Source organism: Astatotilapia calliptera, chromosome 5 (assembly GCF_964374335.1).
Source record: "Astatotilapia calliptera chromosome 5, fAstCal68.1, whole genome shotgun sequence".
NCBI classification, from domain to species: domain Eukaryota; kingdom Metazoa; phylum Chordata; class Actinopteri; order Cichliformes; family Cichlidae; genus Astatotilapia; species Astatotilapia calliptera.
The window spans coordinates 32,369,192-32,441,280 of record NC_137426.1 but is presented as its reverse complement, the minus strand read 5'-3'; the positions used below and the strand labels follow the sequence as shown (position 1 = coordinate 32,441,280).

The following is a 72,089-nucleotide window of genomic DNA, read 5'->3' as shown; positions in this document are numbered from 1 at the left end:
TTTAAAAATAATGAGGTCAAGGAGGTCTGCAGTTCGTAGCTTGAGGTCTGTGGGTCACACTTGTAAAAATGGAGTTCGGAGCTCCCCCAAGCTGATGAATTAATTTGGACCCGTACCAGCTTGGCAAGATTCTTTCACTCATCATTTGCTCTATCTGTGGGGAGAGTGCATTAAGAAATAGACATGCTGAGTTTTGGCTCTCTGTGGAACACCCTGAAGGGCAACTGCAAAGACTTTTAGAAATATCACAACCTCCAAAAACTGCAGAAAACATGAATTAGTATTAAGAAGTCAACACAAAAAGAACCACCACAGCATATGCCTCATCAGATTTTTAAAACGTGAAAATATATATGAAATATTGTATCCATGTCAGTATGAAACAGCTGGGACATTCCCCACCTTTGAACCGACCCAAATGGCAATTTGGAAAAATAGACCAAATTAAATGGTGCAACAGAAAACAGAAAAGGATTAAAGTCTTTGCTCGTGTGTTAGCCCACTTAGAAAATTGACCACGCAGCCCTGCCTCTTTATTCCACGATTCTAATCGTGCCTGATCTGCTCTCTAATCTTCCATTTGGATGATGCTACTGTGCTTGACTCCAGGCCCCAATGGGCCAGTAAATAGGCTCTTAATATGCAGAGCAGACACTGTATTGTATGTTCACACCAAATCATCATACATGGGGCTGCACCGGCTTGGGACTCCCAACAGTCCACTTACAGTACCCAACAGAGCCCCACACAATGTAATGAGGTCCCAGGGGAAGCATCTGGAAATACAGCACTGCTGCCCTCACAGTACACCCTGTCAAACAAACACATACTTTTAAAGAGACCTCCTTTACAATTTCTACAGTACTACATGAAATATTTGATTTTTCCTGAATATGCAGACAGAATTTGGGGCACAGCAAAAGAAACTGACCCTCTATTTGTTTAAAGATACGGCTTAATTTAACAAAGCAAACTAGGCTGTGCTGAATGACTTTGATTGCCATTCATATTTTTCTCTAAAATGTTTTCCAAATAGGTGAAAATGTGTGGGCATTAGCCAAATCCTCAACCTACCCTAACCCCAGATGTATTAGCATATGGTGACCTTGAAAGGTCAAATGTACTGAAGAAAACAGGCGAATAGAGAAAAGCTGCAACAGTAGACAAAACATTGGATACAACACAAAGAAAGTAGAAAAAATCGAAATCTCACTAAATAGAACATAAGTGTTATCGAAGGATTACATGGGGAGGATGCTTCAGTATTGTGATGGAGAAAAATATGAAAGTAATATTCGTCTTAATCCGGTTGTTCAGTGATGACGTGACGAATCCTACTTCCAGGTCTAAAGTAGTCTGCGTTTAATATGGCTTTTGTGTTGTTAACATGTTTAATATTATGTATTTTCTTCTATTTGATCTCAAAAAGCTCCTAAAACAGTCAGTGATCCCTGTTGACCTCCCTCGGCTTTTATTACCACTAATCATTTATTTAAGCTCAGTTTTTAAAACCTTAGGATGTAGCTACAGCCCAGCCCATGCAGCAGTATATGAATGACTAACCTCGTATTGTGGATGGATTATCTCAGTTGTTCTCCTGGCTGAAGTTTGGTCCTTTTACAGCATCCTGCCGTGCGATTACATTTGTTCCTGACCACCGAGAACACTCACGTTAACTTTTATCGAGTGGAAAAAAAGTTAGCTTGTTTATATTATGCTAACATAGCTGTGTCGCTAGCGGTCACGTAGCACATCATTATACACCAGCTAGCCAAACTTCAGTAACCCTACAAACGTCACTGCTGTTTAGTTTTCTGTCTTCATTTATGCTGGAAGTGATAGCAGAGCTGTACGTTTTAATTTGTTTCCAAAACCCCGCAGTCAGGACATGCTATATTGTATTTAGATAGAAGCTAGCGAGCTAACTTCCTGCTAACTTCTAACTCCGTTAAATGTCATAAATTCCGTTTTCATGGATGCCTGGATGTTAAACTCAATTGTTACACCTGGTAGAGCAGAACGCTGATCATTTTATTAAAGATGAAAGACTTTAGACAGTTTTTCAACTCTCAGTAATGCCACAGTGATCGTTTGATATATGGACCTGCAGCGGAGTTTAGGCCCAGACACGGCTAGTGACGTCAGACTGAACAATCGGATTGCATGATTCATATAATACTGTAGGGTTTTTGTTTTCATAATCCTTCATCATAGATTTATTATGGATTTTTACTGTCAGCGTATCAAAACGTGAGGATCTGTTGCTTTGGTTTATATGACTATAAACTGAATAAAGTTCTGGGGACTTTTCTTTAGACAACACAAGCAATTTTGAGAGATAACCCCAACAAATTTACTGACACGAGTCACAGAATCATAGTCTGAGGTGTGTTTCATATCGAGCCCAGTATGCCCTCTGTGTCCCCTGCTTGTCAAACGTGTCCTTCCTCATCGTTGGTGCCCTTCACTTTCATGTCCCAAGGGTCCCCTTGTAACCTTATCCACACAATACCCTTCATGGGACACAAAGCCAATGATACCAGGCTCTTCTGTTCCATTCTCTTCATTTGTCACTTTTATTCCTAAGCTCTTTGTTCGTCTTACCTCTGTATGCATGACTTATCCCAAATTGAGACTGCAATTGAAATGGAAATCATCCCTGACTCTCACTGACTTAAGGGCAATAACGTCTTGCTATTTGAGGCATATCTGTCATGTTCGTTGTTCCTTGGAGAATCTTATGGTTGTGTTGCCCTTTTCGCCAAGGTTTTTAACATAAACATTGAATTTGCATGGATATGTACCCCATGATCCAGAGGCGACACTAAAATTCTGAGCAGGCATGCAAAAAAAAAAAACAGGACAATGAGATTGGAAAAATTAGTTTAGAGCTGACAGCAATGCACATTAGGATTAGAATTCCTCTCGTAAAACATCCTCTTTACTGGTTCTCATTACTGGCCATGGTTTTCATGTGAGCCTAATCTAAGTTGATTAATTCAACATAAAAATTACAATTGTGAAGCCAGACGACACAGAAGAACACTACATGACGCTGTCTTTGCTCTGATTCCAGCAGAGAAGGAAAAGAAATTCCCATGAAAAGCACACTGACAAACAGCCTGGAGGTGAGGATAATAACAATACAAATGAAAGATGCGTGTAAACGCTTGTACATAACAATGATGGGACATTTTTTCTGAATTATGGCATGTAAACAGAAAACACTATGAAAGATATGAAAGCACTGCAAGCTCTGGGGCTGGCAGCAAATAACAATGTCTGGGTAAAATGTTCCATTTGTGAGAAAACAGCCTCGGCAGCACAGAAAAAAGGAGCAATGACGGGCCAAACTGAACCTCCAGACAGGGATGAGCCTGAAGCACATCGCCTGCTCCCGCCCTCTTATTCGCTTCTTTTGCACACAAAAAAGAAAAAAGTAGAACTGAACATTCAAGATAACATTGACCTCTCTACGGGTTTGTCCTTCAGTGTTTCCTGATTAATTGTCCGTGCAGTGCGAGAAGGCATTGATCATGTTCGCCCACTGGTCCTGATGATGCAGTGGCCTGTTAAATAAGAAATAAACCTTGATTCTGATGATCAGCACCTCTTATCTTTTCACCTTCATCCCCCATCGGAGGCTGCATGGAGGGGGAAAAATAATAAGAATTCAAGCCCTCCTCCCCCCTACATCTCCTCTCTGAGCCAATCATGGGAATCATAAAAAAGAAAATCTGGTAAATAAATACGCACATTGCTGGAGAGCAGGAAAAGGAAATGAATATTTCATGTAACCAGACACATTTCCAGAACTTACTGGCTGGAATGTGCCTTTCTGGCTGTCATCGGTGACAAACATGAAAGAGCAGGGCTCAGGTACGGCTATGCTGCAGCACTCTCAACTCTGCCTGAAGCACAGGGAGCACAAGTCGTCAGTGTAATTGCTTGTAGTGGTGGAGCCTGAGCTGAACCTCAATTAGGGCCTGGGTACTTGCTAGGCTCCACACCTTCTCTACACGTCTGCCAGCCTCTTCCGGGAAAACATATTTGAACATCTTAACGCCGCCAGGTATATCATTGTAATGCTTGTTGTTATCAGACTTTGGGTTTTCCCTTTGCATCGTACTTGTTCCAACAGGCACTTTTTTTGTTTTGCATCTCGACTAGCAACACATTCTAGATAGGGTGATAAAAGGGCAGCTAAAATGGACAATTAGTCTGATACAGCTATTCACTCCTGCTCGCTGCTGTCAGGCTGCTTTCACTAATCTCTTACAGCCATCTGATACTCCAGATTCCATCCGACAGGACTGAATTACAGCCCAAAATTACAGCTCTGATGCTGGTGAAATGCATCTACTGCAGACTGCATGGATGAGACACAGGTAAACACTTCAGAGTGCTTAAAAAGCAAAGATTATGTGAAAGAATGTGTCAGAGTCAAAACTCTTTTTGGATCAAATATTTGAAATAAAGGCTGATTCGCCTCAGTCACACACAGCATCTCGGCTTGTTTCAGTCTGCTCTATAAAGGCCAGGTGAATACGGCCTGGGTACAAAAGAAAGGGCTCTCTGTTTCTTTCCCCTTTTAACTCTCAGCCCCCTCATTTCCCTCCCGCTGTACACAGGACGATACAACATGCATACACACAGACACACACATGCCATCAGTGCAAACATTTCAGCTCCAAGGCAAACACACACCTGTATGAACAGGTAAAGACAAAAATCATAGCTTGTCTCTTGTCTTTCATGTTTTCAATGCACTTCCTGCCTTTAATGGCACTGCCAGTTTGAGCAAAATCCGATGACAAACACAACAAAGTTGGAAGCTCAGGTGTTCCTGTGCAATACCAAGCACTGATGTGCAGGTGGAAGTTTTATTTAAACAGTTTTGCGGAAACTGCATTGTAAACACTCAGTCAGCTGAGCTTGCAAGGCCGTTTTAAGAATGAGCCCGTCTGCGGCCACAAAGGATGTTCTGTTTGCTGCATTTAGCAATCAAAATGATTAAAAGGATGAAAAAGCTCCATGAAATGTGCCAGGTTGGAGCTGAATATTAAGTGGTGCGGAGACAGGATGGCAGGGGCTGGTGGGGGGCGCTGGCTGACATGGACCGGCTGGGAGATGGTCGACACTTTGCTTGTCCAATTACTGGCGATCGTTCAAATTGTTTGGTGAGAAGCATTCGACCTACTTCTGGACACAAAGCACCACTGCCCTGAATACAGAGAAGCTGAGGGGGGAAACCACGTGTGATGACAAGTGCCATTAGAGCCTCTTGTCTTTGGCCTAGAAATGAAATTTAGACAACTTACCTGATGTGTGAGAACACCGGAGAAGCTATGTGCTGGGATGAAGGGGGGTGGGCAGCATGAATAGGATCTGCAGCTGGATTTGATTAAACTCACTAATGGCAGTTTGACCTTCACAAGGTCTTTGCGTTGAACACTAAGCAACGGGACAAGGATAAGAAGTAGCAGCACCCCGAAAACAAACAAAAGTGGCAGTGTTTAGTGTGCATGGTTGTTGTTTTTTTCCTTTTTTCATTACAAATGTGCAGACAATATGGGTTGCATCGACTGTTCTGCGAACAATACAAGACAACGATCAAAAGGAATTAAAAATATCAAATTATGGGTAAGCTACGGAACAGTTCTGTTTCCTGGGATTCCCTCAAAGGCATCATCTACAAGGGTGGGGGGGACCCAGAAAACAACACTACATTTGAAATCGCTGCACTTCCACACAGGAGTTTAGTACATTTGCATACCTCGTAAATATTCACACTAAGGGAATCCTCATACCCGCCACGTGAGACACAGTCGGTTCATACGTGCAGCAAACACAATGAGGCACACAAGCAACGACTGCCCTTGGTTTAAAATGTGACTGTAATGTGATTTTAATCGCACAGATTAAAGTCTAATCAGTTATGCCAATCACGCATCACATATCTAACGCACGTAATGAGGAGCCACTTCCCGTAAGAGCAGAACGAGATTAGAGAAACCTAGGGTGTTTTATTTTATTTCGTTTTCTACAGCCTTTTACAGAGTTTGAATGTCCAATGTGACACCAGTTAACCTTCTGTACAGGTCCTCTGCATTCAAGTCTACACTTCAGAGCACATGCACCTTTATTCCTACTCCACATACCAGGCAAATGACTCTCATATCACATGCAAAAGCACTTTTTTGCCCTCTAAGAATGAGATTCACCATGCTGGGTGACAAGGTGTGATTCCCTTCTGCAGTTCAGCACTCAGCATGCAAGCCAGTGATATGCAGGCTCAGATCAGCCCTGTGTTATGGCCAGTGTAGTGGTAAATAAGAAGGATGGTGTGTGTGTGTGTGTGTGTGTGTGTGTGTGTGTGTGTGTGTGTGTGTGTGTGTGTGTGTGTGTGTGTGTGAGTGTGTGTGTGTGAGTGTGTGATCTCCAGTGAATTTTTTTTTTTTACCTCAGGCTGTCATACAAATAAGAAAGGCATTAATTCACAAGCAGTAACTCTCTCTCTCGGCATACAACGGACGTGATTTAAAAAGGGGCTGAAGCAAAAGTAGCTAGCAACACCATTTCTATTACTCTAAACTGCACCTGTAGTTATTATTCCACTCATGAAACATTCTCCCAAAGCAGTCGTGACAACACTTCCCAATTCCATCCCAAATCCATCTTTTCCTACATTTGCCTTCTTTCTTTATTTCCTTCCTCTACTTCTTCTTCTTCTTTAAACTGGCATTTCCAAGCACCTGCCATATAGAGCCCGTGCAGGTATCTGCTGTATATCACTATAACAACCGGGGAGCTCCGCGTGCGCAAGCTAGCAAACATTTCTAACAAGTGTCACAACTAAAAAGTCAAAGGAGGGGAAAAACGCGATTTGCTTTTCGAAGCAAAGTGAAAAAAGAAGAATTTTTTTTAAAAAGAACTCACCTTCAGGTGCTACTCATGTCCAGACAGCCGTTCACAAAGTTGAAATGTGTCCACCGCTGGAGGAAGAAGGCAGAGGGAGTGTTAACTGTCAACGTAACGCTGCCGCCGTGCCTCGCAGTTGGTGTGTAGCGGAGTACCACCCCTCCTCCTCCTCTTCTCCTCTTCCTCGTCCTCCTCCTTTGGATGCTACTATTGCTCCCCTCTCCTCTTCTTCCTCCTCCTCCTCTCTGCGCCTCTGTAAAAAGGGTAAAAAAGTAATAGCGGTTTCCTCCTCCTTCTCCTCCACCTCCACAATGACAGACTCAAAGAAAAGACGGGACCCTATCGTAGTCAATAGGTTTCACAAAAAACCCATGGCAACGCAGAAGAACCCGTGCGCAACTTCCCCACGTTGTGACCGGGTTAAAGCTCTCCCCAGCCCCCCAAACGGTGACAGACATTATTCCCAAGACTCGGAGTGAGCAGGTTTTATAATGGGAGAAGGAGGAGGAGGAGGAGAGAGGGACACTGAACTCTTCTGGTGGGGATGCTGTTCAAATATGAATGAGAGGGAAACATTTAAATTGTCCTTCATTGGATGTAAATCCCTGTTTGTGCCTGTCCTGTTTATGGAGTTCCTTGCAGGTGTTATTTATTTGAAAATGTACTTTTGTAATTTCACAGGAATTCTGTTTGTCTTGCTGAGCCTGAATGGTCTAAACACACGAGATTTACAAAATTGCAATAATTTGAATTGTTTTTATTTGAATTTATTTGAAAAAAGTACATCGCATTTTAATAACATTATAATTTTTATGATATCAAATACTGAAAATAATAGTAATTACAATTAAAATATAGATTTTTTTTTTCCCTGGAAAAAAATACCATCAAACTGAGTTCTGACTATATGATACATCACCTATGCTAAGAGGAAGTCTGAAATTTTAATACCTATAACGTAATATGTGAGACTCAGCTGTGCTCTGTTATACTGTGCCTGTGTGAAATTGAAAAATAACTCTGGGTAAAAAGGGAAAAGGTCTGAAAATCATCTTCCACTGACTTCGCCCGGTCATAAGTCATCTTTGTTGTAGCTTGGTTCCATTTTCCTCGTAGTCGCATCTGTGCAGTTCTGCTAAAATCTGCATGCTTTATGATTTTGTGGTGCCTTGCAATATTTGGGACAGCACAAAGTGGTGATCAGTTAACCTGCATAGCCACACAGGTAAAAAAAAATTTAAAAATTGATTACATTGCCTCAGTATGTGGAAGAAGAAATGAGGAATTGAAATGCTCTGTAGTCCCATATATAGTGGGACACCTGGTCATCCTAATACTACTGAGACTAGAGCCCATCCCCACCACTATCTATCAAAAACCTGTCTTCCAGACCCAGCACAGGAGAGACAGATATACTGATATACATATACTGATAAGGACAGGCTAATTGTGTTAGGAACAAAAGGATACCACACTGTTTGATGAAAATAAAAACTATCAGGGTGGAATTTAAAGAAAAAGTGGAACAATGATGCGATTTATTTTGTCAAAATTTTATTGCAGCAACAGAGTAGTTTGTATGGCCTCCATATGCTTGTATGTACATCCTATTGGACTTATGTGAGGCGCGCATGGGGTTCAGTCAATGGTTTCAATTCCTTCATCCAGGCAGGTAATGCCTGAGGCCAGGCATTACCATGCACCAGGAAGAACCCAGGACCCACTGCACCAGAGAAGGGTCTGACAATGGGTCCAAGGATTTCCTCCTAATAAATAATGGCAGTCGTGGTGCCATTGCCTATACATGGAGGTCTATGTGTCCCTCCAAGGATCTCCATGGCTTCTCCAGACCTTTTCACATCTGTTACATGTGCTCAGGGTGAACCTGCTCTCATTTGTAAAAAGCAAAGGGTGCCAGTAATGGACCTCAGTCTCCACAGTGCTAGGCAGTGAGCACAGTGCCCACTAATGGACGATGGGCCCATACTCATGAAGCCTGTTTCTAATTGTTTGGTCAGAGACATTCACACCAGTCTCCTGCTGGAGGTCTTTTTGTAGCTCTGGCAGTGCTCATCCTGTTCCTCCTTGCACAAAGGGGCAGATACTGGTCCTGTTGATGGGATAAGGACCTTCTACGGCCAGCTCTCCTAGAGTAACTGTCTGCCTTCTGAAATCTCCCCCACGCCCTTGAAACTGTGCCGGGAGACACAGCAAACCTTCTGGCTATGGCATGTATTGATGTGCCATCCGGGAGGAGCTGGAGTACCTCCACAACCACTGTGGGGTCCAGACATCACCTCGTGTTAGTACTGACACTGATCCTAGTCAAATTCAAATCCAGTGAAAACACAATCAGAAAAGATGTCAATCAGGGAAAATGTCAGAGGTTTTGGGGGTTGCCCTTGTAGTGCACCTGTTGTTAATAATAATAATGTTAATAATAATAATAATAATAATAATAATAATAATAATAATAAATTTTCTTTGAGGGTGCCTTTTCAAAAACCCAAGGTCACCTTACAAAAGAACAAAATTAATTAAAGGTTGTTGTTCATTTTATTAACACCAAAGCAGCTGAAACTGATTAACAACCCCCCTTTGCTACTTAACTGACCAAATCAATACCTGAGCTGTTTCACTGACTTGATGCAGTACTCTGATTAACAAGTGTTCCTTTCATTTTCTTGAGCAGTGTACATGATTCATATTGTCTTGCATGACTCCAAAGGGGCATGTCAAAGAAGTTCTGGGTTTGCAGCCCCAAAGTTTATATTTGTTGGAACAGCTCACAGTGGCGTGCAGAAGATCTGAGTTATATTTGTTCTACTGTGTTTACAGTTTTCTCATATTGTGTTTTATGTAGCTTCATGTCAGATTAGTGAAACAGCATAGCTGGTTATTTCCATGTTAGCACAGATAAGTAAAAGAGGAGTGTTTTTTTGCTCAGCTTTAAAAATAAAGCACATGTCAAGCCATCTTATTTAAATTAAGGCGTAATGCATTTTTTCCACTATATTTATTGATAACTTTCATTTCTTTACTCATCAACATACCTTAAATGAATAAGGCCTATAAAATGTAAACATGCAGGTAAAATTATGGCTACGTCCACACGTACCCGGGTATCTTTAAAAACGCAGATTTTTCTATGCGTTTGCACCTTTCGTCCACACGTAAATGGCGTTTTTGGTCACTGAAAACGGAGATTTTTAAAAACTCCGGCCAGGGTGGATATTTTTGAAAACTCAGTTTTTGCATTTACGTGTGGACGAGAAAAACGGAGAAAATGCAGCCTCAAAGGTGTGCGCATTTTTTGACGTCACACTGTGCGCCACGTTATTGTTTCGGTGAAATGAATTTCTACAATACTGTTACTGTTAATTGTGCTCTCTGCAGTGTTTAAATGCTTACATATACACACACCGTTACTGTCCCTCCACACATACCACTCGGTTCTGCTTCTATGCCCCAGCTTTGTTTAATTTTTCCCACCGAGGCTTCTAGACTTCTGATTGGCCAACATTTCTGCACGGTTAGGAATATATCGCCACCTGCTGCTTTGGCATGTTCCTAGCAGCGTTTTCCTTCATTTCTGCGTTTACGTATGGACGGGATTATTTTTTAAAACGGAAACGGAAAATCTCCGTTTTTAAAAATACCCGTGTACGTGTGGACGTAGCCTATAACCTCCAGGACACTGCGGCGTGCAGCTCGGATCTCAGCTGACCCTTCTCACCCTGGACACAGTCTGTTTGACCTGCTCCCCTCAGGCAGGAGGCTCCGGTCCATTCGCACCAGAACCTCTCGCCATAAGAACAGTTTCTTCCCCTCTGCTGTCGGACACATGAACAATAAACGTACGACTGTTCCCACCACTAACACATGACCCTACGCTGTGTTCACTGCATCATTCCATGTTTGGCACTGATCACCACCTGCACTCATGTATATATCATGTATATATCTATCCACTTAGCACTTTTAATTCTTATTCTTATTTTTATATTTTTATGACAGTATGTTTGCACTGAAGCACCGCAGCAATTTCCTAATGTTGTAAACCTGCTCAACATTTGGCAATAAAAACCCTTTCTGATTCTGATTCTGATAACAGCAGACGATACTATTAGCTATGATGCAGTTACTCCATTTAACTAGCAGCCTGAATAATTAGCATAACATAACCCTGCATCAGCAGAACAGTACACACTTACAATACTATAACAGTAACACGCAGAGAGAAATTACAGTGAATGTGTATCCATTCTAATTACCCACACTGTGAGAAACACAATGTCGGCCCTTCTCTCTCTCTGTTTGAGTGAGAGGAACATTCAGTGTCATGGTTATTCCAGTTTCATTACCTGCTGTTTGTTACGCTTCACTAATTAGAAAAAGAAATGCACGAGTATGGCCGCTGGCTTCTTGAAGCAGCCCTTTAGCCATTCAACCATTTTCTGTTTCCAGTTAGATGTTCACCGCCTCACTCAAGGGCACCTAAATAATACAGCAATAACAGGGGGTATAGTTCTCATTTCTCATTCATTCTTATTTCCCACAAATCCTCCCCAGCCAGGTTCAGTCTTGGCTAGAGCCTTGTTGTGTATTATTCGTGACTTCATTGAGCCATCCAGGCAGGGGTCTGGGTCTATGCATCGATTCAATTATAGTCTGAAGAATACTTGAGTACCGAGGCTGTCAACAGTATCCGAATAGTTAAAGAATCTCTGAGATGTAAATTTTGTCAGTTTGTTTATTTCAGTTTAAATTTTTTGTGTTTTTGCACTTAAAGTATATTTTTATCCTATCCTAATGGTGTTAATATCAATAAAAACAAAACAAATACAACAGAAGAATCAAATCAAGTGTGACAAAAACAGAAAAAAATATTTCAATAATGACAATTCTACCCATATTATGGAGTTTAACTTATTTTAACATGTAGATTTTCCCAAAATGTAATTTTATTACATAAATATAATGTAAAATATTTTAACTCCATCTAAGGGAATCTGGTCAAATGAAATGTACTTAATTGAAATGGTAAATGGCCTGTGAAGGTTCTCAGTCATCCAGGTCATCGTAGTCAAAGGAGCTTGCAAAGAAAAGCGTCTGGACTTCTTTAAGTTACTTGAAGACGTTTCACCTCTCATCCGAGAAGCTTCTTCAGTTCTAAGGTCAAATGTTAAGTCAAAAACAGACTTAACAATGTGGTGTATGCTGTACAGTGCAGCGAGGAATGCTCAGACCTCTACATTAGAGAGACCAAACAGCCACTTCACAAGCGCATGGCACAACACAGAAGAGCCACCTCCACAGGACAAGACTCAGCAGTCCATCTGCATCTTAAGGATAAAGGACACTCTTTCGAGGATGCCAATGTTCACATTTTGGACAGAGAGGACAGATGGTTTGAAAGAGGAGTGAAAGAAGCATCTATGTCCACTGTGAGTGACCATCTTTGAACAGAGGCGGGGGTTTACGACACCAACTGTCTGCCATCGATAATCCAGTTTTGAGATCCCTTCCCAGAAGCCTTAACGCCCACTCACATCCTGGGCCATCTGACCTCAGGAATTCACATGATAAGGTGGGGCCAGGTTTCACAATGAACACACCCGAAACTCTGGCTGATTGGGACCCACACCCAGTTTCACACCTTGGCTCAGGCGATTAGAGGATCATCAGGGGGTCCTTTTGTCCCTCTGTGGGGGGGTTACTCCCACTAGGTTTATATCTGGGACTCTCCACCATTTGACCTTAGAACTGAAGAAGCTTCTTGGATGAGAGGTGAAACGTCTTAAAGAAGTCCAGACGCTTTTCTTTGCAAGCTCCTTTGACTACGATGACCTGTATTTGTATAGCGCTTTTTACTAGTCCCCCCTAGGGACCCCAAAGCGCTTTACACACCCAGTCATCCACCCAGACACACACTGGTGGAGGCAAGCTACAGTTGTAGCCACAGCTGCCCTGGGGCAGACTGACAGAAGCGAGGCTGCCATATCGCGCCATCGGCCCCTCTGGCCAACACCAGTAGGCGGTAGGTGAAGTGTCTTGCCCAAGGACACAACGACCGAGACTGTTTGCTCGAACCGGCAACCTTCCGATTACAAGGCGAACTCCCAACTCTTGAGCCACGATCGCCCCACTGAAGGTTTATTTTTCAATAAATAAACCTTCAGTGTTATATATTCAGTTGCATTTTACTCAGAGTTATGGCTTCATGTTTATTGAGGGTGAAGAATCTTTTTTTGTTGTTTTTAGTGTAAAAATATCTGATATTTCAGGGTGCTGCTATTTCAACGTAGGCTCACGAAACACTGCGGGTGCAAACCCCCAAACAAGAAAGCTTACTTAGTATTGCATTTTCTATTTTAGTGATTTTGGTATCTTTGTTCTTTTTAAACATACTTTCAGAAGTTTGCAGGGCAGTAAAAACAAGTGCAGGCTTTAGTTATTTACCTTATTAAAGCCCATTTTTATATACTTGAGTATAATTGAGTATCATTTATTTATTGTTTATGTATATGTGGTACATGTGTAACATTCATTCAATTATTTAGAAAAACAGTTTAAATGTTTAGTAAGTTCAAAACGTTTTTGATCACAAGTTTATCTTGCTTTCCAAAAGAAAAACCTTCTTCAGTAACATTGTGCATGTATAGAATTTGTTATTTATTTAAATAGTTATAGTCTGTTACTGTAATGTGCATGAAAAAGTCACAATAAAAGAAATCAACTATACTCAAAATGTGTCCAGCATGTACATGGCAACATGTACTCGTCAGTCTGAAAACCTTCTGTTATTTCAAATAGCTCTTTGTAGCATTAATATCACTTTGACTTTCAGATCAATTTATTAACCTTAAAGAAGAGGTTAGAGGTCAAATGCTACATGATATTTTAAATCCTATGGTATTTTCTGTATGTTGACGATACATACCACACTTGTAAGGATCATAGTTTTTATGTTATAAGGCTTTTTGTCAATTTTCAATCAATAAATCATTAAGTCGACCTTGAAGACCTTTGTGGATATAAGGCAAATGTTTATGGATCATTAACATGACCCCACTCTACACCCCTGCAAAGGTTTATCAGAATTCAAAACTTCACACACACACACACACACACACACACACACACACACACACACACACACACACACACACACACACACACACACACACACACACACACACACGGAGCTAGCACAAGGTTGAATCAGCACTCCTGTGAAGTCTCTGGAGTATTCAGAGCATGGCTTTTGTATTGGATTGCGTTGCAGTAACAGGTGTTCATATTGTTGTGTCAACCTGGTGCATATCAACTGCCTTCACTGCTTTCATCATAATGTCAGCCAGTGTACTGGAGACTAATGGTGTCTGCAGGGATCTGGGATTTCAGCACCTTTGACAGCACAAGATCATTAAGAACTCTTTGCATCAGCGGAGCAGCTAGCAAAGGTCAGCTAGAAATCAATTTATCCAATAACCTCAGACCCGCAGACAGAAATGGAGCAGATTCCTAACCTGTAAATGACAAAGTGGGAGGAGCCTCATTCCATTGCTGGTAATGTGTCGGAGCTCACTTTTGGCCACATCTGACCATATGGGTTGGTCAGTAATGTAGACCAGTTCGTTTCCAGATGGTATGAGTTGTTTAAAAAAAACAAAAAAGGATTTTTTTTCCCCCCTTTTAATGACAGAAACAAGGAAGTGGGACTCAAATAGAACCAGCCTATATTGTTTCATTGACCTCTAGGGAGTGTCTCCTTTCTCCTTCTTCACATCCATCTTCTGCACTCCTATGAATGTCAGCCTGTCACGTGCTCTGTGATGAATTGTTGTATATAGCAAACATACAAACCCTGTCCAGATTTTTCCTGCTGTTCAGAGTCTCCAGAGTACGCTGTGGTTTGTGGGACTTGGCTCATAGCAAGCACCCGCATGTTGGTGTTTGCACAAGCTGGTATAAAAACCTATAATTGCAATTTAAAGTTAAGCAACACCTGGTGACTGTGTGAAAACGTGCATGTCAAATTTGAGCTGGTTTCATCACCATCGTTTGGAGTGAAACTCTTAAAAGATGGAGCCCTTAAACCATAAACTGTAACCTTTTCCTACCATAAGCATCAAGCTGTTTTCTTCCTTAAATGCTTAACTGCCAGTGAAAACGAAAAACAGTAAGTGAAAACAGAACTTAGAAGTGGCCCAATGTGAAAGCTGAACTCCAGTCTCTAAAAGCTGTATGTGCATGTGGCACCTTCAACCTCCTGGGAATAAACAGTCACTACATGTCATTTTGTGTGAAAATACTTGTTTCGCATGGTAGAAGCAAACAACAGATGTAGGTTACGGGCCATATGGCTGGCAGGTTTATTTGGCTATTATGGTCTGTTTTACTCTTTTCTGTCACTGGGACTTTTGGCAGGTCCACATCGATACTCAAGCTCTATTTCAGTAAAGTTGTCACAATTATTCTGATCACATTGAAATCCAAAAAAGCATTTTCAGGATACTTTAAAGCAGAAAAGTTATTTTACATCATAGCCGCATATATTCCACATTTACCTTAAAAACTTGACATTTTTATAGAGGTGAAATAGTGAAAAAACAGGAACAGTGCTGTCATTTAATTGTTTATCTATTACGTCACTACTGTAGTATGAATGGGTGTAGGGAAGATCTTTATAAACAGGACGAACTGTAAAATGTGTAAAAAATACAGTTAATAGCCCAACATTTATGCTCTCTTTTGTATTTTTCAAAGATGTCCATTGGGACAGTTTTGAGTCTTTCCCAGGATGGTTTTGAACCCCAGCCCTTATGTTTGACACCCCTGCACTAAAGACTTCTGCAGTGACACTGGACTCTCGGGTTATGTAGTGGGGCGTGGTCTGCAGTGCCGCTGCAGGGGAGGTGGACGCACCTGCACGGCATCGGCAATCACGCCTCACCAGCATGTGTTTATTGTCACGTGTCACAAGAGAAAAGGCATTTCTTTGTGCAATGAAATTCTTTCTTTGCTGTCCACCCACAGATGCTGACTAATATATACAATAGAAATAGAACATATAAATACAAATAGTACAAATGAATAGCTGAAGACAGAAAAGGAGACAAGGAGACAAAATAGAGAGATTTGTCTGTGTTGTTGTTGGTGGTGGTATGTGTCCAGCAGTGAGCTGCAGGGCTTTAGCCAAGTTGAGTGTGTAACAGCAACCGTAGTGAATAAAAGTATGCTGAAAAGCATTAAAATGTGGACCGGTTTTCCATGGAGTTATTACAGGGTATAAAGTGAAAGTGAACACTGGAACAGGGACTTTTCTGTGGAAAACTACTTCACATATGGCAACACTTGAACAGGGATTGGTCACAATAGGGCTACAGGTGATTGCAGTCATCCAAGCCAGGTCATCTCAATATCCTTTTTCACAATGCATTCATCTTCATCCAACTGGCACCAAAGAAGCAGGACTGAGACCTCTCTGTTACACAAAGGAGGGAAATGAACAGATTGACTTGAATCCAAATAACCTGATTTAGGGTATCACAATCGCAGTGAATGGATTACACAATGGCTTGACTGAGCAATAAATGTAACAAGATACCTTTGTGAGGTGCTCCGTGTTACAGTGAGTGCTCTTATTAAATCAAATTAGATTTGGTGGGAACATCTGCTTCCTACTTTTTCAGCAAGAGTTGCCGAGACATCTATAAGTGGTAAATCTCTTACAGTAGTAGAGGCCCAGTTCTCACCTGACCTATAGGAGGTCCAGTTTGAAAGCTGGAATTGTGCTGTATTATGTTATGAATGTGCTTCTATGTTTTCAGATCCTACTTTTTTCTCCCTAAAACATCTATTTTCAGCTTCTCATTATGAACCATGTGGTTTTAGTTCTGTCACATGAGTGATTTCTGTCTGTAACTGGACTCCAAACACTGACTTCACGAGCTCCTATAAACAGATGCTCACCTAAATTTACATTTGTTTGTGTTGTTTGATCAAATACAGTGAAAAACTGTGAAGTTATACGTGGACCTATTGTGCTTTTTTCATCTCTATACTTCTATTAATGTCTATTTATCCTCTGTTTAAGTTTTTCTGTCCCTTGTTGCCTACCTTTCAGTTTTCTGCCTGAAACAAGTTTTAGCCTCCTTCCCCTCCCTTTTTTCCTGATTGGTTGCCTCAAAGGTTGAGCAATGTCGCTTTGATGACCATATTAAGGAAGATATCCACACTCACTGATGTTTACAGCAGTCTGAAGCCTGGGTTTTTGGCTCACAGCAATTATTTGTACACAGCCTGACCTCATTATTTGAAACTTTGGCCATGTTTAGAATGAACATGCATCACTGTAACAGCATGAAGATATATGACAGAAAACAGAAAAAGCACTTTAGAACACACACTATTTATGTTTGACATTTTCACCAATAACATTAAAATATATTTACATCCTGCAATTACCTCTGTATATAATAAGGACCAGTATAAACTGTGCAGTCTGCCATTCCCGCAGTGGTTTTAAATTGCTTCCATCACATGTAAGATTAACAGGAAGCCAGGAATGCAGGCAGTCTGGTGTTATTTGGTCTCACTGTTTAGCATTAAGTCTCTACACCCAGTCTAGAAGTGTAATATAGCTAAAACAACCTATGGTCAACTGTTTCATATTAAAACCATTCATCTGGAAACAAAGAGTGGATTTTTTTCTGAAGCAGTCACAGGAAACACAAGGTATTTCTCACAGCGGTTAGCAGTGACTGTAGGTATTTATCTTAAATGCATTTTACCAGTATTTTGTTAGGGGATTGTTTAACTCACGCTAGAGTAAAAATGAACATGTCTATGTGGAAAAGGACATGTTAAAAGTTAGAGTTAAAAGACTGAACTTCTTAAGGAGTTCTTAATTGACTTTATCTGACACTGTAACAAGATGCAACAGTCATTCATAAAGAAGAGTATATAGACAAATATATTGGTCAACATCTCTTAGGCTATGTTCACACTGCAAGCGAAAGCGCATCAAATCTGACTTTTTTGACCCTCTGCGACCCATATCCAATCATGCTATGACAGTGTGAACAGCACAAATCCCATATTTTCAAATCCGATCTGGGTCACTTTTGTATGTGGTACTGAATCCGATACATATCTGATGTTTTAGAAAGGGACTACTGTTTGAATGGTCATTAAATGAAATCTTTTATGTCACTGACACAAGACAGATGCCATTATCAGCGCCGGAGAAGACAAACGAGAAAGGATGGCGACGGAATATGGAGACGGAGCGAGTCAGTGGACAGGAACTGAGGTTTTGGACTTGATTAGCATATGGGGAGAAATTGATAGACTGCTGTAATAACACCTACTAGCTCTGTAGCCGGCATTTTTACTTCCGTAAACAGAGCACGTTTTGTGTGACGTCTTCTTTTGTGCATGCGGGCCGCTTTGAGGGCTGTGAACTGTTCACACTAGAGCGTGTTTGCTGTCACATTTTATTTTTAGTGTGAACAACTAGACAAAAAAAATCGGATTTAATCAAAAAATCCGAATTGAGTATTAAGACCTGCAGTGTGAACGTAGCCTTAGTCTTTAAATTCAGGTGTTTTCAGTCCCATTGCCACAAGTGAATAAAATATAGCACCATAGAAACATCTGTGAAAGAATGGGTTGTTTGAAAGAGCTCACTGAAATCATGTGTGGTGCTGTAATAGGATGCCACCAAAAACCTGTTCTGATATTAACATCAGCATAAAAACTGTGTGCAGGGAGCTTCACACTGTGGGCGAGCATATTCTGTAGGTGTGGTGGCTCAGTACTTTTGGTCATATAATGTAGCTGTTAATAAGAGCGTTTACTGTAATATTAATTTCATACTACTACATTCAACTACATTTCATGGTGTTAGTGCCTTGAGGCAGCTACCTAGTAGCTAGCTATAATCCTAGCAGATCTTCATGCTAACCAACATTAGTGGGTGGGTCAGCTGATGCCTTTCACATATCACATCTAGGGCACACTATTTAGGCTGTTTCAGCCTGCCACATGTTTTGCATACATCCAAGCCCCTTTGGAACCCACCTCCCAGCTCCTTCTCGATGCTGTATTATCAGTATCAATCAACCTCTGTTGTCATTGCGCTCTTTAAGAGGGGCTTGCTCTTGTTCATGTATGCATATGGAAGAACGGGGAGGTCTCTCACATAGAGCCATGCAGACATGTAAATTACTGCAGATGGAAATAACAATCTTTTGACAAAAGTACCCACTCTAACTACAAATTAGTCAGGATTTAAACATTAAGGACAATTAAAAATGTGAAAAGAAATTCTCAGAAAAGCAAAATAATTTAATCAAAACACCAATTATTTTTTCAACCCAGACAAAGATCTGATCATTGTAACCACGGTAATGATTATCACTCAGAATATGCTCCTACACTCAGAAATAATATGTTGAGACTGCACCATTTCTCAAGTGGCATTTGGCTGGCATTATTAACCATAATTACTAAAGGGAAGCAAACCCAAGATATAAAATATATAGCTCCTCCCCAGCTAGACAGGGCTGGGCCTCATTATGTGACAGCGAATGTGAAATTTCCAATGGAGACTGAGCGAGGCCAAAAGAATGAGCTGGTGCCGTCAACGTAGGCTCTGAAAACAGAGGGTACCTCTGTCAAAGGTGTCAAAGTTCAGAGCGGGAATGAATGCACCCCCCCATCGCCTTGCTTCCGCCTTGTTTTTCCTGATGTGTCCCCCCATCTCTCTCTCTCTCTCTCTCTCTCTGCTTCTGTATCACAGAGCATCACTGTGGGGCAGAAATCCCCTCATTGACGTCTGCAGGACTGCATAATGAGAATAAATGAGCTGGAAGTAAATATGCAGGCTGTGTGCTGCTTTGCTGCTCTATACCAGACAGCCCATAGGCTTTCATCAAAAATGAAGATGGATTGTGTTGCCAAAAACCCATAACAATGCTGTGCAGTGTTTTATTTATCTAACGTGGAATTCAAAGGCCATTTTACAGGATTTAACACGGTCCTTCAATCCAATTTGGGATATTTTCTTTGCATGCTTTATCCTTTTTGAGGACATTTATTTTAAGTGAATATGATGGCGGTGTTTCAAAATGCTAAATGTCATTTCACACTTACATAAATAAATAGTTAACATGTGTGTTTTACCACAGTGGGGGAAGAAGGGTACTGAACATTGTGTAGCAATGGTGGTCCCCCAACCCCTTTAGCTACTCCGCCCTCTCCCTCACTCCCTCCTTCTCCCTCCCTCATGTTTCAAGTCAGTTAGATCTACAGTTTCTTCTTATATTGTAGGGCATGCCGGGTAAATATGCAGTAAATGTAACTCAAGAGTCCAGACTTGGAATACTCATGAATATCATCAAGAGTTAAGATGCTCTGCGAGTTCATCTCACTTAAACATGCAATAAATTCTTTGCTTCTTCCATAAAAATGAAAAACGGAACAATATGGTCCAGGGTAAAACTCACACACTGAATATGTTGACAAACAGTTTGTTGTCGGGATGGATTAAAGTGTCAGCTGCGAAAAACCAGAGAGAAAATCTCCTTTTGAATGAGCGTGTTATCAAATGCATGTTCTAAGAGCTGCAAGTTGTTCAGCCTCAGCCGCTGCTTCCACAAATACTAACCTATCACTGCAGCAAATTCAACTCTTCAATCCACAAGCAAACCACACAAAGATTAAGGTTTTCAAAAAGGTTAATTAGAAGATGTGATTTTGCTCAGCCTCTGTCAGGTTTACAGAGATTCATTCAGGTTGTTTTTTTTGCTTTCTTTTACTTCATTGGATGGAAATTTGTTATTTTTAGGAAGGAAAAGGTGCCTCATGCCTAGGCTTTTGTGTTTCAAATACAAAACCTGAATAGTCCATGCTGAATACCATTTAGCTGCTTCAGGATCCTCATGCATGCTGACTCACTGTCACTCTGTCACACTGTCAAGGACTTGAATATAATAGAGCTATTGTTAATGTTATTAGCAGTAGTCATTTCTCAGTCAAACTGTCTGCTGTGACTCTTTTGTACGGACGAGAATATTCATTTTACTCTGACAAACTAAAGTCAGAACTATCCTCAATGTGTTTAAATGTAAAAATATTAAATTATATAATATCTGTAAGTCTGAATATGCTACAAATTGGATGCTGTAAGGCATCACTTCAGCAGTGAGTGATTTTATCTCGTATAGTGTGTTATAGTGGATGACAGCTGTCACTTTTCCTAATAATAAGACATCTTACCATGTCTAAACAACACCGAGTTTATGCTTCCCATTGTCACACTAGCGAAAATGATATCACACCCATAGACTGTATATAAAAGATGGACATGGATAGCATCCATGCAGCTATAGAGATTGAAAATGTGACGTCACTCAGGGGTAAAACCGCAAAGAATTCTGGGAACTCACTCATGAAGTTACTAAACTTCATGAGTGTATGCACTCACTCCAAGAAGCGTATAATTATAAATCTGAGCGTGGGGAAAGTTGGGCAGCACGCTAACGTCTTTTGTCCCTCTGTGTGCTCGTAAGGGTCTGACCTTTTCACTCCTTTGATTTTTTCCTCGTATCTTTTCTTTGTCTTTTCATCAAGTCTGTCTTTGTACGGACCGGCATTGTTCTCCTTCGTTTTGTACATACCTTTTTGGGGGGCAAAGAAAAAGCAAGAATTTATTGGAACCGAAGAATGAACGTTTTGCGGTGCTGCAAATGCTTGCATTTGATGCGGTACTTGGATTGTTTTGCCACGAGTTCCCGGCATGCAATGTGCGAAAGTCACGTGGTCTGTCAATCTCTATTGGCAGAGTTATTATAGATTTTTTTTTATTTATTTATTTATTTATTTATTTTGGTGGGGGGGGGGCGGTTAATTATTTGTTATATTTATTTGATTTTGTCTCACAATTTTTCTAGACATACTCACAGTCTCAATAAACACACATGTCAAAGTATTAGTTGTGATGACATTACCTGTTAAATAGAAAACTATTAAAACCAGATATTTACCCTATATTTTTATTTTCGGGGGATCGTGGCTCAAGAGTTGGGAATTCGCCTTGTAATCGGAAGGTTGCCAGTTCGAGCCCCGGCTTGGACAGTCTTGGCCGTTGTGTCCTTGGGCAAGACACTTCACCCGTTGCCTACTGGTGGTGGTCAGAGGGTCCGGTGGCGCCAGTGTCTGGCAGCCTCGCCCCTGTCAGTGCGCCCCAGGGCGGCTGTGGCTACAATGTAGCTGCCATCACCAGTGTGTGAATGTGTGGATGACTGAATGTGTAAAGCGCTTTGGGGTCCATAGGGACTAGAAAAGCGCTCTACAAATACAGGCCATTTTATTTTAAATATTTCTCTTTAGTTTAAATGAACTATAATAACCTTAGTTTGGTTGGTTCTGAACTCAGCATTTTGAAGCCTCAACATCAGTGTTTTGGCCACCAGTCTGCTGGATTTTTGGAGTCAGTGTCAAACCACATCTGGATGAGTAGGTGGAGCGCTACAGTAAGATATCAGTTAATGCTAACTAGCTTGATCAGCAAACTGCTTCTGCAAACTGTAAACTTTTAAATACAAAGACACACATACCTCCTTATTAGTGGTAAGGAATAGAACAGATTCAAATAGAATAGAATAGAATAGAATAGAATAGAATAGTCCTTTACTGTAATTGTCCAACAAAACAACAAAATTGTGGAGAGAAGCAGAATTCTAGAATTTTACTCACCACACGTGAAATACAAACTTTTGTATCACACTTCCTCCAAAGGGACAACAGCACAAACATGGCAGAGCGGTCCAGTTTAGTCTCAAACTGACAGGGATGAGATGGAGCAGACAGCTTTTTGCTACAGCAGTTAAAGATAAACATGTTTCGTGGGTGTTTAACCTGGAAGTTATTGGCACTGGCTTACATTTGGAACCTTAAGCTTCAAGTGGCCATTCTGTCAACTGCAGTTTTTCATGTTACGTGTTACATAACATGTTACATTCTTGTTTACAGTCATTTACACAAAACCAAAGCCTGTTAGAAGGCTATCTGTATTGCCACAGACCTGCTATTTACTAGTGGAATATCTCTGAAGAACCATTTCTCTATGGTAGATTTTTAAAAAATAAATAAATTGAGTTGCATAAAACAAAAAAAAAAAAAGACTTCATGACAGTCATGCCTGGAAATGTGTTTATATCCCACACTGCTGTGTGCGGTGGCTTCACAGTCACAGTGAGGTTAGCAGGTTCTGCATCATATCCATGACTGCCTCTGGCAAAACCATGCTGGAATAATCTGGACCAGACCACAAGCTGATGTTTCATGTGTAATTTTGTTAATTGCTCACTTTTAAAAAAGGTTGCTGAGCTGTTAAAGATGGTAAAGTCTTTCTCTCTTTATGCTAAGATAGGCTAAGTGCGAATGCCGTAAAACTTATGTCGACATTTTCCAAGATGTTCATTTCTGTCTTCGTGTGGCTCAGAGCACAGGAGCTGTTTCAGAATACAGACTGCAGAGACTTGGCGAATAATCTTGCAAACATAGTGTTTTATTTATGACTGTATGAGTGTATCATTTCCAACCTTGTATGAATTTGACTGTTGCATAAAATAGTGCTGTTGCAAATATAAAGAGCTTCCTACAAGAACTGGACAGGCAATCGACAAGGTTTCTAGTAAAAAAGAAAAAAAAAGGAAAAAATTATTATTTACTATATGCTACAGGCAATATTGGAGGGATACATCAAGGGAGTCAGCACACAAGAATCTCTGGCTGAGCACATGCTGTATTACCATCAAGGGCAGCTGCTATTGTGTGAGAATTTTCTGCTCCTGCTCAGACACCCGGCTCTTACCAAAGCACCTGCAGCAAAGAGATGTGAATAAAGCAGGAGCCTCTCCCAGTTTTTACTATAAGAATGCGTGAATAACATCTGTAGTTTCCCCCCACGGCTCCTCGTAGCCCCTCCCATCTCTGCACAGGAAGCGCTGGAGGCACAGTCGTAGCTTGCGGTTCGTAATTAATATCAGCAGCATGTTGGGAGAGGGTGTTTTCCTGTGGCAGATTGCTTTGCACATAGGCGCTTTCCCCAGAGACTACGCGTTGCTCTGCTAGTAGACCTGCTTCATCTGCCTTCGTGGAATCTTTTGCTCTTTATGAGAGCGACAAGGAGCATCCTCTCACCCCAATAACGGCTGGGAGATACCGTGGTGTCTGGATGAAAACGGGAGGGGAGGGTGAGGTGTTGTGCTCGCAGTATAAAAGCTGTTACCATAGCAATCCAAATATTGCTCCTATGAAATCTGAACTAAAATGGGAGGCTGGTGCCAAACAGCCGTCAATCATTTAACAAAGGAGGAAATGGGGAATGAGTTTCCCCTCTCTCCCTACAGTAATATAACTGATGGGTCCCCAGATAAAGATGGAGTGTTATCATTAGATGTGAGCACGTGTGGGTTTTTTTAAGAGCATGCATGACTGTGGCTGTGTGTTGCAGCTCAGCATTTTAGTGGCTACTTAGGTGATGCAATTGATTCCACTATAGTCAAGGATCCAAACGCCTGGATTTTTTTTTTAATCAAATGGATTATCTTTAAAAAAAATCAATCAAAAGGCAAGTCAGCACACTTAGCACGTATTAACTTAAAAGGTGATTTTTCAGCCCAGGTTGCATGTGTGGAAGTGATTATCTTCATTCACGAGACTATGCTGTGCAGTGAAGGAAGGTGAATCGCTACAGCCAGCAAAGACGGGCCCAATCGCTACTCTTCTCCTGTGAACGTATTTATCATTAGATAATTAAATTTCACTCTGGTTGGATGCAACACAATGCCTGTGTGACCATGCAAATAATTGCCTTTCCTCTTGTACTCAGGCAGACGGATCAACAGGCACGGCCATATCTGATCTCCAGGAAAGCGGGAGCTCACATTTTCACATTTGATGTTTGTATATTAATTCATTATTGCATGAATGGATGCTGTGGATAAACATCGTCTGCACTCTGATAAGGAAGATGTCATACAGCAGCTTTATTAGGTAAACATCTCGGGCTCCTGACCAGCTCTGCAGGCAGCGTGATCGTTCTGGGATGAGATTTGAAGGTGTGGATGATGTGCCGGTGGTACATTCGCTCTGTGGCCGCACAACTCCCTCAGGGGAGGTGCCTAAGAAGCTAATAGAATTGGGCCTCTGGGATAACAGGGGTGTTATTTTGTCTGTTTCAATTAAATGTCTCGGGGAGCCATCCAAGGGGGCAACTACATGTTTGGTAGCAGGGCAAAGCCTATACACATGGGAGCAGGAGGAATTGGTAATAACCAGCAGAGAGGCTTTAAAGGAATCTAGCAAAAAAAAGAGAAAGAAAGAAAAGAAAAAAAAATCAATAACTTTAGATCCAGAACCTCATCTAATCAAGTCTTAAGCCCTGGGGCTAATTAAGAAGAAACAATGGAAATCGATCTTCAGACTTTTCCCTTAATATCCAAAGCACATCACCAGATAAACAATCATGCGCTCTCCTATTATCTGTTAATGTAATAACAAAAAAGTTAGAAAAAGTATATAATGATACACTTAATGTCTGCTAAAGTATTTTTAATTTTAGTCAGAAGCAGCTGCATGTATGAGACATTCACAACATAGCGTTCCCTGTGTTGCAATTACATTTTAACGTGACATTTTCAGCAGCTGAATTTAACAGTTAGATGACACACTATTAGGCTTTCTCAGGTTTGTAAAAAACAAAACAGCAAAAAAACAAAGCGCACAGCGTGCCAGTACTTTCTTTTTTATTTAAATGGTGATGGTGAACCTGCTTAATGATCGCCTGTGCTCTCAGGAGAGGCCCCCGGCTGTTCATTTTGTCACTTTATTATGTTTTTGTTTTGCTCTTTCATCATTTTAGTCACATAACTATTAGTTTTAGAGACATTTCAGTTTAGTTTCGAACTGCTACATTTGAGTCTAATATATGCACGTATCACTTTCACGACAAGCCTCAGTGCTTTGAGTATGTGTACAGCTAGTGTGGTTGCAAGTGCTGTTCTTTATCATTTGTGCATTACAGTTCCATGTCAGCTGAGTATTATGAAATAGTCATTTTCCTTTTTGCTTACATATATCGTAGTGACACCTTAGACTTTTACCCTTACCATACATCTATTTATGTAGCTGTCAGCCATTTTTGTTTTCTTCTCATTTCCACTATCACTGTAATCATATTAGCAGATAGCCATCTAAGTAAGCTCTTCATTCATAGTTCTCATTAGGATGGTTCTTTATTGGCAGAATCACACATGCCTATGTTCCAGCTTTTATATCACTGTTGTCACTGTTATCTAATGTCAAGTAACATAATTCTGAGTCATGTTCTTTTCCAACATGGGCATATAATGTGGCATTCTCTAACAGTAGAGACTGCTAAATACAACTTTTAATAATAATATTTTTCTATCGTGATCTTTTTATATTTTCTAATTATTTGTTGTTGACACTTAATTGTATTAATTTGCCAACTGTGCAGCACATAAAAAAGCAGCTAAAGGCAACAGACCGGGAATTCAAGCTGTGTCAACAAATGATGAAATCAGCAATCTGAATTTCCAAGTTTCTAATGTTTGCTATCTTAACATCACTGTCTGCAATATCTCTCAAAACTATGTTAAATAAATAGAGTTTACTGGTGCTGGTGCTGCAAATAATGCTCCATTTTGCCCCAAATTCTAGTCTGGCAAACCTCTCCGCTGTGAAGTGTAAAATTATGATATTATTTTATGCCATGTTATACCCCTAATTAAAGATTGTGAATTATTATGTAGTTTTAGTTGGCATTATTCTCCTGAATTAGAAGAAGCTGATAACTATTGCATTAGTTAAACTGATTTGCATTACATTAAATTGCTGACTTGTTGTGAATGAATGATATTGTTTTATGATGCATTATATTGCTGAGTTATAAGAAATACTGTTCGCAGAAGGTTATTGTCTAATTTGTCTGAGTAGAAGAGAACAGAGTGTGCTGGAGTTTTCTGCCCCATTTCAGCAGGAGCAGATAAACAGGGAGCCAAGGTCGTAGCTTAGGCGCTGTGTGAGAGAGAGCATGTGAATGTTTAGGCTTTTTATGATAAGGTGGAGGCACCAGAGGTTATAAAAGTTTGAGCAATGCTCCACCATTTTGAGATTTTGAGGCTGTCTGCATCAGTGTCCATCTCCCACGTGTGTGATCATTAAATCATCGTTTGACTCAACCCGGCCGGACCAGTGTTGTTATTGTGGTTTTTTCTCTTGTCTCCATCCCCAATATTTTGAACCTTAACAGAAGGGAAAATGCAGCAGTTAGCTGTTTCTTATAAACCTGGTGAGGTTTTTAACCACATGTACAAACATACTGTAGTTTGACATCTTCAAGTTAAAAATTCACAGGAAAGGAAAAAAGAAGACTGAATTTAAATATATTTCAATTCAATTTTACTTATATAGCACCAAATTAAAACAGCACTTTGCGACAGTGGGAAGGAAAAACTCCCTTAACAGGGAGAAACCTCCAGCAGAACCAGGCTCAGAGAGGAGCAGCATCTGCTGTGACCAGTTGGAGTTAAGACAGGACTTGACTCCTTCTTTAATGTCATGTGTTCTTGATTTTATCTGTCACAACAACATCAGAGTAAAGCAGTAAACTGCCAGTGGGTCTGGTTAATATAAAAACGATTAACATATGGATCTGCAACAAGTCCAGCTGCTTCCTCGTCCACTCTGAGTGAGGTCGGGCTTAGGAACCGAAACTCTGTATGAAATATAATTATGTTGATGTCGACAACACGGACGTGAGCAGAGGAAATAAGGTGCACATCTACACAACCGAGCTTAGAGAGATCCAAACAAAATCAAGAGTTTGTTTGGAGGAGCCGGTGTCCGTTGCACGTTCTTGCACAATTTGCTGCATGTTTCTGTGTGGCTCACTTCCTGTGTCCCTGTAGCAGGATGAGACATTCTGGATCTCGTTACCCGTCTGATTTTGGACACACAATCTGATCTATGTGCGGGAGGGGTCAGTGTGTCAGGAAGGGAAACGGATTCACAGAGGAGGCCGGTGGTAGTGATTCAGGACTGGTTTATGTCACTTTGACAGAGAACAGTGAGGGCCATGTTGGTGTCAGTGGGGAGTCAGACACTCCGACAAGCCCAGCCCCTCCTCCTTCTCCCCCCACTACAGTGTCTCTTTTAATGGCCTCTCCTCACACTGCCTTTCCTCCCCAATCCTGCCTAGTACATCTGACTCATTAATATTTATGCTCCTCCTAACAGATATAATCTGTGTAATCATGTGTTGCCCTTGATTAGACCTCATTATTCCTTTAATAACATTAGCGGTTAACAGTTTGAGAGCAGAGTTGAAATGTAATCACCGATGTATTATTCATAAAAGACAACAGAACAGAAGTGAATGGAGGCTTTAAAAAACTTTGTTCTTTTTACTACCAACGTGGAAGGAGGTGACTGGTTTAGTTGCCATGGAGAAAGGGGCTACGTGGAATTCAGGAAGTCAATTAGCAATCTGGCTGCATCTCATTAAATGGGATCTGGCAGCAGCGAGTGGTTGAGGATTTATGTTTTATCTGGGACGTTTAGTCTTATAAACATTCATGGGTGTCTTATCCCCCCTCCTGCCTCGACAGCCAGTGGTCAGTAACAATCCGTGCATATGTGGCCTGTCACCGCTGTGACGGTTGAAGAGTCAGGGCTCCATTTAAATGCTCTAATGTGGTCCATTGTAGGTCTTGAATGAGGTATAATCTGGAAAGACAACATGTGTTTGTCTCCCCTGTGCTGGAGGCAAAGGTGTAAGAGGCTGGGGACGGTCACAGAAGAGGCCCTGCTGATAAATCCGCCTGTGCAAGTCCTAAAAGACGCACACGCACACACATAGTAGCACAGTTAGCCTGCAATGATTTGCATGAGCCTTTAAAAATACTCTGAAGAAATATCTTGCTTTTCTGTGTTTTGCAGCTCAATTGTGCCTCTGAGGATCAAGGGCGGAGCGCGAGCGGCAAACAGCACCACCTTCCCATGGATGTACCGAGGAGCTCCCGGTTGCAGTGAATCCCAAGAATCATCACGCAGCACGAATAAAAAGCAGAATTCATTAAAGACAGCTCATCATCAGCAGGATCATATGTAGCATATATCAGATCACTAGCATGCGGGAAAAAATGCTAATGCAGTCTCTGTCCTTTATCACTGGCTTGACCAGCTTCATTCCAGGACCTGATGAATCTGCTAGTAGACTCTATTCATTCATTCACTCACTCATTTACATGCACCGGCAGCAGCAGGCTTCCTGTCATCGTGTATGACAGGCAGATGACATCAGCGTGCCCTCAGGCAGCTCTGGGGATGTGGCATCTCTTCCTCATCAAGCAAAATAAAGGAGGACTTTGATGGTATCGTGTCTGAGTCGTAACCCCGCCCCCACCACCCCCACTGTACTGTCACAGTCACACGACAGCAGACTTCCATTTCCTAGTAATCGAGTTTCTGTCTCGCCTCTTTGTGTTCAGATGAAGCTTTGATGAAGTCACCCCTCCGCAAAACCCCGTCCCCTTCCCCTTATAGAATACCGCCTCCCCTAACCATGTTTGAGTCTACTTATTTCCCTCTTCACTAGACATAATGAATATTTATCCCCAAACTTAGCAGTCAGCGGAACGGTTTTCACTCTAACAGCATGATTGTTTTTTATTTTTTAAAATGAGTTGAGAATATACTTATTTCATTCACTGTTGGTTTCAGTGCATGGCCTCTTTATGTCAGCACATCATCTCCTCCCTCATGAGCATTCAGATCCCACAGCTGGTAAAGCCAGTCAGCCCCAGCATGTTCAACAAACATTAGCAATAAACTCTTTGCTGGAGTCTGAGATCGGCCACTCTGAGCTTTCCAGAACAGCTGATCCAAGTTTGCTCCAAAAACTCTAAATATGTTCACCTGGAGAAAGAAAGCCATCATTAATGGCGCTCTGATACCAGGATTCACCATGGAAACATGCAAATTAAGAGCAGAACCTTCCTTTTAATCCAGTGGATCTAGGAGCATGATGTTTATCGTCAAAAGCAGGTATCCAGTTAAGCCCCAGTGCCACCATGTCCTTAAATCATTTCTGCTGTTTAATACCTAAAAATTCAACTTACATATGATGTTCAATGTGTGCCAAAACTGGACAGAGCTAGAAATGCCTGAATATTTATTTATTAAAAGTGCTGTATTTTCTCACTGTTTTACTTTAGAAGCATAAATCTCAGCATCGATTATGTTTATATGTTGATTACTGAATTTCTGGATTAAAGGGTGAACTAAAGCATATTTTTAAAAGGGTTATATGCTAAAAAATAAAAAAAGTTAGGCGAGGAAGAAATCTACTTACTTTTTCTGTGTCCCAGCCTCAGTAACTTAGTCACAGTAACATCTGCTGCAATATTTACACCTCTGATGAAATCTCACAGGTGTTTGCTTTATTTTGATACCAAGATTGTTTACACAGAGTTTGTAATTGCAGAGAAATACTCCATTTATTTTGGACATGTCATTTTCAAGCAGGAAGCTCAGAAAGCCCTTTGGGACCTAGCTGGTTAAGAGAAAAGGGTTGTTTTAATTAATGGGCGTTATCATGTACCCAACCTGAACTTTCATTAGATGAAGCTGGAACCCTAATTTTACATTTGATTTGATACATCTAATCATTCAGCTGTAACCTGACAGCACCAACATGTAAGTGACAGAATCTAGAGATAAAAATATGCAGAAGCAGACAAGACGCAGTTCACTGATGGAGCTGTCATATTGATTGTTTACCAAGATATCAAGAGAGAGCTCTGTCCTCAAATAAAAAACAACAACTTTTTTTTGCCACAGTTTATGACCATTTAATCGTTTCAATATTTGATCGGTGAACATTTAATGTACTGATGGGCTGTCACAAATTTATTTTGAGATTTACAGAAAATAAATCTATTCTTTAATGTCCCCCAGTGTAACAATTTATAATTTGATCTAACATCAGCCTTCAAGGATGGCTCTGTTACAGCTGTGGCAGAGACGTTTTAGTGAGAGTTTGATAATAGGATTAAAAAAGCTTTCCAAGTCTTTACTGAATATAATTTTTTCTATCAGTAAAGACAAACACATTATAAATTATAAGCTATTATAGAGCTGTCCACATCTTGGTCAGCTAAATTTAAAATTTGAGATATTTCTACATAGTTTTATTATGCTAACCCTGAGCTCAATGTCTGTGGTACACACTGGGATATTTAGCTTAGCAATGTGCTAAAGGAAGAGACGGTCCTTCCTCAGAAAATGTCCAGGTAAATTTTTCTGTAACCTGTAAGTAAATTGTAAGTAGAGTGTGTGCAGTAAACCTAGACTGATACATGGAAGTGTTTCTGTAATGTAGTAAAACCCCTAATCATGCTGTTTCCTAGCATTAGCTAAGCAGTTGCATAAGCTAACCAGAGTTTGAGTCTAAACCAAAGTATTAAGCATTTACATAGTTACCCACTTCAAAGTTGTGTGTTTGTGCTGCCTCCACCTTACACCCCATCAGCCCTTGAGTGTCAGTTTTGTTCATCCTTTTAAATGGAAACAGTCCAAAATGTCAGGTGAGCGAGCGTAATATTAGCAGCTACCATAAGCGCTGTCAGATAGAAGACTGAGCCCCACACTGAAACTCAAAGCACTTGTAAACACAGAGCTTGTCAAACATTCAGTCATTAAATAGCCATTCATGTGCAGTATCAGTGCAAGCTGCCTGACCTTAAATCTGATGTTTATATATTGATTTCATAACTGCCCACAGCTTTCATAAAATCCACCGTGTGTTTGTTGATGCTAACAGCCAATTATTAACAGACACGTATTCTTCTTGGCATAGCAGACATTTACACTCAGCGCTTTCTTTCTTTTTCCCTTTTTTCCCTTAAAGTTGGGACTTCAGGATACAAAAAAATGTTTTCATACTGATAAAGAAAAACAAAACAAAACTTTAAGGGTTGGTGAGGTGATCTGTAGTCATTGTCCCCTCTTGAAAGCCTACTAGGTAACCCAAGTAACTTTCCCTCATATTTCAGGCCTGCTTATAGAACAAAATGACTGGATGTGCATCAGGACTTTCTGGGGGTGGTCTCTGCATCGACTCTTGGAAAAACCAAGAAACTAACGGCTATCAAACCACATCTTTATTGACATAATACTAGGTGTCAAAACTCATCATTAATGAGTAGAGGGGAGGTCGTCATATGTCTTAATGGGGGAAGCTTTAGAATTACTGTTATGAAGCGTTACATTATAAAACTCTGGACATGCTCAACAGACAGTGGGTGAGGTGGGGAAGTAATTAAAAAAAATTAAGCACTAACAGTAAATCAAACAAAAGGGCAGGTGCAGAATTCTTGTGACTACTTATTATTTAATACATTTTAGACAACTCATTGACACACACACACTTATTTTCTTCAAAATAAACTTCCGGCTTCCTTTGCAGGTGTCACTGAAAAGACACTTTGATCATTTTACAGCCTTTACTTTGTAGGTTGAAGGACTGCTTAGCTGTCCTAGTCAGTGCATTCACATTTGCCAGAAGTTAATATTTGTGTCACACCTTATGACATTGATAAGTAGTATGGGAATATTGTTAGGTGGCAGCATCTTAATCCTTAAAAGATACTGATGGTTTGAGGGATGTCTTCTTATATGACCAAATTAATACTCAGAATGCATTCTCATTTCTCCCCCAAGTCCATAAGCCTGCTTTTAAAAACAGTCCTCTGGCTCCCTCTGTTGGCAGAAGAGAAGTACTAGTTTTGTATAAAAGCTTGTTGTCTCTGTCGCCCTCTTCTGGCTGTGTTTGCTCCTGCACACTTCACTTCTGCCCCCCCTCTATATGCAGCGACCTTTAAGTGTGTTTTGGCACATTTTATTTCACATGTGCTCACAGTGTTACAGTGTTGAACAGACTTTTTTTTGTTATAGTACTCCTTTAACACACAGACCTCCTGGAGCGACATGGTGCTTCCTTGTGTCGGTGTGGTCAAACGGCTGAAAATGATCAAGCATCATGATTTATTAACACTTGCCGCAGAGGGAAATCAGGGGACCCATCAAGGAGACGTGATTTTTTTTTATTTTCTATAATTCAATATTCTTTTCAAGCTCCTCTTGACTTTGAGCTCCCCTTGCCACTGGGGTATCCCATTATTTCGCCCACCATTTTCTCTTGAATATATAATTAAAGCCCCTTTTTCTACTGTGTCAGCAGTGGGTATTACACAGGGTCAATAGCCTGGTGATTTAACACCGCGGCGATGAATCCAAAGAGCCACTTGTATTTATGCCCTTGAGCAAGGTTCTTGTCCTTAATTACAAAAATACACTTGTTCCAATGTGCTCCAGTATGTGTAAAATGCATCATATTTTAAAAGAGTTATGGGCTTGAATTGTTATTAATAAACTCCAGCAGCATTAACATCCCACTTTATGGTAGCAATAACATAAAGAAGTCTATTTTTCCCAGCACAGCCATATGCAAAGTAGGGCTGGTCAGTGATTACTTAGTAATTCATCCTGTTATATATAAACTTCTGGCACATAGTCCAGAGGGAAAAAACGGAGCATAAAAAGCACACACAGCTCTCTGCTGACTGTTTGGATTATTTTAAGAGGGAAAAAAAAATGTTGCATTTAAGATTCTTCCCCCGAGGTGCTGGAGGAACTCTCCGTCTGAAGCCGAGCTGGAGATGCACACACGTATGTAAATCTACTCCTCCTCAACACCAGAGCCAATTCCCACGGAGAAGATCTCTGACTTCCACTCTCACCCACAGCAGCTTCACACCAGCGCAACCTCCTGCCATGTGTCAATGCCTAGTCTAATCTCACACCCCACACCATCTGCCGCCAGCCCCCCAATTTGGCATCCGCTGCTCAGCGGGGAGAGGGCGAACATGCAATTCACGCCTCTGCACATATTGACCACTTTTACAGATGCTGGCTGGAGCACGGAGCTTTTCAACCAAGACACAGACAGCTCTGCTTCCAGCCGAACTCAAAACTGGCGCTCCACTGATAAACATTTCATAAAACCAGTGTGTGTCCATTTTGACTGTGTAGAATGGCGGTTGTAATGCTTGTAGTGCTTGCCTTTTTAAGCAGCTTTTTGCAGATTTCTTTGCTCCTTTTTTCCCCTCCCCCCTCTTTGTGCCTCCTCAAAATGAAGAATCACACTGGCTTCACTATCAGCTCCACAGACTGTGTCACTCTTTACACCCCTTGTTGCAAAAGTGCTTTGAACAGTCTACCAGACCATGCTGTCCTCGCTCTCGCACTGTGTTTGTGAACTATCTAACACTTGCTTGAATAGTCATTGGTACTGCGCTTTTAGTGCGAATGTTATACTTTGCCTCGCTGGTATTTTCTAGTTTTTTAAACCCAGTCTAACTGTCAGCCTGATATATTTTTGAAAGTATGGCCTCCAAATAAAAAAGAAGCCATACAATGCCCTATGAGCTGCTGCATTAATGATCTGAGTTCTTAGAGCCCCCGGGGCCTGAAAAGTCAAGCCAACATGGAAGTGAATCTGCATTCTATTCAGAGACCACCAGGGGGCGACTCTTTGGGTTGCAATGTGAGGAAGGGCATTGTAAAACCTTTGTGGATCATCAAGAAGATTTCCATATTAGATTGACTGCCACTGGCACTGTTGACTAGCAGGGCTCTTGTGGAAACTGTGCTAATGTTGGCTTAAGACGGAACAGGAGGAGAGGGAAAGGCATGTTTGGAGACAGAAAAAAGAGAGAAAGGAAGACCTGAGATTTTTTTATGAAGAACATGCCGAGCGCTGGTGTGATAGACGTGGTCACTAAGGATGGGCTGATCTTCTATGGACACTCTTTAAAAGAGCAGCCAAAAGATGAAGAAGACAATAAAGCAGGGTGTGATTTAGGGAGTGATTAATTTGTAACTGACAATTTCATATCGCATGAGTTGTATAGTCCTTGTTGGTCAGATGCACCCCTTCCTTGTCACATCTCAATGCTCAACATGCTCAATTCCAAAAGGCTCCAAATCTAGAGTCCACAGAACGATTCATGTAGTCGTAGTGGCTAGTTCGTCTTATATATGCAACGAGTGAGCACGAGGAAAGTTTTATTTGACCAGATTCAATTAAATTGAATATTTTAAACTGTGCTCATGTAACAAAATGACCTGAAAAATGAACATGTAATCAAATGACTCAAAGTCAGCATTTTGGGCGTAAATATCTCTGGAGTGCAGATGACTGTGATGTCCAGTTTGCTTGGCCGTGCTGCCTTTCTTTGGATCAGTGCAGCCAGAAGCTTGATCCTACAACTTTGTTTTTGTTTGTTTGTTTTGAATAATAAATATGATGGCTTTTAACTCATTAACTTTTTATTGCCACTGCACAGTCCTAATTTGTACAAAAGCACAATGTAATTGGAGTACCGCTCCACATCGACGCTAAAAGAAAGGCCAGCAGTAATCACCATATACACAGTATAACATAAAAAATGTACAATATGTGCAGAAATTAAATTTGAAGCTTTCTTTAATTCTTGGGGCTCAGACATCATGCAGGATGTTTTATTGATATACAAAAACAGCAAACGAAACAACATGCTATAGACAGATAATGGCTACGGCTATTGGCTGTCAGAGGAATGCTCAGTACAACATATACCACTGCCAAAAATAATGTTTAAAAAAATGATCCTGTCTTCAAAGTATTATAAAAGTTGAATTGGCTAGAAATGAAATGGAACAGGCTCCAAATAATAATAATATTGATAATATAGTGGTTTTTCTAGTCTTTTGTAGTCTGTTTTTCCAGTAAACTAGCTCACAGTTTCTGGGATTGAATGGCTAGTGAATACTTGAAGATATATCTACAAACAAGGACATTTATTTTAATCCTTTCTGAAGGAAAGAGATTAGGTTGTGGATTACGTAGAAAGAGCTCCAGAGTTGACATATTATCATCATCTTTAAAAAACCCATCCTGCAGGTACAGAGCAATTATCGCTCATTTGATAATAAAGGATGGAAATGCAGTTTGTGCTGTAATGTCTTCCTTTTTTAATTTGTGTTTTCTCCACGGTGCCAGTTAAAAAAATAAACTGCAAAGAAAACCACAAACACTCCAGGTGTTAGAAAAGGCACATGGAGAACTTTTTTAATGAACTAGACTGAAGCATAATTGTGTGAAATCAGTCATTATTTGTGGACCAAAGAGAAAAAAAAGAAAAAAAATGCAAGCCTGTGATATTTAATCTTTACAAGAGTGACTTAACTTGCTGCCCAGGCGGTGTGTGAAATAGAGCATCTGCTCGTTTGGACTAATTGAAAACAGGTTGTTTGGCTGGAAGGTTACTTGTAAAATCTGTGGTGATTGGCAGCTAAAACGCTGCTTCTGCTGTAACCGCATTCTCGAAATTATTTGAAAAACTGAACAGTTTGTTACTCGCTTAGTGCTTTAGGCACACATGGAAGCGATTTAATGCATCCTCCCAGAGAAGTCGACTAAATACGAACTTATTTTAGTCTTTAGGGATCATTTTAAGTCAAAGGACTGCTTTGTAGGAATCTATTCAAATCTATTTACTCAGCATGCCTAAAGTAGAAGTTGTTTTTTGGGTGCTCTCTTCATATTGGAGCAAACATTAAAATCCAATAAAAAAAAAAAAAACTTAAAAAAGGCAGCGTGGAGCACTCATAGATGCTGCAGATAGTTCAATAAATCATTAAAAAGCGTGCACGAGCACTGCTGCTGCTGCAAATATTTAATTACAGCGCGGAAACACAATCACCATCCTAGTTTAGCCTTGCTAATAAAGTCAGCAGAGTTCCCAATTATTACTGTGTCAAGCGCACTTCTCAAGGGCCGCAATCTTTTTTTAAAAAAAATGCAAAAGTGAGCAGCAGAAGGTCTTATTAGATTAATCGGTGCAGCCAGTGTAAAGTGTGTGGCAGACCCACAGGGAGCAGGGCCGTGGGTTGGGAGCAAGCACCCCGGCAGGCTGAAGAAGCACCGAGGAAGGCTGTTGACAGTCCCCAACCTCATTAGAGGACTAGTCAGAGGCGGCGTGTTGCAGTGCAGTCTGCTGGAATGTGCTTCCACCAAAACACTGGAAGGGCTCTGAAGCCTGCTGGTGCGTTGTAGCCATGTCAGGCCGAGGGTATATTTGTACCAAAGCACTGTTTTGACATTAATTATCCTCCCACAGCCTGCAGGCTGGAGCTCATGGTCCGGCCATCGAGAACTCGCTCTGTAGTGGTGTCTAATATCTGATGTTAGTCTTAAAATGCTCTTTGGCACAGATTCACATGCATTAGCATTTGTGTCCATATAAAATTTTCACATCCTAACCTCTTTTTTTTATTGCTCAAACACCCCTCTGTCTTTGGCTCGAAGAACGCTTTTTTATATTCGTCAAAGCGTGTCTTTTCCACTGCATAGTGCAGATCCCGCAAGTATTTATTCGTTCTGCAATGCAGACTGAAACAAACGAAAAGAAAAAGAGAAAGAAGTGAATGTGTCTGAACAAAGGAGCAGTTAGCATCTGTTCTGTAACACTCTGGCCTGGTTCCAGTGTCCCTGAACTGGGTTGAGAATCTGCACCACTGGTGACATCCTGCAACTCAGGTAATGTCAAATAAAACTGACAGAGCAATAACATTTCGGCTGTCCCCGAACGGCTGCGATGGGAGTAGGGCATATCCAGAGGAGCAGACGGGGTGGTGAAAGCAGCACCTGGGTACTTATTTATCGCAATAAAATGGGTTGGAATCAGCCATGCCTTCCTAATATCCTCAGTTTAACTGCAGGAAAACAAATGAATGCAGCTCTACCTGAGAGAAGACACATCGCCAGTGAATAACCTGTTGCAAGATAAAAGCACTGTGAAGCAACAAAAACCAGGAATTTCTTTTTCCTTTTTTTTTAATACTACATGTGACAAATAGTGTTGTGATGCTCCCAGATTGTAAGAGTGAATACTACAATGCTTCAGCAGTCCCTGGAGAAAGAAACATTGCACTATTTACAGCCCTGCTCGGTCCCGAGAAGCAGCCTGAAAAACAGCTCGTGTCACTTGCCGATGGGAACTGGGGCCAAAGTAAATGCAATGCAAAGTGCAATTATCAGCACAGGGCAACAGGCGCAGGCAGCGTGGCAGTTACTGCAAACTGCTTTCCACGGCCTCCTCGCAGCTCCACAGGCAGTGATGTAGTGGTGTTCACAAAACTCCAGATGAAGTATAGCACGGCATAAACATGACTATAAACCTCGCAGAGGCTCCGCGGCTTACTTGATGAATGCTGTCGTTGTGTTGTCCATAACGCCATGTAAACCAGGCTTATGAAATAAAAAAGATATTCAAGAAACAGTAAAAAGGCGTATTTATATGGATCAAGTTCCCCATGAATGAAGATGGAAATAGGAAGGGGGCGATGTGTGGTGTGTTTTCGGCTAAGTGGTTCATGTAATAGACTTTGAGTTATGGGTCTTTGTGCTAATGCATTAGAGCTGCGGACAGCTAAATTTGTCAGAACATATAAATATCTGTAAAGTTGTGCTAATCAATATTTCTTTTCATTTAAAATGGATGAAATGGCTATGTAATGTGAAAGCAGTCGCTTCTACTAAAAAATAAAAGCCAACAGAAATTCATCGTCTAAATTTGCAGCAACTTTTGCTTTTATTGAAATCAAATGGATAGTAAATGTTTGCTACATATGAACTCTCTGTCTTTGAAAACGTATTAGTCCCACTCTGCAATTTACTCCTGAAAGTGGCCTCTTTGACAGCATAAAGCAATGGATTAAATATATCTGAAGTGATATTGTCATTTCACTGTCATTTAAATCAAAGTAGGAGCTTTCTGCAGGCTTTAAGACGTGGAATATAAGTAAATGTACTACGGTAAAGTTTTATGAATGTCTATACTGTTTAGCCTTTCGGTTCCACTTCCACGTCTTTAAGTATTGACTGTGACTTTCAGTAATTTACTCTTCAGTTGGCACTGAGACAAAATTTCAAACACTTGATTAAAACTTATGTCAGTAATGTGAGGTAATCTATGAGAACTACTTTTGATTCCACAACATGTTCATCAGCATTGCCATAAAATGCATATTAGTCCAGACTTCATTTCTGATATCCAGGGAAAACAGAGCAACGTTTCCCTGGGTGCGACTGGACAGACTCTGGGGAATCACCAAATCCAAAAAACCAAAGTAAAGCAGACTATATCAAAAGAAACCTGAATACATGCACTCAAAATAAATCTGCCCACAATGCAAACTTCAGTGTACCTTTGTTACATAGAACAATTTGAAATGTTACATTTAATGAAACCTGTTCAAATTAATTTTACTTGGTTACTATACATTAAATTTATACTAATCAAATTACCTTTATGATTACTTGTTTAAATAAAATGTTTGAAGTAGTGCTGTCAGCGTTAATCTCATTAAAATTAGGGCAGCGCCATAACCACATTAACGCAGCAAATCTCCAATAGCAAGTTAACGCGGATTGCCCTGTGTGTGGGGCTGGATGGCGTTAACACGTTAACGAGATAACCGCGTTTAACCGTGCAGCCCTCGCACGGGCCGATCCGCGTTACCTTGCTAACGGAGATTTGCTGCGTTAATGTGGTTATGGCGCTGCCCTAATTTTAACGAGATTAACGCTGACAGCACTAGTTTGAAGTTGTACATTTCAACTGCATTTTACTCAGAATTATTGCATCAAGTTTATTGACTATCGTTACTATTAGCATTTATTTTGTCCCATCCTTTATTGGATCATTGAGGGAATATGCTTGAAACTACTTATGTGGCAGTTCTTTGCACATTATGCTCACTACATCAATTCTTATATCCCTACTATCCCCCTATTCTAATGACTGTTTTCCTGTCTGCGTTGTTATTTAAGTCTTCCATGTCCTTGACCTGATTATATCTCATTCAGCTGCTGTCCTGTTTTGTTCATAATAATAATAATAAAAACAAAACAAACAACCCCAGCTGAGTGATGACTACCTTGGTGGCCATGTGGAAGTCTGTAATATATATAAATATTTATTTATTGTGAAGCATGTTTAAGGGTTAGAAAATTAGATTTAGCGTGTGGAGGTGCCCCACTTACCTATGAAGCATGTTTTGGCTAATACTGTACACTGAAAGTCAGAGGTACAGGAAATTGTGACATGGGCTGTATCAAAGCTAGATTACCATCTTCTATTAGATTTACCACATTTCTTTGTGCTAATTTAATAGAAAACATGTTAGGATATATGATATGACTGATATGATAAGGGCATCTAGCTTTCAGGTTCAAGTTCCTAGACAAATCAAATTAACACGCCAGTTGTATTTTAACATACGAAAACCATACACACTGAGCATGTGAGGGATTTAAAGTCATGTGAGAGAGAGGACTTCCCATCCAGTGTTGGAAAAAACATTTACTGTACATCAGGAAACTGACCCTCGTTGAAACCTTAGGTACTCGCTGCAGTCCTCGTTGCCATGTTAGCTGATATTCTGTCGCGTCTCACATATTCTTGAAAGCCACAACACTTGAACCTCTGGTGTGTTCCTACTTTATGCTGGTACAGCAGTTAAAGAATATATATGCACTTGTAATAGGAATAACCATAAATTAATGAGAAAAGAAGTTTAAAAAAAGAAGAAGAAGAAAGATTTGTGTCTGCAGAATCACAATGCATCCTGACACATTTGGTGAAAGAGGATTTCTTTTAGAAGTCTAGTGGAAGTGTGCTCTTGGTTTCACAGTCTGTCCTTGTCCGGCAGCCCCTTCCTGTGTTTCACCGGCCCAGGAAACACAAAGAGAATAGGCAAAGATAGGAGGGTTCCTGGAGACTTGATGCTGCCCATTGATGTTTGAACCAAGTTTTTCAGCCATTTCTGTAGAAGGAAAGTTTTGAGTGTGAAAGTGCACCTACATCATGGCACTGCACTAGCATGAACAAAGAGACTGAGGTATGAGACTTACTGCAGAGATGTTGCTCTGGAGCAATATAAGCATCTCACCGTGCCCTTGCCGTGGGTCTCCTAATTTCCTTTTGATGTAAACAGAATTATTAGCCTCCTATGTTACAAACCCACAGGGTAAAAGGAGAGCTATAATGAACAATGCACATATAGCAAAGTCACACTGAAATGGAAAACACATGCACCTCAGGATCATTAGAAGTGTATTATCCCAACAGAATATCATCAGCCAGCGATTCCCTTTAACAGCAGCACTCGACGTTCCTCAGACTTTGCTCACACAGCAACTTATCATGGTTGTGTGCACATATCAATGTGTCAAGCCCTTTGTCCTTGAGTTGCAACATGGAAGTAATTTGCAGTTGGTGAGGGGTGTGCGGCGGGAGCTGCAAACGCACCAATTATACTGACATTCGCTTTTCTGCTCACTTGTCTTTCACAACACACAAGGGCTAGTGCTCCAATGTGCAATGAAAGGAAGTGCACAAGTGAAATCCCTCGATCCCTGAGAGAGCAGAGGCAATAATTACGGGCCAGCACATTTGATTTATGGTAAAGCTACATTCCTTTAGCATGGTTATAAAATACTCCCAAGACCTGCCTGAGTGTGATACAGAGAGCATCAACATGTCACATGTTTACTTTGTGGTGCAATGAATTTCTGGCTTGATATGAGAAAATCCAGCAGTGAAAAAAAAAAACTTGTCTTATCCTTTTTTTAGTCGATTCAGTGAATTATTGCAACCTTCTGCCATTGTTCAAACTGAAAACAAGTAAAAGGGGACATTTTGACACAGACAGTCTGATGACATTATAGACGAGAAGGAAAACGACTGGAGACAAACCTGATATTCCCCTGAAATCTGTGATTGAGTCCTTTCTTGGGATATGCCGATGGCTCAGCTACTCACAAGCTTTAAATATCAGCCAGTCAATATAGTGTTGAAATAATGAAATAAACCAGCAACAGAATATGTATTAACACGAAGCACAGCAATGTCATTTTGAAAATATGATCCTGACAGCGCTGATGCCTGACTCAGTCAAATTTGAGATCACCATAAAAATCCTTTTACCGCAGATCAATGCCGAGCCATAAGGTCACATCATTTCTCTTTTAGAGCTTTGTGCTTGGTAGCTTAGTGCCTCCCTAACTAAGCTTGAATACATAGTGTTTCAGCGTACAGCCTACACACTATCAGTAAATGGCATTTATAAAACCAGCGTTTGTAGAAACTGTGGTTTATGAGGGTTAACAGGCTGTTATGGGTAATGCATACTGTAATCATGTAAAGGTTGCAAAAGACATTATCTATCATGTATCCTCGGTGTTCTGGTGCCGCAGCCACAGCTGCTTCAAGATTTGGGCAAAGAGCTTACAGATTTAATGTGATTCACGCTAAATATTACAACTTTAATGCACAGAATAAAAGCTCAGACCTTGTTTTCTATCATTAAGAATGTGTACTAGGCTCCATTACAAGTAGTGCACTTTTTAAATAAAAAGGAACATGTCTGATTGCTATATTTCCCTCATGTCTGAGCACATGCTTGATTTTAAAGCGTGAAAGCTCCAGAGAGCATGTGTTACATATGTGATATAAAAAGGTTTCTCCTGGTTGAGCCCTGTGATCACATTGTAGACTACAGCAGTGGAATATCCATTTATTATGACAAAAATGATCTTTTTTAAAATCAAAAAACATTAAAAACAATAACAATATACATTTTATTAAAACTGGCAACTTTATTTGTCATTAGGCCATTAATTTAGTTCTTTTTAACTATTCTTTTTATTTTCGTCTATCTACCTACCTATCTATCTATCTGACATGCAGGTTGGTGGTTTATAGAGCAAAAGTACTCAAAAAAGTATTAAATATCATTTTTACACATATCAGAAATGGTTGAAAAATTTATATTTAAACATTTCTACAACCTACACCAAAGTTTAAACCCAGATTTTATATTTCAAATGACAACTTTACTGTCACCTTTATGCATAAAACATATAATTAACTTTCTTGCTTTGACAACAACATGCTGTTATCAAGAGAAAACCATCAAAAGTTGTGATTTTTAAACACGACATATTTCTTTGATGATGAAATACTTTTGTCTTAGTAATGAGAATACAATAACATGAAAGTACTGTACTCTCTTTTTCATGATTAGGGGAAAGATCCTGATCTGAAAAGATTTCCTTCTTCTTTTTTTTTTTTGAGGTTTTATGACAATATCTTTTAGAAGAAAATGACAGGGATTAAAAGGGAGTGTCACTGCTGTGTCTTCTGTTATCACAAAAGGCATATTCTGTGTTTACATCTACAGAGTTTTAAACATTGCATTACAAAGTGTCCTAGAAGATTAATAAATCTGTGGTCACCGTAGGGGCTTGAGCCATTCCTAAGGAACAACAAAGAGGCATCCACAGTCATAGTGCACTGATATGAATCCTGTTGGCTCCACAACTAAAGCTACTGTAATTAGGCTCTCATGCTGACTTACTATGATGTAATGAAATACGTAAGTTTCTGGCAAAGCTCATGAGAGGTTGTTAAGTTTCGCTTTTGTTTGTTTTACTGCCAGAACAAACAGTTCTGTCACTTTCTCCCTATTTATTCTCAAATCAAGGCTTCATATTATAGATGAAAAATTCTCTGCTACCTATTAACTTTTGTAATGTGTCACGTTTACAGAGAATAATAACAGCTGCCATCCTTTTCAGCAGAACTATTTCAGCTCCGCATCTTGAGACAGTGTCTGTCCTAGATTGAGGCTCCAAGGATACTGAGATGCATTAAATGTCCTATGTAAGGCTACCATGTATGCTGTGAAGTCAGGCAAATGTTCCATAAATGAATGTTATGTCATAATCTAGCCCTGATTATTGTCTCATTTTTATTACCAACATCAAATGGAAGGTCCTTAGAACAGGTTTCCCTAGACCTATTCTTTTCACAAGATGAATCTATTGTGCAATTTTTCACTCAGCTCGCCCACTGATGGCCTCCCCACCAATGAACTCAATCTTTTCTATGTGCCTGCCTTCAGTGCTCTCTATCCTGATAAAGTCTGGATGACATCTTAATAAAGGCTGGATGACCTTTCCCTGGCAGTGCAGAATGTATCATCTGGGCTCCACACACCTGACCACACAGTGCTTTGGTCCAGTGCCTATGTCATAATGTGCAAGGTGTTTCTGTCTCTAATTAGGCAGGAAAACAATTGGACTGTTTTGACATAGGCATACAGAACGAATAGATATATAAAATTACAATTCCTTCTATGATTAGTATCTGCCACGCCCAAGATCAAAGGGAGTTTTCTGTAATCTGGTTAGGTGCATATGTCTGTGTGTGTTTAAATGTGAAGCTTCTGTTAAAATATGGATGTGGTTTATTCATACACTTTGTATTTGTAGATCTCAAGAGTGAAGCCCCATTATGAAAATGGGTATACCCCAACCAGTTGTGAGTGGATCCAGTGGAGGTGAAATCCAGTCCTAATACCCAGTCTTGAAGGCCTTGAGAGCAGTCAAGCGACTCCATGGTAACCACTGGTTGCTAGGCAAAAATGTGTTGGTGAGTGATTGCGGGAGGTTGCTGAGTGTCAACTAGGTAAAATCGGTCACAAACAGATTGCTGCACCAAAAACCTTCTTTTAAATGTTTGCTTACTAGCAGATTGTGGTGGTTGCCCATAATCTTCTATGGAAACTAGAGACTTGTCTGCAAACACTTGGCAACACTTGGCAACTGAGTGATCATGAAAGAGTTTGATGCAAACCAGAAACAAACACTATTCACCATCAACACAACTTATTTAGAAGGCAAACTTTCACTAATTCCAATCAACAACTTCCTGCAACCAGTCTAATGCCTATTGGTGGACAATTTTCTCGTTGTAGAGAGACACCGGAGTGCATAGAAGTCCATGATGAAACAACCCTTTAGCTTACCTGATCTAGGACCACAGAAACAATTCCCTGACATTTTTTTCAATCTTATTATTGGTTTCAAGTCTTAACTAATCTAACCTTTTATGATCATTAAAAAAAATAAGGGTTCCGATTAGAGGCAAAAAGGATGAGCAGGGTTTTGCTGTTATGTCTATTTCAAAAAGCGAAATGCTGCTGCTGAAATGTGCAAGTAGAAACCAAAATTTTAAAACTGTTAATTTAAAGACTTAGAACATTTAGTTTAGTCTAAAATATTTGTTTTTGTTAGTAATTTCATAACAGAATTCATTTTCTTCTGTGTGCTTTTATCACTGGAGTAAAGTTGAAAGCTCATTCTTAACCTTGGAAAGAAAAAAAAGCTACAAGCTTTTACACTTAATTTTGAACTCTTCTGGCCATACACTTAATGGACCTTGGAGCAAATTTACATTTTAAATGTCTCTTTATTAGTCAACAAAAGGCTTGACATTTGCTTTACATTTTTGATGTCTAATTTTTAAAGCAAATGCTCTTTGCTGTGACATTGTCAATTTTTTTTCTCAAATAAAAGTTACAATCAGTACTTACTGAGGTCAACACAGCAGCTAGAAGTCAATGCAAAACAACCAGACAGTGAATGTGCCACATCTTTATACAAATCATGAAAAGCAAAAGCTATTTAACACTCAGTGCATACTGTTTTGAATCTGTTCTGCTGTTTTTTCTTATTTTCTTTCTTTTTTTTTTTTTACATCATGACTAATAGACTTAATAAAGTAACATGGTAAATATTCACCTTTTGAATCACTAAAAACCCAAGTTTTAAATGCAAAGAAAAGCCATATGATGTAGAAGATCTAATTGTAATGGATAAATACCATTTACATTCACACATGATTAAACATTTGTAAAATCAAGTTCAGATTCAGACTGGCGTGAGGTTATTGTTAAAGTTTCAGTGATGGAATTGTTGAATTCGTACCACTGCCTCATTTGTTGTTTGTATATTATCCACCGTAATTAAAAGGACAAAAACTATTCTTGCTTTTATTATTGGAGCTGTTACTTTTATTTCTTTTGTCATGAAAATTGCCCGCACTCAAATTCATGTTGAAAGGTCCAGCGCAATCAGGCAATATACAGCCCGATATTATTGTTGTCTGACAAAGCGCAGTAACAAAACAACCCTGCTTATCATTTCTAAAACGATTTATTAATTTCCCGTTTTAATGTACAAGTGAACAACAGCATCACTGTCTCGCCTTTTTCAGATGAACAAAGGCCAGGCAATTAACCAAACTGGTCAGGTTTAAAATGATTCGCTCCCCTAGCATCTGCAGGATCAACACCCGTCACGCCAAACATGCATAAATGGCAATAATTATTATATTTGAAAGTGTTTGTGGAGATTGCAGTTGATTATTTTTTCCAGACTAAGCATTTCTCCAAAGTTTCAATTCCAGAAATCTTTGCTTGAAAAAAGATAGTTCGGTTAAAAGTTTACATACAGTCAGAGTCTTTTTTCATGGACTGAATGCACAATATTTATTTTATTAAATAACTAAAAAGTGGTTCTATGGTGAAGTGGTTCTTGTAAATAAGTTAGTAGCTGAAAGAAATTCCTAAAAGTAGCACAACTGCTGCTAATCATCAATGTGTCATCAATGTGGGGAGCATTTTAAAGCAATTTCTAAACATTCTGAAGTCCTTCATTCTGCAGTGAGAATGACTATTCGTAAGTGGAAAACATTGAAGACAGTAGCCAGAAGTGGAAACAAATTCTGTCATGAACTGGCTGTGTGGAGGCAGATGAGGACCTAAACGCAAAACTCACGGAGACAGGAACTGAACTCAAAATCACTGCTTTATTGCACGCCTTACAACGAAACACAACTAAACTGGGAATACTAACAGAAGACCGAGGGAGCACAGAAAGACACACAGGTTCGGGGAGGCGACATTGACGACGTGACACTGAACTGAGGGAGACATGCACATAAATACACAGAGGGTTAACGAGGGAAGTGGGAGCACACGGGGAACACAGCTGACACAGGTAATTGTAACGAGACACGGCAGGAGAAACACGACACTGACGGGAGACTGTCAAAGTAAAACAGGAAGTACAGAGGTGCAGACAGGAGGAGAGAGAGAGACAGGAGAGCACGGGGAGAGCACAGGCATAGCGGGCTGGGGAAAGATGGAATAAAACACAAGGAGGGGAGACGAGGGTTCACAGATACAGAGGGGCACACAGAGGGTAACCAAATAAGGAACATCCCTAACAGGAACCACAGCATAAATAAGGAACAAAATACAAAAATACAAGAAAACTAAGAACGCTGGGCCAACAACGGCCCAGGAGCATGACAAATTCACCCCAAAGTCCGACCATGCAATGCTCAGAGAAAGTGTAAACATGACTCTACAGGCCTTTGTTAGCATGTTAAATATTAAAGTTCATGTTATTAGAAAAGAAAAACTGAATAATAAATAGCTTGTTTGGAATGATTCCCAGGAAGAAAGTATCTTCTCTTGAAGAAGAACATGGTAGCCTGACTTTAGTTTGCAAAGTTGGAGCTGAACAACATACGAGACTTCTGTAATAATATCCTTTGGATAGATGAGACCAAAGTGGACATATCTTGATGATATGGTGTCTTTGGTTTTTGTCAAAGGTGGAGCCAAACACCTCATAAAAATCACCAAGCACTGTGTGGAACTTGTCTCTCAGCCATAGGATTTAGGCATCTTGCTGTTGTTGACTTGACCATGAAATCCTTTGTATACTAAGGTATTCTAGAGTAAATTGTGAGGCCATCTGTCAGACAGCTGAAGCTCTACCATCATGCAACAAGCTAGTGATCCAAAGTACAGCAGGAAATCTGAAATAGCTCAATCAAAGTCCGGACCTCAACCTGATTGAAATGCTGTGGCAGGACCTTAAAGAGGTCTGTGAATAAATGTTGTAAAGAAGAGTAGACCAGATTTTTCCTGAGTCATACAAAAAACAATTACTTTAAGTTATTGCTGCTAAACGTGGTTTTACAAACCTTTGAAACATCTTCTTTTGCACACTCATTTGTGATTCTATTTAAGTAATTTTAAAGCTGGTGAATTTTTATGATGTCCTCATATGTAAAACTTTAAAAATCAAACAGGGTGTACTGTGTTTTTACCCCTGACTATATAAATTAATATTAATGTAGACTAATAGATTAATAATCTGGTGGAGCTGAATATTTGAATTTTACATTTAAGGTACTGTAGGACCTCTTCACCTTCATTTAGTGATCATGAATGACTACAGCTGATAGCTTCTCTGAGCCAACATGACCAGCACACAGTAAAATGAAAAGTGTCCAGAGGGCTCAGGAGAGATTTGAGAATGAGATCACAGATTTACACAAGACTCAATCTCGGAGTATTTCTAGAGAAATGCATATTTCAATATAATCAGCTCAAACAACTGTGTAAGTTATTGCAGAGTGAAGTCGCCTTTTCAAAAATACCCAAGCTGTCACCAGCAGATGAAAGACAGATGATGTTCAGATGGCCAAAAACAACAAAGAAACCACCCAGACACAGACCTGCTATGAACTGGAAGCTGCTGTAACATTGGTGTCACTGACTACTCTCAAAAGGTGGCCAACATGAGAAAGATAAGTTTGCTAAGAAGTCTTTGAGCTTGACTAAAATTGGCAGTTGACCTCTTCAAAAAATGCACATGTCAGACGAGACAAACATTTTGTTTCTTGGTTACACTAAACACAGTTATGTTGGAGGAGCAAATGTGAGGCAAAGGTGAGCTATCCATAACTCAAATTTTCAGTTATGTATATAAAAATGTTTGCTACGGGGTAACAAGGAAATATCATCTTTCACAGAGCTTCCTGATTAGCAGAGCTAACTCTCTTCTCTGAAAAAAACTTTCTTGGAGTTCTCAGTTGACTACACTGGCTCCGGGGGCGTTTTGATCCATTTTGCTTCAGCACCCCCAAAATGAATCAAAGCACCCCAAAAGATTTCTTACTTTTCTGACAATATTTGCTGTTTGTGTGACACACTACTAAAAATATAAAAAGCACACAGTACTTGGTTGAGACGTAACATTTTAACAACAAAAGTATAGATATCCCCCCCTCCCAAAATGGTTTGTTCCAGCTCGGCTCTCCCCTACTCTGGCTCTAGTGCTCTTGCTGCCAGAGCGATGGTGGCTCAGCCGAGCGGAGGTGTAAGTGCTCTGCTTAAAACAGGACATATTAGCTGCATTTAACCTTCAGTTACTCTTTATATAGTTAGGTAGGAGTCAGACCATGTTTCTATTTAACTGAAAAGCATTACACCAGGTAACCTGCAGTGTTAAACATGTGTTTTCCGACGATATTTGCTACCCTACAATCCATCCTGCTCTGTAGTAAAATCAGCGACATCTGACCGGCCTGTTGCTCCCATTGAAATTTATACAGCCTATTTAAAATCTAAAACTTAAAATTGTTTTAGCCTACTGTTGTTGCCTGTCCTGTTTGAAATGGAATGAGAGAAGCTGCTTATTTTGTCATATGTGCCGATATTAAAACCAGGAGCCACATTCAGGTAAAAGTGTAAGAACAAATGATCCGTCAATCAAGAATAATGTTGGATCAGTGTTTCAGTATTTATATATTTTATTAGATGTACATGTGGTTTGGTTATTTGCCTTTTGGTTGAAAGTACACTGAGAGAGGACTTTTTTATTAGTGATCTTAATAATATATTTTTTTCATATTAATGTAATTTTTTAAATCTAATTGAATACAATCTATTTGTGTATGATTGTCAGTCCAAAGAGGGAGAGAGAGGAAAGAGGGGGACGTGAGGAGAAAGTACAAGGTCAGGAAGAACCAGGTAAGAAAACAGACAGGGAACAGTGACAGGCACAACAGAAACGGTTAAACTGCTTGAGAGAGTTGACCACCAAAAGTGATAGACAGATTTGCCAACCTCAAGGTGAGGCCACATAAGTTAAAATAAAAGAAAAAAATCTGCAGAGCCATAGTAGTATCTGCAGTAAAGATCTTTTCATATATTGTATACATTGTACCATAGGCAAAGTTGCCTCCATTTTTATAATTTTTTAATCAATATTTTGTACATTTGTACATTTCAAGGACTCTATTTTTGGAGTGTATTTTTATATATCTGTATTGTATTATACATACACATTAAAAGTGAACCTCTGTCCAAAAAATGCACTCAGTTTACTTCTCATTTACTACGAGCATCATTTTCCCCCAGTAATTAAGGTTAGGGTATGTATTTTTTTTTATTCCAATCCATTCTTCATTTTCAGCATTTAAATAACCTTTATCTGATTTGATGGTTTTGTTAAAGACTTTAAAAAAACGTTTTGCTTTTCTTTTACAAATGTGGGGATTCAATTGTGTTAAAATGTAGAAAACAGTGATGTCATGTTTTGTGACGAGGACCCAGGCACAGAGAGACTTGATGAATTTAAGAATCTTATCATTTAATAAAGAAATTTACAGACTTGCACAGAGATGGTAAAATTATGATGACTGATAACGGAGATGAAGACAACAGAAGACGAGGACAGAGAGGAACAGGGGTTTAAATGCACCAAGGAGACAGTCAGAGAGCACTCAGGACAACTGGAGACATTTAAGGATGCCTGGACTGACAGAGACAGGGAAGAAGTCTCATCGTGATGAGTAAAGTTTATCTTGCCTGGCTGGGCAGCTCTCTGGGTGCTCAGCAACCCCAAAGCTCTGATCCTAGAATCGCCCCTGACTGGCTCCATATTTCAATTTAGTCTGTGGATATGTTGGACAATCAACACTGCATGGCCTTGTTTAAAAAGGCCAAATTCAAATGGGAGATGCTGTTGGTGACTCATTTGCCTTTTTAATAGAAGCAAAGCCTTAAACTAGCTGACTAAACTAAAAGACGGAAACCCCTCAGAAATCATTTAAAACTGAGCACACTATAAATGGGTGAAGCTAAGCATTGTAGCCAAACAAATATTTAATGTATTATTAATTAGCGATGTGAAACTTTTTTGTCACATTCCTCGCTGGTCAAATCATTTTTTAAATGTCAGTGAAATTTAGACTGCATAAAACATTGCAAACACAAACAATGTGGGATTAGCTTAGTTTAGCAGAATTTGGCTAACCTTAGCAGTGACAGCAGCAGTAGCATTGTTTCCATGCTAGCATCCACACACTAGTGCGGAACACTACAGCTAGCTTTGGTTGCTCCATTATAATCCAGCCTTTTCTGACAAAGTCAAGATTCAGCTGCTCTCATTCTCTATCTGTCTTGTTTAAATATAGAAGTGCTGCACAACAGTGCTAGTTTGCTCGGCTGTCAGCTGTTTACTCCCCACTCGTTTACAATTTCCATTCACAGAGGACGAGAGGATGAGGGTACAGCTCTCTGTCAGTGGTATTGTAACATCTTTGGATCAGTAACTCATAGTGCACATTAATAAAATGCAAATAATAGTTTTAACCGATTAGCAAGTGCAGGCAACATTAATGTGTAGTGAAATAGTCATGCACTGCTTAATTAAAATGTGTAGGATGTATTAACACATCAAACAACATTCAGTCATAACCAAAAGCTTTAGGCCATTCTATGCATCATTAATGCACTCTGGGACAGATTTCCTTAGACACATGCATATAAAATACTCTCCAATACCTAAGACCCGATGTATATATCAAACAGGAACAAGCATAATTTCTTTGAGAGTTACTGCACTCCTTATTCTACATTTAATGGCAACAGCAAATATAAAAAAACGATGACCATAACACTTGTGCATGCATTGCACTGATTTGCTAATATTATGTAATTAGCAGTAGTTATGTGTACGAGCAGGCAAAACACGGGGCAAATGGGATTTATGAGAACTGCAAGGTAGATTGTAGCAATGTGGCTTGTTAAGTTAAAACAAATCAAAAATATACATTCTAACTAATTCTTATCAGAAAACAAGAACAATAATTGTGATTATTTTATTTTGCAAACAGAAAGTGGAGAATTATGCTTTGTTCTCATTAAATGAATGGATTTTCTTTGTGACTGCAACGACTATTCTTATCTTTTACTGCGTTTAACTCAGTGTCTTAGTACAATGTCAGCTGTATAATGAAGCAGAAATGCTGGCTACCAGAATTTTTATTGTTTTAAATAATCATTTTGCCTGCATGCACAAGTAAAATGAAAGGATGGGCACACACTGATTTTTATCATATGATTCACATAATGCAGGATTTCTTTTTATTCCCACGCCTTAATTTTCCATCATGCTCATCTTTTAAGTAAGAATTTATGAGCATGTTGCCTTTAATCACAATCTAAATTGATCTAATTAAGCATAAGGGTCTAATTTAAAATAAAGATTTTAAAAGTCATGTAACATCAAACTGCAGTACAAATAATGAAGACACTCTGTGCATCAGTCTCAGGCTTTTCACTGAATTTGGGAAGATTTTTCTGTGTATCATTTACTAGGATTGTCACTTATGAATATTATGAATAGTGCAGTTTTAAAGCTGCCTCAACACAAGTGCACGAACACAGGAATACAGCACTGGACTGAGAGAGCAAGGAGCTGTTCTCTATCATCTGCTTCCCCTTTGCAGATACAGGTTACCTCAGTAGAACAGCTGCTGTTTCAAGAGAGACAGCTCATCAAGATGAGTGAAGTGTCGGGGCAGGATCCTGTCTGTTCACAGGACTGACGGAGGATAACAGCACAACACCTGTCTCAAATAAAAGGTACTGTAGTAGTGCTAGTATCAGGAAATGCAATGTATAGAGTAAAAATGTACTGATTGCAGAATTCTTGGTGAGTGCTTATGTCTTTAAAAAAAGGGTTGATAGCTGAAACTTTTTTCAATGTCTTTATTAAGTTTTTGTTATTTAATACCCCTTGATCCCTCTGACGATCGACCTATCAACACAACCATCGATTGATCCATTTGTCGATCCATTTGTCTGAATCACTATTCAGGGATGTGTGTGGCTGTAGCCTATCACAGCTGTCCTACGGTGAAAAACAGGGTAAGACCCAGGACAGGTTGCAGGACTTCTTCTATTCCACTGAAACAAACAAATAAATAAAAATAACAGACCTTCATTAAAAATAACTGACTTGTTTTGAAGTCTTTCAGCTTTTCATCAGACTATCTTTGCATATTTATAGCCAGCACAGAATTAATGTGACACAACAAATATCAGTCAACATACACTATATTACAAAAAATATTCACACGGATATGAACTTGATTGGCATCCCATTCTTAATCCCTAGGGTTTACTATGTCGGCCCACCCTTTGCAGCTATAACAGCTGGGAAGACTTTCCACAAGGTTTAGGAGAGTGTTTACGGGAATTTTGATCATTCTTCCAAAAGTGCATTTGTGAGGCTAGACACTGAAGTTGGATGAGAAAGCCTGGTTCTCATCCCTACTCTAATTCATCCCAAAGATGCTCTCTCAGGTGGAATCCAGGACTCTGTGCAGGCCAGTCAGCTTCTTCCACACCAAACTCGCTCATACACATCTTTACACATCTTGCGTTGTGCACTGGTAAAGTCATGCAGAAACCGGAAGAGGTCATCTGCAAACTGTTCTCACAAAGTTAACAGAATAAAATTGTCCAAACTCTCTTGGTATGCAGTAGCATTAAGAACTACTTTCACTGGACCTAAAGCCCCTTTTCCATTAGTACCTGCTTGGATCGAGTCGCCATGGTTTGCCACGGTTCACCATGGTTTTCAGAGTTTTCCATTAGGTCATAGTACCTGGTGCCATAGTACCTGCTTGGCTGGGGTTCCAAGCAACCCGAGCAAGTACTAAAATGTGACGTTATCAGACTGCACACACGTTTGGCTGGTCAATGGCATTACTCGATGAGTCGTAAGTGTCTCGTCAAACAAAATCAAACCCGCTATTTAAAAAAAAAAAGTGTGTGTGTACATATGAACTTTATGAAGGCTATGAACCTTTGCTGTTTTTTGCAAGTAGTAATTTTTCAGTAACCATCAAATTCCAACAAGCTGTCCATGCTTGCTTTGTACTCGACCTTTATTAAAACTGAATGCACTTGACAGAACTGTGATAATGAAAAACTTGGGTTTAGTGGAAGCTCTGGAAAATGTTTAACTGCAACAGCTTCTTAAATACATAATTGAATATGTGTTTATACAAATAAGCACATATTAATGAAACGTAACCGTTACAAATTGTGCTACATTCAGCTGCAACATCAGGGGTCATTTGTCTCTGATATTTCTCTGTTTTCTATTTGCCATTTAAACAAAATAGCAGTCATGCTTCACTCAAAAAGGCTTCAACGATCTAATGGGTATAGACACACTGGAAACTCCAAAATGTATTAAGGCGACTGTTACGTGTCTGCAGGCTGCCTGGAGTTGTTGTGTTACCCTGTCCTGCTCGCGAGAAGGTGTAACAGAGACTGTCAGTACTGAAAGTTATGTACACTCAACAAAAATATAAACGCAACACCTTTGTTACTGCTCCCATTCCCCATGGGATGGACGTAGAGACCTAAAATTCATTCCAGATACACAATATAACCATCCCTCCCAAACAGTGGTCACAAATCAGTCCAAATGTGTGGTAGTGGGCACATCTGCTATATTGAGATAATCCATCCCACCTCACAGGTGTGCCACATCAGGATGCTGATCTGACATCATGAGTAGTGCACAGGTGTACCTCAGACTGCCCACAACAAAAGGCCACCCTGGAATGTGCAGTTTTTTGCGCTATTGGGTGTCTGGGGACCCAGAACCGGTCAGTATCTGGTGTGACCACCATTTGCCTCATGCAGTGCAACACATCGTCGCATGGAGTCTATCAGATTGTCAATTGTGGCCTGTGGAATGTTGGTCCACTCCACTTCAATGGCTGTGCGAGGTTGTTGGATATTCGTGGGAACTGGTGCACGCTGTCGTATACGCCGGTCAAGCACATCCCGAACATGCTCAATGGGTGACATGTCCGGTGAGTATGCTGGCCATGCAAGAACTGGGACATTCTCAGCTGCCATCTGCCCTGAACAATGTGAACCATGATTCATCCGTGAAGCGCACACCTCTCCAACGTGCTAGACGCCATCGAATGTGAGCACTTGCCCACACAAGTCTGTTACGGCGACGAGCTGGAGTCAGGTCAAGACCCCGATGAGGACGGCGGGCATGCAGTTGAGCGTCCCTGAGACGGTTTCTGACAGTTTGTGCAGAAATTGTTTGGTTGTGCAAACCAATTGTTCCAGCAGCTGTCTGGGTGGCTGGTCTCAGACGATCTTGGAGGTGAACCTGCTGGATGTGGAGGTCCTGGGCTGGTGTGGTTACACGAGGTCTGCGGTTGTGAGGCCGGTTGTATGTGCTGCCATATTCTCTGAAACGCCTGTGGAGACGGCTTATGGTTGAGAAATGAACATTCAATGCACGGGCGACAGATCTGGTTGACATTCCTGCTGTCAGCATGCCAATTGCACGCTCCCTCATTGCTTGTGGCATCTGTGGCATTTTGCTGTGAGACAAAACTGCACATTCCAGGGTGGCCTTTTGTTGTGGGCAGTATAAGGTACACCTGTGCACTACTCATGATGTCAGATCAGCATCCTGATGTGGCACACCTGTGAGGTGGGATGGATTATCTCAATATAGCAGATGTGCCCACTACCACACATTTGGACTGATTTGTGACCACTGTTTGGGAGGGATGGTTATATTGTGTATCTGGAATGAATTTTAGGTCTCTATGTCCATCCCATGGGGAATGGGAGCAAAAACAAAAGTGTTGCGTTTATATTTTTGTTGAGTGTATATAATCCTTATGTATCAAATATTACACTGTGGCAGAAAGAACATGTTGCTGCCTGAGGCTTCCCTCAGCATTATTCTAATGTAAATGTGGATGTAATGATGACAATCATTAATTAATCAGGTTAGGTATGACTTTCACTGATAATCAGCACCAGTGAAATATCATATCAGAATCAAAAATACTGATGGATGCCAGTGCTACCCCTGAGCGTCCTAGTAGATGCACCTATGGTATAAATTTGAAAACTCCTACGTCGCCTCATTGTCGAGTTATCATATACACAATCCTGGGTGTCTACACCGCCCGCTCAGCTTGACGGATCAACAACGATAGCCCATCAGGCTTTTATGCCTGAGGGGGAAAAACAGTTCACTTGAATATATACAAACCCATGCACTGAAAAATGAATGGTACTAAAAAAATAATCCATATCAATTGCAAGAAAAATACAATATCTTACTCAGTGTTAATCATGTGTAATAGAGTAGTCAATTAATAACATATACTTAAATATGTATAGAAATCCATGACAAGTACATGCATAAATAAAAGAAGCAGCTATACCATTACATGTCAGCTACTAGATTTGACTTGTTTATCTTTCCAAAATTATCTCTTAAATGACTCAATTGCTTTAGTTATTTCCAGGGAAAAAGGGATTAACAAGCACTTTGCTACCAATAAGATTACTGGACAAGATGTGCCAGTGTTGTGACCGTATTGGGAAAGGATTGGGAAATGGGTGAAAAAGCAGAGGTCAACCCCCCCGCCCCCCGTTCCAATCTGTTCTGAGTAGAGTGACTGAGCGCTAAAATATTACATCCATGAGTTTGTCTCTCATTAAATCGCTTTAATCAGAACTTTATTTCTTGAAAATTTGAAATCATTGACCTGTTTCTCCAGAGCTTCCTTAGAACTATTTTTTTTTATTCGCAACAGCTGGCTGCATGACAAACATCGTTTTAGGCTATGTGAATCATCAACTTGAATGACATAAAAAAAAGTTATTTCTGTCTTTTTTCTGTATTACTGTTGTTTGTCACAACTCCTGACTTATTTATTCTCAGGGTGAAAAAAGAAACAGAACAACAGGCACCGTCTCTGTGAGCCTGATTACCTCTGTGCTACAATGGGAGCTTTGTGAAGTGAGGTCTCGGAAGGGCCCTAATCAGAGTACCAAAAAATCCTGATGAGTTACTGATGATGCAGGCAGTCTCAGACTAAGTGGAGCAGAAGGAGCAACAGCTGCAGACTGGGGTCAAGCTGCAGTCTGAGAGGTCTGAAAAGTTGGGCTGTTTTGTTTCTGGCTGAGCAATTCTTAGAGCCAGACCTTGAACTTAAGCTCTGACCCCGCTCAGGTACAACCCATCACCGAGGCTGCAGTGATTTATCTGTTAATTACAACCACCAGCATCTACTGATGCTGCTGCTTTTAAGCGTGGCCTCGAATAACGGCATTACTGAAGCTGTCAGTGGTCTCTTTGGGTCACTCTGAAACAGATTTCAAAATTAAGAGAAGTGCCTATGCAGCAAAAGCACTGCTGGCAAGCAACTGTGATGAATTGGTGGGCTATTTTCAGCTCTGATCCCAGAAGCAGGGCTGGCGTCATGCCACGGAGAGGTCGGCCTTACAACTTCAGATGAGGCCCTGGGGCGCGAGGGACGGACCGGGCAGGGCACTGGGCCTAAGCCAGCTCTCTGAAGTGGTCCCTCCAGGACGGCAGATGGAGGGCTATGCAGGCGGCAGCCGTGTTCCCCCGACTCAGTCAGTCGCTCCAGTGGAATCAACCAACTGGGCTTTGATTCATCCCAAATCATCTGGCTTCTGTCGCTGCCGGTCCCACCAGTGAAATCAAAACTTGCTCTTCCAGATGGAGCGACAGACAATGCACAATATGTCCCATTGCACTCCACGTGACAGACTGGAGCCTGCCATAAAATGAGGCAGGAGGAGTGTGGTGTGGTGAGCGTTGTCCCTTAACTTTCTTGGCATCTAATGCACTGTAATTACTTTACTGTAAGGTGTCAGCTGAACAGCATAATTTATTTGACAATGTTTCCTCACTGCAGCCTCGCCGGGACCAAACTGGCCTCTTAAAGTGTGCAGTTAGAGAACAGCAATAATTAATGTCCCTAAATGAAACTTCATCTTGACGTTTTAATAGTGAGAGAGTAGAGTGACAGTCCTGATGTTAGGAATTCCAGCGAGTCCTCTCCCTGCTGCTCTCAGTACCTGTCACCAACCAGTCAAGGGCAGCACACACTTCACACTGTGTCCAACATGCTCGGTGTGTGTGTGTGTTGGCAACAGAGGGCCCAGATTTAATGAGGCACACCTGGCCCTCATTCATAATGGAGGGAAGATTTCATATTAATTTGGTGACAGTGTCAGTGTCCAGGGTGAAGTCAAACAGCTGTAGGGATCCAGTTACTACTGCATAATGTATGATCTATATCACATGTATTTTAAACCAACATCTTCATTGTTCAAGCAGTAAATAACACAGAAGGGTGTGTTAATTAAAGTCCTACTGTATCAACAAAAAACACCTCTACAGGAGTCATGAAACCTTCTTGAGAATGACTTGTCACGGTGAAGCATCAGGTGGGTGGCGTTGGTTAGTGTCAGGCTGCGTGTAGATGCAGACTGCGAGCATGCTGTGTGGCTTGTGCGAGCAAGTGCATCAATAATGTTTGTTCCAGAAGGAAGTCTCAGCTCCTAGCAAAGAAACAGTGAAAATACTGCAATGATTAAAGCAGACACATATATTGTTTTCACCTTGTGAGTGTGTGCACATGTCTTAATGACAAAATGGGGTCCTGGAGGGACTCACCTACCATAGCAGGAACAACTGTCTGGCTGTCAGCCCGGATGTCTGTAGGGAGATTTTATCAACACTATAATGTTGTTACAGGTGTGTAGCATAGTCTGTATATTCAAAATATAGGTACCAAATGTGTTGTTTGTGAAGTCCCATTCTGAGGCCTTTATTTTAGCTTAATGGCCTCAGAATTGGTGCTATCTGCAGCCAGGAATCATAGTAATCAGCCAAGACGGGTAAGTGCTAAATACTCAGCTAATTGCCTACCTGTCACTCAAAGAGGTAATGGATAACTTCATGACCTTAATACATAAAACTGAAGTTCTTGTTTTTGGTCCTGAACATATTTCTAATAGTGTTTTTCTCCATTATGGACAAATGATAATCAACCCAAAGTCATTTGCTTTGGGTTGATTATCAAACACTAGATCCAAGAGTTTCATCCTGATACCCAACAACAATCAAGGTGCCGTTGCCTTTAGAGGTCTGGGCATCCCTCTATGGATTTACTTACATAGACCATTACTGGCTCACAACCAAACCAATCATGCTGAATGATACAGGTAGCATCATGTTCGCCACGGCTTCTCTAGACTCTCTCATATCTGTTGTTTTTGTTCAGGGTGAACCTGCTTTAATCTGTGAAAAGCACAGGGAGCCAGTTCTAGTATTCTATGCCAAATGCCAATCAGGCCCTCATGAAGTCTGTTTCTGATTGCTTGGTCAGAGACATTCAGACTAGTTGCATGCTGGAGGTCATTTTGTAACTCTGGCAGTGCTCATCCTGTTCCTCCTTACACAAAGGAGCAGATACCGGTCCTGCTGATGGGTTAAGGATATTCTACATCCTGGTCCAGCTGTCATAGAACAGCTGTTTGTCTCCTCTCTTACATGCTCTTGGGACTTTGCTGGGAGACAGAAAAAGAATACTTGTGAAACCTCTGTAGGGTCCAGGTATCACCTCAGAGTACCAGTAGTGACACTGACTCCAGCCAAATAAGTCAGAAAAGATGAGAAGGAAAAAAAATGTCTGTTCCCGTTTTGGGGGTTGTCTCATTGTTGCTATGGTTGCTAGTCAGTGTTGGGGAGTAACGGAATACATGTACCGCTGTTACGTATTTAAAATACAAAATATGAGTAACTGTATTCCGTTACAGTTACCGTTTAAAAAGGTGGTATTTAGAATACAGTTACTTTGTTGAAATAAATGGATTACACTGCGGTACTTTCCTGTTTCATATAGTCGCGGGTCAGGACTGTTTGGGTTTTGTTTGACAGCTACGTTCTGTTGTTCCAGGCGGCAGCGTTACGGTTGCCATGGTTACAGGGCGACGCTCTCTCTCTCTGCGTGTTTCCTGGGTGAGAAAGCGCCTTTTCGTTGTTGTTGTTGTTGTTGTGCTAAGCTAACAGGCAGAATGCTACAAGCATAGCTCTAAAGAATGTAGCATCATGGGCAGTGTAGTCCGTGCTGCAGGGAGAATGGACTGCCATACACCTTATGGGTCTGTGAGCGAGGAGGGAGAAAAAGGGGAGTGGAAAGGTACGAGTTGTCATCGAGGAAAAACGGGAGCTGGAAGCATGTAAACATAATAATAACCACTTCAGCCAAGAAGAGTGCCTGACGAGCCCAGTTGTAAGTAAGCTATTAAGACTCGACTGTACACCGTGTTCGTGTTTTCCTCCGAAACAATAAGTTCCGTTGGAGCCGTCTTTCAACGCCTCTCTCTGTCTCTCGCAAGAAAAGTTGACCCACACAACAAAGCAAAGCTATTTTTTGGCTACGAGCCGACAGGGACCCCGCCGTATTAGTCAGAGGTCATTTACATTAGTAATAAATCACAGCAATAGTACATTCACGTTGTTGTAAAAAGCATGATAATATATTAAGTAATCCAAAGTATTCAGAATACGTTACTGTCATTGAATAACGTAACGGAATACGTTACAGAATACATTTTGGGGCATGTATTCTGTATTCTGTAATGGAATACATTTTAAAAGTAACCTTCCCAACACTGTTGCTAGTAGACCTATTGTGGATGTCATTAACACCAAAAGCAGCTAAAACTGATTAAAAACCCCTTCAGCTAGTTAACTGACCAAATATTTTAGAAGTTTAATTTGACTTTGATTTATTTTCTGATTAAAAAGTGTTTCTGATTTTTTTTGAGCAGTGTATTTTACTAGGCAAACTGGTCAGTTATAACAAGTAGTTAATAAGGTAATTAGTTAGCTAACATAAGGTTTGTTTCTGCAGTAAAATTTGAAAAACTGGTAAACTTACTGTGCAAAGCTGGCCTTACTGTCTAAAACATGGCTGCAGTTGTTAAGCCCCCCAACCCAAGTTTGCAGTTTTAATTGAAATATATGAAACTTCCTTTCTCAATAAAATATATTTTTGTTTGCACGCCATTTTGATCTTGTGTTTTTGAAACCACCCCCACATTCTCTGACAAATGTGTATGTGCAAATATGATTCATAAATAACCTTCTGCTCAATAAGCTGTGCAGAAGGTGAAGTGTAATATTTTGAGAGCGCCTCATTCCTTCATCAGAGAACACCATTAAGTCATGATTAAGGTTTTTTTTGTTGTTGTTAGTAACAATCCTTTAACTTTGATGCAATTGAAATCTGAGGCAAACCATCTGGGCAACTGGGTGTGAATAAATAAATGAGTATGCATGAACTTCACAACTTTTATAAGGTGAGACTGTGCGAGATTTTGTGCGTTAATAACCACACGCTCCCAGCTCTTACAGCAACGTGTATTATGTTACGTGGGACTGCACCTGTGCCTGGAGGCTAAATCAAGATTAGTGACAGCTTGATTCAGGGTGTGATGTGAAAATGAGCAGCAGGTCATCTCAATGCACAGATTGCAACACACGGAGTTCTCCTTAATTAACCCCCACCCTCCCAACCTGCACACACATACACACACAATTACAGACTGTGATAAATGATACCATTTATACATAGACTCTGGGCCTCAGGACTTGTGAAATATGTGTGATAGAAGGAGCAAAGACACAAAACAAAAATTTACATTTGCATTTTAAAGGCAGTTCTGTTGGAGTTTCAACTCGCCCTTTATCAGTAAGGTTAACATCAGTCCCAGTTCTAATTAAAAACCTTCATAACCTTCATAACACAGGTTTATTTCAGGTTATATAATTCATTTTTTTAACATATGCAAGAATCAAGGTAAGAAATTGATTAAACAGTGTATTTATCAACTCTAATGTATGCTCAAAATACTACACTCCCCAATTAACGCCAAGCCTACAATAGTGACCAGAGATGGGCAGTAACGCGTTACTTGTAACGCGTTACTGTAATCTGATTACTTTTTTCAAGTAACGAGTAAAGTAAGGGATTACTATTGCAAAATCGGTAATTAGATTACCGTTACTTTCCCGTAGGAACGCTGCGTTACTGCGTTACTAAAACCGTGATTTTTTTTGCGAGAATGTCTCATGACAGTGACGTAAGCAAGTGCGACGTTGGTGACAGCAGCTGTGTGCAGATCAACAATGGATAATATATCGAGTGCGGGAGAGAGTATGAGCGTGCAGCGTTTAAAGTGTGGAAGTACTGACCTTACTTTGAGTTTGATTCCATAAAAAGTGACAAAAACATTAGCGTCCATCGTGCGTGGGAAGAAAACTTCTTTTTACAGCGAAAAAAACCCCTAAACTTCCGAGCAAGCACCGAGTAGCTACGACGTGATGGGAAACTCACAGAGACACTCGTGCGGATTCTTCAACTGACCGCAGCACACCTACACCAGGGTAACCCTCCGCCTACCCTGCTCCTGCTTTACAGGTGAAAATAGAGCAAAAGGACCGCTGAGTCTTTGACTTTATTTATTTTCTGCTGTGTTTTACTTGCATCTGTTTGAAAGAGTGAGTGAAAACACAAAAAATATTTTATTTTATGTGCTGGAATGTGTAGAAAATAGGTTTAAATGTTAAACTAATTTATTCAAGTCAGAGAATGTTGCATATAATTAAATGTTTTGCTTGATGCATAAAGTTAAAAGATTAAAACTGATAAAACAAGTTAAAAAAGAGACTTTTCCATTTGATTACATTTTGTATGATGGATTATGTAGAAAAAGTAGAATTGGGCTGAAAGATCTATCGCTTTATCACCTCGTCAGGTTGTAAATCGTGTTTTTAAAAAGTAACTAAGTAACTAAGTAATTAATTACTTTTGAAAATAAGTAATCAGTAAAGTAACGGGATTACTTTTTGGGGTGAGTAATCAGTAATTAGTTACTGATTACTTTTTTCAAGTAACTTGACCAACACTGATAGTGACAGACTGATTTGCTAAAGGGAGCATTATTAACTATCAGTGTACATACAGCTTTTTTAAAATAACACTGCTAGTTAGTAGTATACTGCTGCTGTGGTGTGTGGTGATGTTCATAGAAAGACAAACAGATGATGACACTCCCCAGTCCCACACCTCCACTTTGTCCACTGTTTACCAAGATAAATTGGATCAGATCAAAAACATACTATTTTACGCTGCCTGTCTTTCATTCCTTTTATATATGCTGACAGCCCCCTGCAGCTTGCAGCAGACTTTCTAGATGCCTTCACCATTCTACGCTCCTTCCTTCCTGAAGAATTCTAACATATTATTACTTCAGTGGTTAAATAAATATTTACTATAATGCCATCCTTCCATTTTCTTCCTGAAATTGAGGGGTGGTGGAGTCATTTTCAAAACATTTTCAAACAATAAAAACTATGAAAACACCTCACTGCATATACAACTGGAAAATTGCATGCAAAGTAACAAAAGTAAAAGTACTTATTCTGCTGAAAAAATAGAAATGTCATTACTGTATAATGGTTAAGCTTGATCTCATCTACTTTATATTCTGCTCAGTACTCGGTAATGCATCATATTCTGTCAAATCATGTGTTTGTACTGTGGCTGTCCTGTCAGGACCAACTAATTGATCATTTAATAATTACATTTTTTTTTTTTAAAGTGACATCGCTTTGTTTTGATTTGCGCAATGTCGGGTAACTGTCAGGATTTATTTATTTTAAAATCTGCTGATTTTATCCTTGCCTGTCACTCTTAGTTAATAACTGAGCACAACCAACAATAACAACAACAACAACAACAATCACTAATAATTACATTTTTAACTCATTCACTGCCATTGACGTCTATAGACGTCAATGGCAGTCAACGTAAGTTGAACTGAAGCCCACCAGCAGTAAAAGTAGACCTGCAAGGAGGTGCAGGGTTTGCGCACGTAAGGGATTACGCAGTGAGACAAAAATGTGGTGCAAGTCTTGTTGTGTTTCATTTGAAAATGGCTGGCAGTGAATGAGTTAATGATAATAATAATAACAATAATAGATAAATCACACCTGAAATTAAAGCTTTGAACTGTATTGATTTACAGGGGGATTAAAAATATGAATAAAAAAATGACATATTAGCAAAGCAGCAGGTTAAGCTTTGAGCAGCATGGTTCCTGTGGCTAATTGTGACAACAAGATGGCAATAATGTAAAGTATGGATGCAGATGGTTTACAAGTTTTGTGACAAATGCTGTTTGCGTTTAACTGATATCTACTTTTAGATTTCACTGGTCAAACACTGCTTGCCTTGCTTGTCTGGAAAGAATGTGACAGCTGCTTTCTTTCAGTAGCTGGGTGGGAAATATCGCAGAAGTAGTCATCAGCCTTTCACCCTGTGGTAGCTGGGAAAGGCTCAAGCCCCCTGCAACCCTGACCTGGATAAGTACGAAGTGTGGATGGATGGAAGCAGCAATCGAGTGCATAATAATTTATTTTGCAGACTTCTAATTTTAAATGTTCTCAGAATTAAAACCTAGTCATTTCATTAAGCTGGAACTAGCTAAGAAACTTAAATAGCTAATACTAGTTATTTTTTTAACAGTCTGCTAAACTCTAGGCAGATAATATTTTTTAAAAGTACAGTACGAAAAGGTACAATACAGGAAAATGTAGTACAGTAGAATACAAAAAAGTACAATTTTTAAGTGTTAGATTTGTCTGTGTTTTTACTGTAATTTCCTAGAATTATATTAGACTGTAACAATGTGAATTGTTGATCTTAATTTAAATGAATTAAATCTGTGAACACTGTTATGTAATAATAAAAGGTCATTCTGAATGTAACATTTCAAAGATCTCAACGAGCAGGTTTTGTACAGTTTTTGACACAAAGTTACATCAGCTTACTTTTTGCAGGTTCAAAAAAGATTGTGATAAAATTCAGATTTAAGAAAGGGAGAACAGAAGAGGAAGATTGCGGATTATTTTGAAAGGTAAGTGAGTTTTGATCAACTGGAATTTTTTCCTTTTATTTGTTTGTTGACAAGGGTGGAGGGAAGGATAAATACTGCATCTGTGCAAACTAACCACATTTAGTATTCACAGATGTCACAGTGGAGCTATAAAAGGTCCATGTCAGTGGCATGGACACTACTTTCTTCTAGCAATCCCACATAGCAATGAGACAAGAGGAAACTGAAATGTACATTAATTGTAAGGGCCATCAGGCTGCAATTCATCTAACTGCACAAAAGTATCGAAGTAAGTCTTCGAAAAACAGCACCATCCTTTTTGATCCACTTGTCCACTTAGCACTTGTTTGATGACTTTATGGTCTTAATCGTATCTTCCAAGTCCTTTTGAGTATAACATCCATTAGAATAAAAAAAAAAAGTGAGTAAAACTTGGGATTGACAGCAAGCCGAGTCTCTCGGTTCCTTCGTAGTGTCCCCACTCACTTGTGACATCCAATTTCAAAACACCAAGATATGGAGTCTTCACTAACCAACAGGCTGTGCCCATCTTTTATGTACAACCTGTGTGGAGCATTCATAGACTAGAAATCAGTGAACAAGGGACCTGACTTCAGATGCACTGTGTCGTTCATTCTGGCTACTCTGGCTTACTGGGACACTTAAAGGAGGTGGGTAATATTTTATAACATTACCTGTGCTTTTCCTTTGACAAGTCAAAATGTCTGCTGTGAGAAAAGCCTATTATGCTCATCAATTAGGTTTGCACATGCAGAGAGCTTAATGTCCCAGACATCCCACGTTTGTGCTTGGAGATTTGGCTAGTGCCCCAACTCATGTGGCCACTGACTGTGATGCCAGATGAACATTACCCAGCACTCCCAGCCCCCTCTTGCTTCCTCCACCCCATCGCTTGTTAAGAATTCTCTCCTGACTTATTATCCTTTGGGTGCATAGGAGAATTTGTTGCATTGCACACTGTCATATAACAGGTAAAATATTTATTTTGCTGGTTTTGCGCTCGGTTTCTGTTGTCAGGCAAGGCTAATTTATTATACAAAAGGTTCCACAGAAGCATTGCGTGACAGTGTACAACAAAACACTTTATGTCTCAAAGTGAAATATGATATTGATTGATACTGTGGTTGTGTTCACCTGACAGTATGCCATAGGGCTGAATAGTTGAGGGCTTCTTCTGTCAAAAGAACAGCAACCCATCGAGACAACAAATTCGACAAACGCAAACCTGCAACAACTCTAAAATAAACTGCTTTGCAAAACTGAACCCAAACATCCATTTACATCTCTGAAAAGGCGGTGTATCTGCATCAGATGGAGCTATTGAGCTGCGGCACTGTATCATATTTTCTCGTCAATGACCTCCTCAGTTGGTCGATTCACATATTTGGAGACAAATTTGCTATTAGCAATGCAAGTGTAACATCCAGTATACTCTCCAGTCCATTTTCCACTACAGTGTTGCGTGATGCATGGGTCTCTCCCAGCATGCAGCCAGTGAAAGCTTGGAGTTGAGCCCAGAAGATTCGATTCTGGGAGTACAGTTAAATCCAGCAATCCATGCTGTGTCACCTTTTAACATTTCGTTTGTTTTTGGCAATATGTGGCATATTTATAGTTAAACACCATAAAATGCCAAAGACAATATAGCAGCTGTTGTATTCTCGAAGCATTCATTTGATCTTTTCGCCACAAGGCTGGAATAATACATTTAGACTGCTCCATCGCCTGCACTGTTCCTTTCAGTGTTGACTCTGCAGGATTGCGGATCAATCCCAGTGACTAAATAATTAATTTGTCAAGTGCTGAGACATCTGGATTTAAAAATTAAGATGATTTAACACAAGCCACAGAAGGTGTCATTCAAATTCATTTATAACAGTGTGTGGGCACTTTCACAGAAAGGCAAGCGGAGACTCAAAAAAGAAGAAAAAAGTAACAAGATTAACTGAACCTTATTAAATCATACCGTTTTGTGATTTTGTGCTTTTATTCTCTTATATATGCGTCACTCTGCATGGACGTCTTGACCTTTCTGCGCTCCTTTGTTGCTGATTGACAGTTTTTCGAACAACACACTATGAAAACACCTCACTACTAACCCGGCTGTAGCTCAGGTGCTAGAGTGTGTGGTAGAATTTGTTCTCCTGTCCATGTGTCAAAGTAAAAAGGTTTTGAGGTTACAAACAAAGGCCTACAACTTAATTTTAAAAAGGATATTATAATATATTAATATAATAACAAAAAATACAATTTAATTAACAGAAATAATTAACAAAAATCTGGTGTTGTGTTACAAAAGCAGCTGGCTAAATTTGGCATAAAGTTGGCAGTAATGTAAGAGATGGATTCAAACAGGTAATGGGAAAGAAAAAAAAGGAAACATTACTAACGAGTAAGTAATGTTGAAAGGGCATTTAAGTGACTGTGACTATTATGTAAAGAAACACCGTATTGAATAATCACATAAATCTGTCAAAAGAAGAGTTAATATTGCACTTAGATTTGGCAAAAAGAAGATTCTAAATGAATGAAATAAATGTAAGGGTGCAAATGTCTCCTTCGATTAAAGCTATTAAAAACTGTCTAGTATGAGATTAACTCCTTCTGACCATGGAAAATGTTTATTGGATTAGATTTCTGTTGCATATTAGAATTCAAGCTTTCAGTATTTAGACACATGTACACACACACACACGTACTGTAGAATATATAGCATACTTACACTGTAAACGCAGACACAGATTAGAAAGCCAGTGCATGGAAGCCGGATTCTACGTCTATAAATATATATTTAAATTCCAGGAGGAGGCTAAATTCTATAGCGCCGCTGTGTTCAAGGCCTCAGAGCTGGAGACAGGAAATGCTGTCTCACAGTGCTTATCGATGGTGCTTATTCAGCACCCGGAGACCAGTAAATCAATGATCCTTTAACTGTTAATCAATCACATCTCACTGTTATTCTCATAAGACTACTGTAGCTTCATTACTGTTCAACAATTAACACTGCCAGGAGAGTGATTGGTACACTGAGTGCAATGATTAATGGGACTATACAATGGGAGGGAGTCCAATGAATTCAAATTTAGATGTTAATTAATTATAGGATAGTCATTCATTGATGATAAGATAAGGTTATAGTGGTTTATAGCATGAGGTTTGCTCGGTTGCTCTCAACCCATCTTAACATGACTTATACTGACAGCAGCAGGACAACATAAATATGTTAATTTTGGATGTAATTGAACTTTGTGCTGACAGGGGAGGGGATTATTTCAGTGTTGCTTCACCTTGGAGTTGTAATATTGCCTGATCTCTCCTTTTCAGTTCTGAAAATGTTCAAAGTCTGCTACAAATCATTGGGCCTGATAATTGCCATTTGTTCCCTCTCATGCCTTTTGTCAGAGGGGTTTTAAGTTACATCCTTGACTGTTGCATTTATTTTATAATAATTAATTGCTCCTTCTCCAACCAGCATATGAATATAAGAGACAGCAGAAATAATTGAAGAATAGCAGGTAGTGGGCAAATGTTGAATTGTGTCCCAAAAATGTGATGACTCAAGACAAGATCACAGCACCTCCTACACACTGTTGTCCAACATGGAGCACTTACATGCACACTTACATAGGCGATTTCAAGTACAATGAAAGACCAGATATAATCCTACCTTTTGTGAAACAGCCTGCGCTATTCTATCTTTTCTCTGTTGTTTTTTAGGCATTTTTGCAGCATGTTGTCGTCCATCACTGAAATTAGTAATACACTGAGTGGGAGAATGATCTGATAACAAAACGCCAGTAAATTATCGTAAGTATCTCATCATCTGTCATGTGTTACAGCAATGAGTGAGACTTTATCTGCTTTTTGGACAGAGGGCTGTGGACTACAACACTGTGAAGTCAATACGTCTGGCTCTGTCTTCATATCCTTTTGCATCCAGCCTCAGTCTATTGGCACACTGAGAACTCAATTTTTGCACATTTGCATCAGTTCCCTGCCAAAGTGCCTATCGCATGGGAACCTGTGGCCACACTTCCAACAAAAAAGTGAATGTTGATTACATTTTAATAGAATAACCTCCAGTAACACTGGAAAATCATGCAAAGAGAAACATAGGAATGAACCAGTGAATCATAAATCAGCTTTATTAGAATGCAGTAACCTATTGTATTCTGACATTTTTGCAGTTGTTTAGTCCATACACCAATGAACCATCAATGTGAAGCAGGAAAAAATGAGCGCACGAGGGAATGTTTAAAGTCTGCAGCTGGGTTTCTACTCGCCAGGATCTTGTCAGTTGCTGAATCGAGAAATACAAGTGGCTCGAACTGTGGGTGAAGCTCAGGCAGGGAGCAGGTGCAACAGATGATTATAATAACGCTGTTACTTTAAGCAGAAAACCCTCCAAATATGCCCTCAATATAGATCTCAAATCCACTGAAAACTTGGTTTTAAAGTTTGGCTTTTCTCAGTAACATTAAATATTTAAGCCTAAGTAAGCAACAGTAAGTTAAAGGTAAGGGGGGATATGTCGGGTTATATTTACTGTGTCAAGAGTCGAACACTTAAAAACACCGTAAACTACTTTATTAGAACTGTGTGGGGGTAATTCCAAAGGCACATGCTAACAGTGAAAGGCTTGGAGCTGCTTTATGCATCTGTTCTTGATTCTCAGTCTCCAGCTGAACTGGCAGAAGAGTTTCAGATCTTTCAGTTCTCCACAAACCATCACAACATGCAAGAGAGGATCCTAACATATCGTACCTACAGTATTGTACCAAAGGTAATGTTAGGGTGACACAATAAAAACCGAAGATCAGTGTCATCTGATAACTTTAATGAACATATTACTATTGTTCAGTGTTAGGCGGATCTAATCTAAAGGCTTTTGTTTGCAGGAAGTTAATAGCTTTATAGATTTAGTCATGTTTTTGACCTGTGATGTGAATGTTTAATAGAAATTCTTTATCTAGTGAACACATAGATGATAATATTGTTGGCATGTTATTTCTAAACATATTTAATGAATATGGAAAACCATCATTCATAAAAAGCTTTTGCAGAGCAAAACAAGACAAAGCACACTGACTCGCTGGCAAAAAAGCATAAAAACATTATTCCTCTCGTTCATTTTTATTTCTGTTTCATAAACAAACTTTGTCTATGCAAGGAACTTCATTACATCATTGCTGAATAGCATTACACTATAGAAAATCCCAAAGACCTTTGAAAGAATTTTGTCACTAATCTTCAGCTGTTCAACCACTGTTTTGTATTTGGATGGAGAAACAATCTCCAAACAATGGAAAAAAAGGAAAATCATTTTTTATGAATATCCTGGAGAAAGGACTAACCTCGTCAAAATCAAACAACTGTTTAAAATCTGATCATTTTCACAGTGTTCATCTCAAATATTCTGCAACAATGAGGCTGGTTTGTACATTGCTTCGGTGGCAGAGAGCCTGCTCCCAGTATTGCTTTACCACAGGCCCCTGTGGAGTCTGAACACCCTTTTATCCCTTTGCCTCAAGTCGCAATCAGATAATTGTTTCTCAGAGCAACCATTTGAGACTGCAAAACCATGTAATCCCCAGTGCTGCTCTAATGGTGCTACAATAGCAGGAGACTGCTAGAAACTCTCTGGGTCTCATTGTGAGCTTGTTGCTGAAAAGAAATGCCTTTCAGAATTGTTTAGGTGTGGATAGGAACCGCAGATACTTAAGTCACAGTGAACTTTCACAAAGATGAGGTGCATTTTGAAAAGTTGCACTTCCTTTCAGTCCCAAAGGATGCATTTGTTGAAGAAGGGACATTTAACTGGCAGCTTTTGCTGTTGCTATACTACCTTGAAAATGTATAAAAAAAACTAGTGATTTTGTTTTTTTCTTTTTGCATCATACAACTCAGGTCGCATGAGACACCCCTCCCGGCAATTATCATGACAGTATTACCTGTCAGCTCCCTGGCGCTGTCACTATACTGTACCCTTGTTGTATGCATTTTCTACTCAGCCAAAACAATTTTGTTGATGTGTGGGCTGTTTTCAAAGATGCAGCAGCAGCACTGTTGCAGATAAAGCGCTAGAATCCACTGGAAATATTGCAGGGTTTCTCGAGGAGAGGTGGTTGAAATAGTGAAAATCTGTGAAAAGAAAAAACTGAAGAAAAGAAAAAGAACAGAAAAACCTTTAGATTGACCTTTGGAGACAGACACTGTGAAATCACAGCCTTGGCATTTCAACTAAGCCAAATTATATTTAGAACTGAAATGACTAATTGCAAAAGAGAGCTCCAATTCCCACCTCTCATTATTTATTTCAGCTATATCATTACTCAGAGCTTAAAAAAAGAGAAAAGAATGAAATGTATCGTCAATGTTTTGCCCTTCTTCTGTAAGACGTAACTTCCGCAATATATCCTGTGTAATGGCAGTTTATCGCTCCCTGAACGGCACTATTCGATGATATAGTAAAAAAGGGAACAGTGGGAGTTTGCATTCAGGTGTAATTTTCCATCTGTGCTCTGGTAAGGTGAACGGTCTATTTATAAGCCAGATTGAACATATTGGCTATTTTTCACCTTTTATTTATTTATTTTACTGTTTAAAGCGTTGTTATTCTCAGCAGGTAATCAATTTTTCATAGAAGCTTTTAGTTGGAGGCTGTTGATGATTGTTTATAAAAGCAAAAAAGGACAAAAAGCTTTCCTGCTGGTTGCTTTTGTTTTTCTAATTCAAAAGAAGAACATTTGCTGACTACTTGCAGAACAAATATATGAAGATAAGTGTTAGCTGTGAATGTTAAGCTCTTTCCTGCCTCACAAATCAATATGCATTTCATTGGAACTTACAGCTAAAGTTCCACTGTCCCCCAACATGCAGTGAGGTAAGTTTGTCCTCCGTGTCCATCTTTTGAAGATTCCGAGTTTTTGTTTTCAATTCTTTTGCTCATGCAACAGACAGAACAAAGCTTTAGTGTCATGCTGAAACAGAGTGCCTCCAAAGTCATCATTGTGTAGAAATCAGCCAAGGTCGCCACCTGCAGCCTGAAGGTGTTGGTCTGTCTAACAGCAATGATAAGCCATGCAGCGCTT

General features: G+C 40.0%; 1 protein-coding gene and 2 long non-coding RNA genes across 20 annotated transcripts in view; all 3 read right to left on the bottom strand.

Annotated features, from left to right (window-relative positions):
- The window catches only part of chl1b (cell adhesion molecule L1-like b), a 79,760-nt gene extending 72,378 nt beyond the window's left edge, over positions 1–7,382 (bottom strand). For 5 of the 18 annotated variants that reach the window (XM_026168934.2, XM_080302109.1, XM_026168929.2 and 2 more), the window contains exon 1: positions 6,940–7,370. The gene's annotated coding sequence lies outside the window, so the exon portion shown is untranslated. Of the gene's footprint in view, positions 1–6,939 lie in introns of all 18 variants that reach the window. The other 13 variants (XM_080302107.1, XM_026168930.2, XM_080302108.1 and 10 more) reach the window with 6 other exon arrangements.
- Positions 7,383–40,081: 32,699 nt separating this feature from the next.
- LOC145428794 (uncharacterized) lies at positions 40,082–41,351 on the bottom strand. Its single transcript, XR_013909116.1, has 3 exons — positions 41,229–41,351; positions 41,045–41,111; positions 40,082–40,956 (listed from the first exon to the last, which is right to left on the bottom strand). It is a non-coding gene; the product is annotated as an uncharacterized LOC145428794 (long non-coding RNA).
- An 11,529-nt stretch (positions 41,352–52,880) lies between these two features.
- LOC113022952 (uncharacterized) lies at positions 52,881–67,873 on the bottom strand. The gene is made up of 4 exons (XR_003272475.2): positions 67,721–67,873; positions 58,689–58,726; positions 58,401–58,569; positions 52,881–53,094 (listed from the first exon to the last, which is right to left on the bottom strand). It is a non-coding gene; the product is annotated as an uncharacterized LOC113022952 (long non-coding RNA).
- Positions 67,874–72,089: the final 4,216 nt, after the last annotated feature.